Source organism: Protopterus annectens, chromosome 2.part0 (assembly GCF_019279795.1).
Source record: "Protopterus annectens isolate FY-2018-M chromosome 2.part0, PAN1.0, whole genome shotgun sequence".
Taxonomy (NCBI): domain Eukaryota; kingdom Metazoa; phylum Chordata; order Ceratodontiformes; family Protopteridae; genus Protopterus; species Protopterus annectens.
The window spans coordinates 1,514,934,223-1,515,006,311 of NC_056728.1; positions in this window are offsets into that span (position 1 = coordinate 1,514,934,223).

A 72,089-nucleotide genomic window follows, 5' to 3' on the forward strand; every position below is an offset into this window, starting at 1 on the left:
GAGGGGAACAATGACCTATTTTTTCCTGGATAAGAACCCTTTTATGATGAGGTGTGCCACGTAGAAGGACTTCCTGACTACTGTGGTGATGTGACTATCAAAGGAGAGACTATTGTCCACCTGGGTCCCAAGGTCTCTTATCACCCATTCGGTGTTAAGTAGTTCATGGGTACAGAGACTTTACCAAAGGGGATGACACTGCACTTTTTGGCATTGAGCTTGAGGCCATGGCTCTGACACCAGGCATCTGTCTCAGCGAGGCCCTTCTGTAGGATGTCCACATCATTTGGAGACTTGACTATGGCTCCTAGTTTGCAGTCATCTGCAAACTTCATTAGCCAGAGGCCTTCTGTGTTAGCCTGTACTTCAGAGAAGTAGATACCAAACAGGAGAGGTCCCAGGACAGAACCGTGTGGTTCTCCACTTGTCACTGCTTTGAGGTCAGATTTGGAGTCTGCAACTTTTACAGTGTGGGTTCTGTCAGTGAGCCAGTTGGCAACCCATCTTGTGACATAGGAATTTATACCTAGTTTAGTGAGTTTAGCTATAATTCCAGAATGGGTGATGGTGTTGAAAGCTTTGGCGAGGTCAAGATAGGCTGTGTGAATCACCTTACCTTCATCTACGGCTTTGGTGACTGCCTCAAAGAAGTCGATCAGGTTCAGGAGGCATGATCTGCCTTTCACAAACCCGGACTGGGTGGGATCCAGAGTTTGGAGGTTACCAATGTCTTTGTTTATGTGTTCCATGATGATACATTCCATGGCCTTGCAGACCAGGCTCTTCAGGCTAATAGGTTGATAGTGGTGGCTCCCCCTTTGTGGAGTGGGATAACTGTTACTGTGCACTATTCAGTGGGCACAAAGCCTGATGCGAGGCTATTATTGAACATGGTGCTTAAGTGGGGAGCCAGTTCGTTCTGAAGTTCATGTAAAATGCAGCATGGGATGTTGTCCGGTCCCATGGATGTTGTGTTTTTGGCTTTAGAGAGTGCAGCTTTTACCTGCATAGTTGCGATTACACGGACTCTGCACTCTTCCTGTATAGATATGGGCCCTTTAGGGGGTGGGGGGGGGTAAAGTTAGCACTGAAACTATCTGCCAGGATGTTGGCAATATCAGTTGGTTCTGTAATTTTCGTGCTGTTGTGCTATAGCTCAGAGCAGATCTGGGTGTTGCCATCAAGATTCTTTACATAGCTATAGAATGCTTTGTGGTTGTCCTTAGAATTAGTGGTGATTTTGTTTTCATAGCTAGCTTTGGAGGATCTTATAAGGGATCTCAGCTTATTACTGAGGCTGACCAGGGTGCTCCTCCACTCATGGGATTTTACTCTCTTTTGCAACAGTTTCTTCCTTCTGTTTTACAGTTTGTTTATGGTAGGGGACCACCAGACTTGCTTCCTTTTTTTGGAGGATAGTGTCTTGGTTCTGTTTGGGATAGCACCATCCATGCACCTGTGTAAGTGCTTATAGAGTGCTTTTGTGTAGGATTCAGCAGTTGTAACTGTATTGTCTATCTGCATGGGTGTCATGAAGTTTACCACTTCTGTCTTAAGAAGCATGAAGTTGGCTTTGGAGAAAATTTTTACCATGGTTTCCTTAATGGAGTGTGGGGGCGGGATGTGGATATCAAGGGTGATTAGCTTATGGTCGGATTGGACCAGTGAGGAGTTGACGTTAGGTGTGGAACACCGGTCACTCATGTTGGTAATGACTAGGTCTAGGATATTGTTACCCCTGGTGGGGGTGTGGATAAGTTGATCCAGGGCATTGGAGTTTATGAATTCCAGAAAGCGTTGAGCTAAAGAGTTGGTACACGAGTAGTTTTCCCAGTTAATGGTGGGGTAGTTGAAGTCACCCATTATTAGGGTGTTTGATTGAACCCTAATATTTTCCAGTACATCAAGAAAAGAGGAGTGAGAATCCTGGGGCATGGTGGGGGATCTGTAACAAGCTACAATTTGGATTGCAGTTTTGCCCAGAGTTAGTTGCACTTGGATAACCTCAGATGTATTATGCTGAGCAACTAGCCTGGAGGTGTGCATATCCTTAATGAATATGGACTCACCTCAACCTTTGGTGTTTTGGTCCAGGTTACATGGCCGAAAAGTGTGGTATGAGTTATAGCCTGGTAGTGCAGGGGTGCTCTCTGGAGCCCTGAACCAGGTTAGATGTTTATAGTCTAGTAAGGATGATTGGGTTTTGCTTTTTTTTACATATTTTCTGTGCACAATCCCTTTTTACTTAGAGTTGCTTAGCGTGTCATGTTAGCCAAGGAACAAGTATTGATTTAATTGTTTTGCTCTTAGTGGAACCATATTACTATGTGTATTCAAGAAAATTTGGTTGAAATAAGTGACAGCCTTATCTACTGGTAGTGTTTTAAAGAGTTTCAGTTATATTTCTTTAGCACAGAGATAGACAGTTTTGGATCAACATTTCATTGGTTGTGTTCTTGTTTGTAGGTTATTTGCCAGTGAATGCCAAACTCCTGCTTAATTGTGGTCACTGATAGTATCTGGTGGTGTTCCACTATAATTAATATTATTTGGTTTATTTTTGAGAATACAGTCTAATGTTGCTTCCCTGCCTGAGTTTTGTGTATTCTGATTGTATCATTTATTAGATGGGCTAAGCTGAATAGATTCCAGTTCTGTGAGTTTAATCTGGTTTCAAATCAATGTTCAGATCTCCTAAGATTAGAGTTTCTTTATTTACATTATTGTTAGGTTGATGAAAGGGAGTTTGTGCTTAGGGAAAAGGAGTGGAGTTTTAGATTCTGGCAATGATTGGAGACTTTAGGTTTAGGGCGAGGGTGGAGTTTTAGGTTTAGGAAATGATTGGAGACTTTTGGTTTAGGGCGGGGGTGGAGTTTTAGGTTTAGGAAATGACTGGGGACAGTAGTATAAGGGAGTGGGAGGGGATTGTTACAGATAGGGTCACGGACCAGGTAAAAGTTTTAGTGTTAGAGTTAAGACTCTGGTAGGGCTATGAAGTTCAGTAGAATTGGATGATTGTGGAGGCAGGATAAATAAATAGGATCTACTACTGGGATTTATGAGACATGCCTTTTGGAGCAAGTAGCAAAGAGCAAACATGTCAATAGTTACCAGCAGTTAAGTGCTTGTAGCAGCCCCTCATCATTCACTACCCTCAGAGATAAATTCTTGCATCTAATAGTCAGTCAGAGAAGAAATAGCTTATGGCTCTACCATACCACCAGTACCTCAGCTGAAGTTTTTGATGCAATTGACATCTAACACAAATGACAGAATTAAATTGGGTCAATATATCATTAGAATAAGAAAAGCTCAACACAAGCAGTATTATTTTTCTTTCTCAGCTATATAAATGCAGTTAAACTTATATTCTACCTTTTGTACTCAAACATATATTCTGCCTTTTATACTCTTCCCTTTGCTGCATTCCCTTGGTTCTCTTCCATATAATACAGAAATTATGAATAAAAACTTTGTTAAAGGGCAGTCCATTCCCATTTTCCTTGACTGATTCTGGTGCGGACTTTAGATAACCAAGAACCGTATTTCTTCTTCTTTCGGCTTTTCCCGGTTAGGGGCCGCCACAGCGGATCACCGTCTGCTCATGACTGGCAGTGGAGTTTTACAGTGTTGACTTGCCAGTCCGGTGCCCAACCTTCAAACAGAAGGCACACACATGCACACACACACCTAGGGCAAATTTACTGTGTCCAATCCACCTACAGCATGTCTTTGGGATGTGGGAGGAAACTGGAACACCTGGAGGAAACCCACGCAACCACAGGGAGGACATGCAGACTCCGCACAGAAGGCACCCCAGCTGAGGATTGAATTGGAGAACCTCTTGCTGTGAGGCGGCAATGCTAACCGCTGAACCACTGTGGCTGCCCATAACCAAGAACTGTACCATCAATAAAAATGTGTATTTAGCAATGTTTCAGTACATTTTAGACATAAATATAATATGAGGGAACAAAGGTGTATAAGGTATCAGCATTTTATTAATTAGATATACATAAGAGATTTTTTTTTGCATTATAACTCAATTTGCACTTTGCTTCATGTGGAATGGTGGGGGAAATGACTCATGAAGTTCCCAAAATGAGTGTGTTATAATCTAAAATTTTGGTTCCTTGACTGTAACCTAGTGTAAGCTCATCTACACTAACACTGTTGGGATTACTTTGTTTTATTACATATACCTCCATCTGTCAGATAATGTGACAGTACAAAGCCTTTGAAAATTCAGAATGTCCCTGCTCGGTATTATATCCGTCTGGAATGTGAAGTGCCACAATGTGGTAGCTTAGGCCCTTTACTGTTCACAATCTACATGCTTACCCCACGAGGCATGATAAGAGGAAGAGGACTAGCTTACCAAAATTATACTGACGAAACACAAATGTACATCTCTGTTCCACAAGGAAATAGTACATGAGTGCATTCCCTAGCTAATGACCTAGATGCCATACTCTCTTAGTTCAATCAGGAGTTATTGAAATGCAACAACTATAAAACTGAAGCAATCGCAATTTGTGCAACCTTGAGGAATTCTACTGCTATTCCGTACCCACCTCTGTCAGATATGGTGACAATATAAAGTATGTAATCCTGGTACCATCTGAGATTCTAGGCTAATATCAGTGACCATTGTTTGTCGCAGCAAACACATTATGTTTCTATTTACAGAACATTTGAAGGATTAAGAATCTGCTATTATAAGTTGACCTCTTGACTGTTGTTCATGCAATGGTTTCTTCAAGGTTGGCCTATCACAGTAACTATACCTAGGACTTCCTAAAACTTAACTTAACCGCTTACAGAGGGTACAGAATTAAAAATACAGAGGTACTAACTGGTATAACATGCCTCTTCTACACAGCCCTCCTTGGCTCCTTGTTTACTATAGGATTATGTATAAAGTCTTATCGTTAGCATACATGTCCATTCGCAACCTTGGTCCCTTATACTTAAATGAGTCAGTACTTCCCTTAAGCCCCACCCACGTTCTGAGCTAGTGCTCCCAGACACTGTTGGCAATTTCACACATGCATCTTAAATCCTCTGAATTCCATTCATTTTTCTACTAAGCTTCCAACCTGTGATAAATGCTTCGGTGGTGGCTTTGGCAGTTTCCATCTCTATAGGACTTCTGTTGGACACTCAAAAGCTGCTTGTTTGAAATGGTTTATTATTTGGTGGGATGAACATGTTTGTTTAGTCACGCTTGTTATAGCTGATTATAAATAGATTTTGTTTAAATGATCTGCATAATGCTTGTTGATTAACTTTTTGCTATTTGTGTTTTGGGCTAAAATGCCAAAAATAAATTTGAGGTTGAATTTTAAGACATACATCTGCAGATAGAAAAGATAAAAAATTATTTTAGTAAAAAATTAACAAGACTAAGTGTTCTATACTCTTCAGACAGAGTGGCTCTCCACAAGTGTCCCAAACAATAATCAAAGGAGTGCAAACTGATGTTTAAGGATCTGTCTATCCATCCATCTATCTATTTATCTATTTATATATTTCTCTCTCTCTCTCTCTGTACATATATACCTATCTGTCTATCTATATATCTATGTATATGTAATACGTAAGATACAAAACATTGTGACACTGATTAGCAACAAAAAACAATTGGCATTCAAATATCAACAGTCTAGAATGCATATTAAGAAATGCTATGTTTGTGGATAAGCAAGCCTCCCAGCACCTCCCCCCACATGGGGGATGTACCCACTACAACCCCTGCTTCTTGTAAATACCAACTCTGAAGCTGTACAATAGTGAGAAAAGGACATATAACCTATCCCCACTTATATGGCGATATCACACTGATACTTTTGACCAGCTAATCTCCTTGCAAAACAGAGTCAACAGAACAACTGTGAAACAAATGCAAAAATGATATACTTTGAGGATATTTTGTGTGTGTGTGTGTGTGTGTGTGTGTGTGTGTGTGTGTGTGTGTGTGTGTGTGTGTGTGTGTGTGTGTGTGTGTGTGTGTGTGTGTGTGTGTGTGTGTGTGTGTGTGTGTGTGTGCGCTCACATGTATGCATACATTACAAGAGTTCAAACTCAGAGAAAATAAATAAAAACACATAAAGTGTATTTTCAAATGAAACGTGGATGAATGGGAATAGTTATTTAAAGATTTATTGAGAAACTAAGCTGCTCCTGTAGATAATGTTATACAGAACACAGTTTTGATAGATCTGAATTGCAGTCTTAATAGAATAATAGAATTAGTTAATGAATGATTCTTCTTGTCTTAACATTTGGCACAGTACACAACCAGGTCCTAACATGGAATGCTGCTGGTGGCAGTATGCACAGGTTCAGTTTAGCTGAAGAAAAAGAAGAGACATCATCAACTTTTTTATAGGAACTGGTGTTTCCTTTTTTCTCCACAATCTTCCTTTTTGGCCATCTTGCTTTCAAGACAAATCTTACAAAAAGGTAAACTCAAGAAGTACTGATAACTTTTTTGACTGCAACGACATTGGGTGGCATTCAGAAAGATGCATAATGCCATTTTGCCATTCTGACTAGCTCAGACAAAGCACCTTGTTCCAGCACAGTGCTGATTCAGTTTGCATGAGTGACAACAAAGAGCAGTCATGCATGAGACAGGGTTGCACAGTAAAAATATTCAGGCCCATACAAGAACATCAATGCAACATGCCAAGTCATTTTAATATACAAATGGGAGGAAAGGGGATATAGTAATAGCAAAAATGGAGAAGAGTAAGCTGAGGGACATGCATATAAGGTTAAAATAAGGGGAAATTGGTTGTAAAGGACACACATTTTTTTCAAGGATGGGCACTTACTGGGGAGAAAAGAACAAATGTCTTTACAACACAGGTGCCTATTCTTCATTTCTTAATAAGTATATAGGGTAAGTTAGCAAGGACAAGTGCAGGAAAGGAAAGTATACAGAAGTAAACAAGCAGAGAAAAATAAACACAAAATGCAGACAGAAAGTGATGGAGAGGTGTTGATGCAAGGGTAGAGGGATAGTAAGGCACACATTTTGACAGAGGGTGATAACTAATGATGGGAAGGATTAGACTGCAAATAGTGGAATGATAGTGACACACAAGGAAGAGGAACAGCACAATGGCAGAAACTTATTTTAGGGTGACAATGTTGTCATCCAGCAGCCAATCAAACTGCTTCATCACTAGCCACCACACTTCCTGTTGCATGACCCAAGATGACTCCTTTGTATCACTCTCTCAAGAGTAGCTTTCACATCTTACTGGCCATTAAAGAGCTTTTCCAAGTCACCTTCCACAACTTGGATATCATTACCTTGCAGAGAGGTGTGGTATAGAACTGCTAGTGACCAAGAAGCATGCATAGCCACTGGTGAACAGCTCAGTAGCTGACACATGACCACAACCTACACCATAGATGCCCCTTTAGAAGGAAAAAAAGGGAACAAACAGAATGGATTAGCACATGTTTATGTCAGTTTATAAAATAGTACAGTACAGATAGGGATAAACTACACTCATCCCACTGCTTTGGCTTCTGCCATCTTCCTTAGGCAGCCTGTCTGATTGGCTTCACTCTTCTTAGTCACTTCTTTTTTTGGCTTTTCCCGGTTAGGGGTCACCACAGTGGAACACCTGTCTGCTCATGATTGGCAGTGGAGTTTTATGGTGTCGAGTTGCCAGCCCAGTGCTCAACCTTCCACAGAAGGCACACACTCACACCTAGGGCCAATTTAGAGCGTCCAATCCACCTACTGCATGTCTCTGGGAGGAGACTGGAGCACCCGGAGAAAACCCACGCGAACACAGGGAGGACATGCAGACTCCGCACAGAAGGCACTCCAGCCGAGAATCAAACCAGAGAACCTCTTGCTGTGAGGCAGCAACACTAACCGCTGCACCACCGTGGCTACACAATCTTCTTAGTCACTGTAAAGTAGAAAACAAATGGTAATCAATGGTTCCCATTTCTGACAACAGATGGAGGTTACAAAAATGGTGTTAGGCCAAGGGTACAGGGGTAAATCAAGGAGAGTATGGTCCTTCACCTCAGTATCTCCCTGATGCAGCATATTTGGGTGATGTTTCCCCAGGTCACTGTATATGTGCATGAGCTGCTGATAAGAGTGAGTGATGCCAGTGGTATTACTTAGTGCCTAAGGACACTAGTGACATGCACAAATTTGGTTTTATTGACATGGCTGTCATATTTCTCCTAGCAGCAGCTGAAGACCAATCCTTATTTCTTAAATCTTGACAGGATCCCTTTAAAAAGCAGCATTTGAAAAGAAAACAATCACTCTGCAAATCTGAATGAGGAGGTTTTCAGAGTACATGGATGCATATGTTGGATCATGGCCAGACAATGTAAAGTAGCAACACTGGAGTCAAGTGGTAATATAGACCTTGGCAAACATGCACTGTGGACATGCACAAGCAAGTAATACTACCAGCTATGTGAAGTACCTCAGTGGCATAATAATTGTGTTATGAAACTCATTTTAGTGACTTAAAAACATCCATCACCAAGTTATGGGAAACTGATTTATGTTGAGCAACTTAGGAGCAGAAATACAGTGAATAACTGAGTATATAGCTTTACAAGCAATTTGAGAGCATACATAGCAACAGTACATAGACTTCAGGACTACAGTGAGACCAAAAGCATACATGGGATACATATTGAGCAGATGAGTATATTGGGTATCATAGAAAAAGGCATGACACAGTACTGACAGGGAACATACTACAGGGCAGTATGTCTTGCAATTCTGATGAAGAGATTATTCAAAATTAGACTAAACACTAGGCAGGGTAAGTCGCACTTTAGCTGGTGGAGGATCACCCTAACAGGGAAGAGAGAACAGGGTAGGAGAGACTGCTGCAGTCCTTGAGGGTGATACCTTTACTGTGAGTACAAGATTTGGAACATACTTCTCAAGTGCATTTCATTATGAGGAATGTTCCTCATTTTGAGTCTTAAAAAGTCCATGTACATTGCAGTTCTACATGGAAAGGATCTGTCACATATTCAATGTTACAATTTTTTAACTGATATCCATGTTAAATAATGCAGAACCATATTAATTATTAAAAGAGTGTTTCCTTAGTATACAGTAATTGATTTAACCATCATTTGAGCTTCCTACATGAAGTATTAGTAATGTCCTGCTAGATGTTCTACATTTTGCCCATTTGTTCCACATTATGAGCGGTAGTGTTCAACATTTTGGAAATGGAAGGTTGAGTGCTATGATTAGGAGAGGTTTCAGTCCTGGTGAGAGGAGGCTTACCTGGCATGGAACATGGTCTCCTGGATTTCCTGTCATGCTATGAAGGTTTAACATGCTGTAAAGGTATTATGTTCTCCTGGATTTCCTGTCATGCTATGAAGGTTTAACATGCTGTAAAAGTATTATGTTCTCCTGGATTTCCTGTCATGCTATGAAGGTTTAACATGCTGTAAAAGTATTATGTTCTCCTGGATTTCCTGTCATGCTATGAAGGTTTCACATGCTGTAAAGGTATTACTGCACAATGCTAGGAGTCTAAACAAAAAACTCCACTCACTAGAAGCTCTCTTTTCCCTAGAGAATGCTTACATCTGTGCGGTCACTGAGACATAGTTAAAAGCCTCGGAGAGCAGAGTAACAGTGCAAGGTTATAATGCCTTCCACCCATTTAGGCCAGCTACTTCACAGACAGGGACTAAAGGTGGAAGTTGGAGGCATCTCTATTTACATCAAAAATAAATATACTTCAGGACTGGTCAAACAGAACAATGCACTTGAGCTCCTCCATGTTCATATCACCATAGGTAAAATCCAAGTACCACTTCCTTCCAAGGTATTGGTCCCCCTCTATGACCCAGGAAACCCATAGCATATATTTAAACTTATTAGAAAAACTAACCATCCAACACAATGCCATATGCATGAGTGACTTTATTTACCCCACTATTAAGTGGAAATCCTACACATCACCAAATGTACATACTCAGAGATTCCTGGATTTTATAAACACAAACTCCCTGGACCAGAGAGTAAACACACCAACCAGGGGTAGATCCATACTGGATCTGGTTGTCACTAATATGGGAGATTGCTGCACCCCCCCTAGTGTAATGCCTTCCCTGGAAAGGTCAGACCATAAAATGGTCTCCTTTTAATCAAAAATATAACCTGCACCCTCAGCTAAACCTGTAATATTCAGGAACTATTATAAGGCTAACCTCCTGCTATTAAGGGAGAATCTGGCAAAATTTCAAGCCCCCATAAACCCTGAGAACACTGCTGCCTATGCAGAGCTATTCAAAGAACCCCTGTATAAGCATGTTAATAGCTGTATAGAGGCAACTGTACCCACCAGGAAGAAGTACAGAACTATCTCAAAAAAACAGCCATCCCGGTGGAATCACAAAATCATTAAGGTGTATAACAGAAGGAAGACAATCATGCAAAAATTAGAAGGTATATAAAACCACAAAGCCACGGCAACCTTGGAAAAACAGCAAAAAAGTGCAAGAGATACTTAACGCAACTTTTATTTTTTACGATAATCCAGCGTATTCGCCACAAGCCTCTTGTAGCTTCATCAGAGTTCAATTAAAACACATAGCTTGCCTTAATATACCAGAAAGGCAGGAAGTGACATATTGAATCATTAATTACATTACTAATTCATCACATATCCAAATAACTCTTATTAATGGAAACTACAAATTAAATAATATAAATTGCATTTGCTTCCCTAAGTTAAAAGTACACTGGATAACAACTAATAAAATACATTATTGATGAAATCTAAAATGGTTATAGAAATCACTAGAGAAAACTAGAAAAGGACACTAAGAATCTCCTAAAAATCTAGTGGACGCCTTATTTATGAAACATACATAAGAATATGTATAAAAAAAATATGCATAAAAAAGTATGATAGTTATACAATAAAATCTGACCGGGGTTAACCCCTACATAGCCCAGGGCTGGTGCACAAACCTGGAACCAGGCCAAAATATCAAATCAGAGAAAATACATGACAAATAAATAAAAATACATAAAAAGACCCATGAAAGAAACATAATCTAAGAATCAAATACAAGTACACCCAGCTATCTCAAATAACTTCTCAGCTTAAGGACTTAAGGACCCAAGAGGGGGCGACTGGGAAACATCACTGGAATACAAAGAATTGTTATGGCAATTAAAGTTAAATGTCACAAGGCCCCCAGGGCTCAATGATAATATTAGCATTAGTAGTGTACTAAAAATTAGAAGGGCAAGATTATAGCAATAATGTTTTTTATATATGCATACTTGCACAATATTACAGTTTAATGCATTACATTTATGGCATATGTAAATATTAATTATTAATTATTAATAATTTATAATTGTTACAAGCTGTATTTATTCTACACTTGCACTTTATGGTATATGTGAACGTGGAGTTAGTTTTTCATAGGTATATTTAAGACGTTTTATTTTGAGGATGAATTTTAAGATTTTTTAATAATATTTTAATAATTATACCTCACTAGTACATGTACATAAATTACTTTGAGTTATATGTATTTCAATATATTTTATATACTGTATGTTACAGATATGGATCATATACTAGGTTTTAGTATAAGCTTTTTATTTCAAGACACCTTTAAGAACGTAATTGATTAAATCTGTTGTTCTAATTAATTACAGGTCAGGTGATCAGCAAATGATTATATAAAGCATTGGGTTTTCTTAACATGCATCTTGATAAAGCCTGGTATTAACCAGGCGAAAGCGCTCGTTTTTATTTGGATTGCTGTTCGTTTTTTTATTGTTGTCACGTCTATTAAAGACAGTTTTCAGTATACTTCGTTGGTCGGTGGTCTTTTACTGTGGAATTATCTCATTTCTTAGTTTGATAACAGTACTTTTATCCTTCTGGGTGCTTCACCTCCCAATTTTTGTCATGATTTTCTTCCTTCTGTTATACAACCTGTTCATGTTGTGATTCCACCAAGGTGGCTTGTTCTTTGAGTTAGATTTTTACTTCTTCCTGGAGGGTACAGCTGCCTGTATACTACTATTAACATGTTTGTATAGGGTTTCTGTGAACTGTTCTTTGTAGGCAGCAGTGTTCTCAGGGTTTATGCAGGCTTGAAATGTTGCTGGGTTATCACTTAATAGTAGGAAGGTAGCCTTAGAGTAGTTCCTAAATATTCCAGAGTTAGGTGGGGTTCCAGGTTTTATTTTTACTTCAAAGAAGACCACTTTGTGGTCTGATCCTACCAGAGAAGACATTATACTTGGTGGGTGTGCAGCACTCTCCCATATTAGTGAGGACCAGATCCAGTAGAGCTGCACTCCTTGTTAGTGTATTGACAGTCTGTTCCAGTTAGTTTTTGTTTACAAAGTCCAGGAATCTCTGTGCCTGTATGTTTGGTGTTGTATATGATTACTAGTTAATAGCAGGATAATTAAAGTTACCGAAGAATATGGCATTGGGTTGTATGGTGAGTACGTCTAATAAGTTTAAATACATGGTACAGGCTTCCTGGGTCATAGAATGAAATCTATAGCTTGCAAGGAAGTGGTATGGGATTTTGCATATGGTGATTTATACATGGAGCAGCTCAAGTGTATTGTCCTGTTTGACCAGCCTTGAGGTATATTTATTTCTGATGTAAATCAAGACACCTCCACCTTTAGTCCCTGTCTGTGAAGTAGCTGGTCTAAATGTGTGGAAGGCATTGTAACCTTGCAATGTCAGTGTGCCCTCAGCAGCTTTAAACCATGTCTTCATGATTGCACAGATGCCAGCATTCAATAGGGTTAAGAGGGCTTCTAGGGATTACATTTTTTGTTTAGACTCCTAGCACTGAGCAGTAACATCTTTACATTTTTTTTTTTTTGGTTTCAATTTGCTGTGTTGGAAGTACTTTCAGTTTGGCATTGCCTAAAAAGGCATTATGGGTGAGGACAATGTTTTAGCTAATATTCAAAACTTGGGTGAAGACAATGTTTTAGCTAATATTCAAAATCCTAGAGGGGAGAGACCATCAGACCATCCCTGGAAAAGTAGTGGGGTCTGTTGACCATCTCCTTCCATGCTGACAAATATTGTACGCCCTTAGAATGACACACAAAACTGAGTCAATTATTAAATACAGTCATATTTTGTTCATTTTGTGGCATCATCCTTGGAGAAGGCAAAATACTGCTCGATGCTAGGCTCATACCAGCCTGGGACGCATATTCTAATAGTGCCACAATGTCTCTCTTCATATGGTCTAGGGAGGTAGATCTCAGGTCATTTACACCCACATGGACTATGACTGAGTCAAACTGGTATTTGTGGTCCATTGACCTGAGTGAATATGTAATTTGGCAGATCCTGGCCCTGATAAGCAACTGACCATGACTTTCTCCTTACTCAGCCTGATGAGAAGGACATCAATGTGTCTCACGATGGAGTCTCCAATGGCTAGAATGTTGGATTCTGTGGTGGCTTCCCTTATGGTCTTAGAAATGCAGGCTTCATGAGATGTGACTGTATGTGTTGATATGAATGTTGTTTTGAAAGAGTGCATTTGGGGTTGCTGAGGGTGTTTGTTATGTGTACTTCATTTAGGAGGTCATTGGGGTTTTAGGTAGATTGCATTTAAGTGTCTCAACATATGTGGGTCTATGTGTCTGCTTTAAATAGTGTATGATGGGTGCAGCATGTGTACTACTGGCAACCTTACTGACATTAGGAGTGCCTTTATATGAATGCATCTCTCAAATACCATATCAGTTTGTTTGACAATTAACTGGTTGTCAGCAAACATGAGGCAATTTCTACATTGGTAGCTGGTAACGGAGATAATGTGAAGTTCATATCCATGGCAACAGATCCTTTTTTATTTATAAGACAGTTGGAGTTAGAATATAAAGTAATGCCAGGAATACTCTGTTTGCAACTCTGGGGACAGTGTTTGTCACTGCAAACTATGTGTCCTGTGTGGAACTAGGTATTGGAGAAATTTCAATGGTGTTTTCACAGGATAAATGTCAACTAGAGGTGTCTGTGGCTATACAGAGCATATAGATTGTGTGTGGATCTACTTTGCATGCTCAAAAGCCCACATACACAAACATGATGAAAATAATGAAAACTAAAATCCCGAGATGTGCAAATTTTCCTAAGACAAGTAAACACTTTCCCAAAACTTCACAAAAACACACCATAGTATCTGAAACCCAGCTACACTCCAACTATATATACCAACTCTGGGATCACACTACAGTGGGGGAAGGGGCATAATTTCTCATGTTGGGCAAGTGTTCACTTGCCCTGGGAAAAACTGTGTGATTTGGGATTTCAGTTTTCGTTATTTTCAACTTGCAATGATAACGTTCCAGTACATGGGCTTTTGACCAAGCAAAGTAGACCCATATATAAATACACACACACACACACACACACACACACACACACACACACACACACACACACACACACTCAGCATGACATGGCATAAAGGGTAACAGTAAAAAGGGAACTTCCTGTGCGGAGGCAACTGCACGGCTTGAAGTAAGTAAGCAAAAATTCAAAGAAAGCCAGCAGACAGAATCCTGGTGAATAAATCCATTTATTGGAAAATAAAATCCATCCAGTAAAGACAGCAAAAGCACACAGACTGGTTTCGGCTGGTTAATACCACACAGCCTTCTTCAATGTAAAACAAATATATCCAAAACTGTCATTTAAATACCCAACAAAAGTATGTGATTGGTTACGCCTAAAACTGCTCATTTAATACTGGTGGAAATAAACCACCTAACTTAATGATCCATTTTTTTCTCTTTGGAACTAAGTAGAGAATGCCAGCCAGTTTTATTTTGTTTATTACCCTTGATAATGTCAATTATGGTGAATAAAAAAATAGCAGTTGGATGAACTACCTGATGTTTGAATTGAGCATTATGTACTCTGCCCTTCTTAATATTACTGATGTGTTCTGAGATCCTAAGTCTTAATGGTCTGGACGTTTGTCCCACATAAAATGCCCCACATGTGCATGTAGCCAGGTAAATAACCCAATCTGAACTGCAATTAGCAAAAAAACTAATATCATACACTATAGGAGAATTTTTGCTAGAAAATTGCTTTGTTTTACATATTTTGTTACAGTTAACACAATGACCACAAGGGTAACAGCCTAAAGGAATACTACCTGTGAGTGTAGTCTGGATCGGTTCTAAATTGCCATGCTCATGCGTATGTTTATATTGATTAAAGCAACTACTTAAATTTCTGCCTTTTCTAAAAGAAAAAAGGCATTTGTTAAGAATAATGTCAGATATTTCATGATCATATTGCAAGATATTCCAATGCCTGTGTATACTCTGGATGAGGTTATCAGAATTCCTACCAAAAGTAGTGGTAAACCTGATTGGTTGTGAAACCATGTTGTCCTGTTCCTTATAGGACAATAGCTCATCCCTGCTCATTTTACCAACCTTGTTACTGGCATCGAAAACATGGCCCATTTTGTAACCCCTACTTCTGAATCTATTGGTGAGATCTCTACTTTGTTCCTGATATGAGGACTCATCAGAACAAATCCTTTTCACTCTGATAAATTGTGACTTGGGTATATTCTTGGCAATATGTGGTGGGTGGAAACTTGAAGCATGTAAAATGGTATTATATTCCGGATGTTTTCTATAAACCTTAGTCCCTAAGGTATTATCAGTTAATCCGGTAACTAAAACATCCAAGAAAGTAATAGTATTAATATCATAATGTAATGTGAACTGAAGACCCCATTTATTATTGTTTAAATATGCCAAAAATTCAAACAGTTCATCAAGTTCCCCTCTCCATACTGACCAACAGTCATCAAGGTGGCAATGATGCAAAACCTGTTGTAATAACATACAACTTAATGATGTTAAAGTATACCAAATACACTCAAAAAATAGTATCCAGTTGTACGTGTATGGTATGGTGAAAATAATCATGAGCAGATAGCCACTGAACAGTTACAGAATTGAATCCAACCATGAGAGTAACCCACAGTCACATAGAGTCCAAAATTATAAAAATCCTACTCAAGAGAAAAGGATCGTTGAATCCCAAATGATATGAAATGCTCCAAATGATGTAATAAGAGACCAGAACAAAATAATTTTCACAGGAGTCCCAAAATGAACAAATTGACTAACGAAGGTAGTCAGTTGTAATGTTAAACAAATTTCGATATATGGTTGTCCCGCCAGTATATATTAACGGAAGCTGAATAGTTCCCAAACATATAAAATAAAAATAGTCCAAACCTTCTGTCTAGATGAAAAAAACCATAGACGTTACTCCCAACAAACAAAAACCACACTTACGAAGATGAACAACCAGAAAATGGTGCCCACGAACATCCGAATGCAACGTTGCTGTGATTTATACAAGACCATAAAATGTAAGGAAAATAAACAAAAATAACTGTAGTATCAATGTTACAAGAGCATAACTACTCATAAGTCAGACTGATACGACCCAATAGTTCCAGGCTAACCAAAAATTAGTCTTCCAAAAATAACGAAAAATCAGCCTGTAGAAAAACTACAGACTGCACCAGGGCCAGGCTTCCAGCAGAACGAGAAATAAGTGTAACAGTAAAAAGGGAACTTCCTGCGTGGAGGCAACTGCACGGTTTGAAGTAAGTAAGCAAAAAATTCAAAGAAAGCCAGCAGACAGAATCCTAGTGAATAAATTTATTGGAGAATAAAATCCATCCAGTAAAGACAGCAAAAGCGCACAGACCGGTTTCGGCTGGTTAATACCACACAGCCTTCTTCAATGTAAAACAAATATATCCAAAACTGTCATTTAAATACCCAACAAAAGTATGTGATTGGTTACGCCTAAAACTGCTCATTTAATACTGGTGGAAATAAACTACCTAACTTAATGATCCATTTTTTCTCTTTGGAACTAAGTAGAGAATGCCAGCCAGTTTTATTTTGTTTATTACCCTTGATAATGTCAATTATGGTGAATAAAAAATTAGCAGTTGGATGAACTACCTGATGTTTGAATAGAGCATTATGTACTCTGCCCTTCTTAATATTACTGATGTGTTCTGAGATCCTAAGTCTTAATGGTCTGGACGTTTGTCCCACATAAAATGCCCCACATGTGCATGTAGCCAGGTAAATAACCCAATCTGAACTGCAATTAGCAAAAAACCTAATATCATACACTATAGGAGAATTTTTGCTAGAAAATTGCTTTGTTTTACATATTTTGTTACAGTTAACACAATGACCACAAGGGTAACAGCCTAAAGGAATACTACCTGTGAGTGTAGTCTGGATCGGTTCTAAATTGCCATGCTCATGCGTATGTTTAGAATGATTAAAGCAACTACTTAAATTTCTGGATCAAGCCTATGCTGTCTTTGATACGCTCATGTTTACATGACACAACTAATTTTTTACAAATTATTTCGGAAACACAACTTGAACCAGAATGGCGTATGTATACCTTTGATGTTAGTGCCCTTTACACCAATATTCCTCATTCTGGTGGTCTTGAGGCATTGTCTTACTGGTTGAATATTTCAGGTTTATATTCAATTGAATACAATGAATTTTTGCTTGATATGGCTGCTCATGTGTTAACAAAAAATGTCTTTTTTTATCAAGAAACTTGTTATTGGCAGACCAAAGGAACGGCTATGGGGTCATCATTTGCCCCCATTTATGCCGATTTATTTATGGCTTTTGTTGAACAAGATCTTATTTACAATAATTACAATAATATTTATCTGAATCAATTGGACATTTGGAGACGCTACCTTGATGACCGTTGATCAGTATGGAGAGGGCAACTTGATGAACTGTTTGAATTTTTGGCATATTTAAACAATAATAAATGGGGTCTTCAGTTCACATTACATTATGATATTAATACTATTACTTTCTTGGATGTTTTAGTTACCAGATTACCTGATAATACCTTAGGGACTAAGGTTTATAGAAAACATCCAGAATATAATACCATTTTACATGCTTCAATTTTCCACCCACCACATATTGCCAAGAATATACCCAAGTCACAATTTATCAGAATGAAAAGGATTTGTTCCGATGAGTCCTCATATCAGGAACAAAGTAGAGATCTCACCAATAGATTCAGAAGTAGGGGTTACAAAATGGGCCATGTTTTCGATGCCAGTAACAAGGTTGGTAAAATGAGCAGGGATGAGCTATTGTCCTATAAGGAACAGGACAACATGGTTTCACAACCAATCAGGTTTACCACTACTTTTGGTAGGAATTCTGATAACCTCATACAGATTATACACAGGCATTGGAATATCTTGCAATATAATCATGAAATATCTGACATTATTCCTAACAAATGCCTTTTTTCTTTTAGAAAAGGCAGAAATTTAAGTAGTTGCTTTAATCATTATAAACATACGCATGAGCATGGCAATTTAGAACCGATCCAGACTACACTCACAGGTAGTATTCCTTTAGGCTGTTACCCTTGTGGTCATTGTGTTAACTGTAACAAAATATGTAAAACAAAGCAATTTTCTAGCAAAAATTCTCCTATAGTGTATGATATTAGGTTTTTTGCTAATTGCAGTTCAGATTGGGTTATTTACCTGGCTACATGCACATGTTGGGCATTTTATGTGGGACAAACGTCCAGACCATTAAGACTTAGGATCTCAGAACACATCAGTAATATTAAGAAGGGCAGAGTACATAATTCTCTATTCAAAAATCAGGTAGTTCATCCAACTGCTAATTTTTTATTCACCATAATTGACATTATCAAGGGTAATAAACAAAATAAAACTGGCTGGCATTCTCTACTTAGTTCCAAAGAGAAAAAATGGATCATTAAGTTAGGTGGTTTATTTCCACCAGGATTAAATGAGCAGTTTTAGGTGTAACCAATCACATACTTTTGTTGGGTATTTAAATGACAGTTTTGGATATATTTGTTTTACATTGAAGAAGGCTGTGTGGTATTAACCAGCCAAAACCAGTCTGTGTGCTTTTGCTGTCTTTACTGGATGTATTTTATTCTCCAATAAATGGATTTATTCACCAGGATTCTGTCTGCTGGCTTTCTTTGAATTTTTGAATTATGGCATAAAGGGACCTTGATCAGACATGTCTGTTGAGAGCAATGGTGACTCACTTGATAATCATTGGTGCATTACTTCAGTATGCTTGCACATGTCTTCCATGACTGTGCAAGGAGATGGCTTTATGGTACATGCTCACTAGCTATGCATGCAGCGATTGTGCACACTGTTCCAGAGATAACATCACTGTCCCTGCTGTCCATAATTGCCTTTACCCCTAACTATGGACACTTCCATGGTCATGGCAATATTATTCTGGCTCCATCATGGGTAGACCTCATTGAGTGAGCCACTCAGTGTCCAACAGTGGCCAATCATGGAGTCAATCTTCTACTACATTCCAGCATGGGAAGCCACTACACTGTCCCTGTGCATGGTCTCAAAGTGGTATTAAATCCATTGCACAGGACACTTCCATTTCTGATAGTACAAGGCCTCAACTTACAAACAACCGACACTCACCTCATGGGTGCTCTGTCCCAGTACTAGAATATATGGTTCCTGACTTCCTCCATACTCCTAGACATGTACTTGGCTACAAAGCCTATCCTTTATAACCCCCTCCACCTATGCTAGAGTTGCTGTCCTCTATCACTGTGTCCTACTGCACCTCAGTAAATTACAATGACTGTGCCTGGCCCACCCCTCTGGACTATGCAGGAATACTTAATGTCTGATACACAGTCTAACCATCCAGTGCAGTGTAACAGATAGCCTGGGTGTGTTAATGCATGCCATTGTCATGGCCCATTGGTGCAGAACAGCCACTGCCTTATTTCCTGTGTCACAAAGTATTGCACTTGTGTGTGCCTGCATGAGGTACCACTACAGCAAGTTCCTCCAATGACTCCTCACTTGAATCTACCTATGATGCTAGTTTTGTCTAGTGTTGCGATTTGGACTCACTTTATAGCTGCTTCCACAGCACAATATTATATTCATGACAAAGACATAAAAAAATCTTACTGCAGGTCTGCAGAGCATGGGTCAGTGCATCAACAGGTTTATCCAAGCAGTAGAAGCAGGCCTTCATAAGATCAAATACATGCTTAATTATGTTACATGTCTGTAATAGTTCAATGTTAAATGCCATCTCCAGCATTGTCTAGCATTTCACAGTGGTGATTATCATCCATGGTTCTAAGTCATATCCTGCATCACCTGCAGTATATCACATTGGCCATCCTTATGAGCATCCTTCTGTTTGTGCAAGCAGCATATTAAGGATTGACAATATGTGCATCTACCCACTATATGAATGTGTTGAAAATCATCCAAAACAGAATTCTCAGATGTGTCACATGTGCGCCAAATGTGGTAGTCATGTGATCTGCATGGATGGTACACAGTCCTGTTCTGTATAACATCCTGCTCCCTTCCATTTGGTATACAGCCTGCCATGTGAAGCAGATACTGTCTTGGAAGCAATGTAGGCTTAGCTAATTAACCCCAGAACCTCAATAGCTATGTCATAGGATGCTCCCATAGTGGAGATTCTCTCCTTTGCTGTTCATGGACATTACATCAGGGAACTGGAGCAGGATTTATAAGATCAGCCGCTGTAAACACACCTATGCACACATTGTATCCCCTTTCATTATTGAAAGGTTCATCACAGCAAGGACAGTTAATGCTACACAAACCTTTTGTGTGCACTGGGAAAAGAAGTACATACATTCCTTTTGCATATATGTGAGGGTAACATATATTTATTAACTCTTATATGCTGTCCTCTCCCCACAATAATAGCTGACAGCATCCTGTTTACAGAGCTGATGGTAGGTCAGCAAATGTATCATCTTCCATAATACAGGGGTGATGGCACACAATGCTGAATTTGAAGGTGGGCACTAACATACACTGTCCTGCTAATAACAGTGTTCCTAGCCTCATAACGTGAGAAAATCTCCTGTATTCCAGAAAATCCTATGATTTAGAACTGATGATCACTGAGGCTCATCATGCTAACTTTGTACATATCTAAATAACTCTAGCATGTTTGATTTTTTCATTCTCATATACAATGGTTCTCGTTAGTATGTAAGCACTTATTTACATATCGTTATGTCATAATTATCATATTGTATGTATGATGCACTATTTTTCCAGAATCACAATCATGCTACACGTGTATCTGAATTGCCTTCACACTGCAAATTGCCACTTATTGTATTATTCTGTGTCATGTTATACCTTGTTTGCTCCTAACACCATCCCTTGTTTCAAGGAAAATAGAAATCTAATCCTTTGCCTGAATTATTTTAATGGCTAAATTTTATGGAATTCTGGACTAACTAAAAGGAAAATTATATCCCATAATAATATAAAATATGGTTATACAACTTCTAAAACAAGGAAATTTTGATTACTAATTATTTTTCCTACTGTCTTGTCCTGATGCGTCTTTCCTCACTTTCTTGGTTTTATTTTTAATGCATTTTCTCCTTGGTTTCCCATAATATAGACATAAAAACAGATGGACAATAAAATAAATAGTTAAGATGAACATTAACATGAGAAGTTTGCACCAGTTCTTATAAAAATAAAAAAAATAAAAAAATAAAACAAAAAAATTCAGTTGTCTTGTGAAAAAAAATGAAACACAAGATCAGGTGGCAAAAACAACCCTGATTACTGGATCTTTTATTTGAAAATAAAACCTCTTTCTTAAAATGGAATAATTAAGGAAAATTTCTCTAAGATTAGAAAAATATTTGCCCAGGGAAATGATGGGCAAAAGAAGACAGAGTCCTCCTACCTAGTAGATAAATAATGAATGTAGAATGAATAGCCACATCCATACCTGGTAAGTATAAATTAATCCTGAGTTTTGATACTGTGGGTTTACCATGTCTTTCTATCCATGAGCCACGGTGGTGCAGCAACTGGCGTTGTTGTCTTACAGCAAGAGGCTCTCCAATTCAATTCTCGGCTGGAGCGGCTTCTGCGTAGTGTCTGCATGTCCTCCCCACGGTCAAGTGACGTTTAAAGACATGCAGGTAGGTGTATATGTGAATGGGTGTGCCTTCCTTGAAGGTTGGGCATCGGGCTGGCAACTTGACACTGTAAAAATCCACTGCCAATCATGAGCGGACCAGAGTTCCGCTGTGGCGACCCCTAACTGGGAAAAGCCGAAAGACATTACTTTTACTTACCATGTCTTTCTATCCATTGGCGACAACATAATGTCAAATAGTTAAGCAAGCACAATAATGCATTACAAAAAAAAACATAAGGATATATAGCACAACAGCTGGAGAGCTTTGTTTTGTAAAAGTGGTGAAATATGCAATTTCAAGTATTTCACTCTTCTATTGAAAGTATGAAACACAATCTCACACTTATTGTCTGAGAATGACTGCAGAGCTCTCTGTGAAGTAAAACAACATAGGAATGGGACAACAAGCTGACAAAAGCCCCAGAAATAGAAGGGATAAAACTAACAACCCAGAGATTTTTTGTTTTTCTTGTTACCTTTCAGTAAGAGTAACACCATATCTAGCAAAAACTACAGAGAAGTTGGGAACACAGAATCCACTGGTATGGAAAAAAAGGATGTCTTATCACCCACAGAAAAAAGATTTATGGAAACTTATTTGGGATGTTAATTTCAACATTTCTCTTTTTGAGAGAGTAATGGTATACTGGGTATCCTTGATTTAAATGTTATAGATATTAAGGCATAGTTTGCTGAAAAACTTTACAAGTTAATATTTTGGAAACTTTAAAAACATGGCAGTGTCACTTGTGCTTTTCACTAGTATTATGCCTCAGAATTCAATAGATTCCAATATACTTCAAATTTTTAAGAAAAAAGGCAATACCAATGGGACATCTTTTGATTGTAATGCAACATAACTTTTCTTTCTGATTTTTCTTTTATTTATTTATTTATGTATTTGTTTATTTGTTTTTGCTCTGTTCCCATTGAACTAATGATTCTGGAGAGCTTTGATAAAGGTTAACCATCCAGTGACACAACAATCTGGCTGAGTGGTACCAATTTAAATGTTTCTTAGTTAGTTTCCTTTACAAGCCAGTCTTAAACAACAATGTCCATTGCTGTTATGACATTTATTATTACCGTCATGATATTTGCAACTACCACTGTTCTAGGAGAACAGATGTGTATCCAAGATCATTAATGTCATTACGTTTATTATTACTGTCATGACATTTATAACTACCACTGTTGTAGGAGAACAGATGTGTATCCAGATTCATTTCTGTTATGACATTTGTAACTACCACTGTTCTAGGAGAACAGATGTGTAAAGAGGCAAGATGAATGAAAATCTGGATATTTGTAAAACATTCACATTCATTTATTTCTTGTATTCTCAAATACACTGACACTGTGGAACTAGTAGGACACATTTTTTGCACTTTTATGTTTTATTTCTAAAGTACCGTGCTACTAATTTATGAAGTGTCAGATATGTCAAGAGTAGCAGATATGGCTACCTTACCAGTTGATGAAAACTGATTTTTTTTTCAGCATAAATTGCCTGAGGATCAGGACTCCAAGGATTGGAGCACCTCTATAGAAAATTTTCATCAGTGAGATGTAACAGCACTAACACCCTTTTAGCAATAATTTCTACTTGTTTGAGTAGACATTACTATGGGGTCATGTGAGGAATTTTCCCTACATTAGGAGGGATATTTGTTTTTCAGCCTTTTTTTTTCAGAGAATAGAGCTGGGGCTTACAATCCTTAGCAAGCTGTACTTCCACTAGTCATACTGGAGGTAGGAAAACTGCTCCAGAAATGTTTTTTTTATTGTTTGTTGTTGGAAAAAGTTGTGATCATTCATGTAGTCAGTGATGAAAGCTAAACTGATGTGTAAAATTATTCTACATCTTTACAATATTTTTATATCTATTCCAGCAGCATCAGGTTGCCTACAGTTTGCTGTTCATAATGGCATGGCGATATATATATATGTGTGTGTGTGTGTGTGTGTTTGTGTGTGTGTGTGTGTGTGTGTGTGTGTGTGTGTGTGTGTGTATGCGTGTGTGTGGGTATGTGTGTGTTTGCATCTATATATATATATATATATATATATATATCACACACACACACACACACACACACACATATATCTATATCTATATATATATATATTTATATATATATATATATATATATATATATATATATATATATATATATATACAGTAAGAGAGAGAAAGACAATACAGATTTATTGATAAACGGATATAAATATAACATAAATTTACATATGCTGTATATATAAGTTGTTCAGAATATAACAGAGCTAAGTGGACTTTATTAGGTTGGTTATGTAAGTGCTGGCACATTAAGCAAGCAATAATGCCCAACAGGTTGTGTGTTAATGTGTACTTAATGCCTGCCCAGGAGTGTTGTCAGGCCCTCCAGCCCTGTAAGGGCATTAATTACACATTAACACACACTCTGGAGGGCATTATTGTGCTTAGACAATGAGCTATCTGTAAAATTGTTGTGTTTTACTTACTTATGTATTTTTTTAAGTACTATTTTATTTTTTTAGTATATTTTTGATGTAAAACAGTTCCTCCTCCTAATATTTCATACTTGCTGTAGTCTATGTTAATGGTGTTGGAGGAAGCATTTTACATCAAACATATATAAAAAATAATAATAGTCCTTAAAAAATAATAAGCAACACAACAATTTTATATATAGCCCATTCTCTCTCCCATACACACATACACAATCTCTTCTGCTTTCACACACACACATATACAGACACAGTCTCCTCTTCTTTCATACACACATTAACTCACACAAATTCGGTCTCTCTCTCTCTCTCTCTTTCTCTCTATCTATCTCTCTCTCTCTCGCACACACAGACTCCTCTGCTTACATACATGCATTCAGTCACACATCACTCTCGCTTTCTCTCTCACTCTCTGATCTCTTTCTCTCTCACACACACATACACACACATGCACACACACACACACACACACACACACACACACACACACACACACACACACACACACACACACACAAGCACATTCTCTTTACTTTCATGCATGCGTTCATGCACACAGAGAAACATAAACACATACTTTTCTGTTTCGCTCGATTGATCACTTTCTCTCTCTCTCTTACTCTCATACATTTATTTTACAGTCGCTAAACAGCAAAAGTGCTGCTTAGCAAGTGTAAAATAATGGTGCACTCGCTCCCACTTTCACTGACATGCACACACATACTCAAACACAGTCATAAACACAAACACACATCTACCTTTTTTTTTTCATTGTCTTCTTTTTTATATTTTATACTCACTAACAGCATAAGAGCTGCTTTCTCAGTCTGAGCTCCATGGCAGCTTGATATGCCGCCATGAAGTGGTGGATTCATTCTTCTCAGTGGACATTACTTGAACAATAATACCCTGCTGGAGAACGCTCGCTCTCCAGTCAGTGTGCTGATGTACCAATTTCCCATTGTCTAAGGTTAGAGTAACAGTTAGGTAAGAGTATAGCTTGTTGGTTCATATGTCTTGTCTGAGCCTGCCTTGATTAGTGTTAGTGTTATAGTTATGATAAGGTGCAGGGTTAGGGTTAGGGACAGAATTAGGGCCACCTCTGCCTGTATTACTAATGCCTACTAACCCTTCACATAACCCTAATCCTAACCCTGCTCCTTTCTTTAGAAAATCCTTTCCTTAACAATACCATTATTCAGACAATCCACATGCAATGATGCTAGTATGTTTTTTTTTAAATATATTTTTAGTGTAAATTGATCACAGAAGTAAAGGCTTCACATTTTTTGTAATTCATTTAATGTGTGTGTTTTTTTTATCTGTATTGTGAGTACCTGTATTTTGATTCATCTACATTTTTCAATTTATATCTATATGTGTTCCCAACAGAGAAATGCCAGCACAGCAAATTGAAAATCAGCTGATCAAACATGCTGGTGGTGTTTCTGTGTACAAGATCCTGCTTCATTTCTGATCGGGGAAATTGCCATTCCCCACTTTAGTGTGATCTTAGAGTTGGTATATAGATATAAAGATACAGATAAATACACAATATGCATATATATGTGTTTAATTTATTTTCAATAGGCTGCTGAACAACAAATTGTATTGAATCAGTTGCCTTTTGTAGAGTGTATTTTTGATGTATTATTATCCATCCATCTATCTATCTATATATATATATATATATATAATATGTGTGTGTGTGTGTGTGTGTGTGTGTGTGTGTGTGTGTGTGTGTGTGTGTGTGTGTGTGTGTGTGTGTGTGTGTGCATTAAAGATGTGTACTGTTTCTGGAATACACAGGTTATTATCACAATTATCTAATTTCCTTGTCCGTAATATACAGTGACCATAATATACAGTGACAAGCAAAAGTCAGTTGAGTACTATTGCTTCCCAAAATAAACAAATAAATAAATAAACAAACAAATAAATTGTGCATCTTTTCAGATTTATTGTATTCAGTGTTTGTGAGCTCTCCATCAACCTTCATTTCCCAAAGCAAAAGAAAATCATCTAATTAGTAAGACTTCAAAATAAATGATCTTGGTTTTGTAGCTTTCTAAATTATTTAGCGTGAATGTATTCTTTTCTATGTATGTGTAGCACTGCTTAGAACATGAATGAAAGTGCAAACTGTCTAATGATTTACACTGCTGCTTCAGAATATATTCAAATGATACAGTTTCACTGTTGTGAAAAGTGCTATTTTTTCTGTGAATGAACAATTCATCAATGTACCTCTCAACTGTCCCTGATTTTCAGGGACGTCCCTGATTTTGACTCAGATTGTAGCTCTGTCCCTCTTAATCCCTTCTAAAACTATTGACTTTTGGAGGAAAGGTGGTGAATTACACTTAATGAATAATGACAATAATTAAGAGTTATAGACTTCTTTTACTTCAGAAAATGTGTATTAATGCATATGCTCTGATTCTGTCAATGTTTCAAGTTAATAGCACTGATATTTTAAAAGTGTCCCTGATTGTCCCTGATTTTTTCGTGACTTTTCCCTGATTCTGTTGAAATTTGTCCCCGATTGGTTGAGAGGTCTGTAATATTCCATAACATGTTCTTTAAACAAGAAAAACATATAAAAATGTAGTCTGCTGCACAGCTATATTTCTGATTGTTAGTAATTTCAAATTTCTTTGTCATTAATAAATGGTGCCACAGTGCCTTTTTGCACACCTTGGCTATCTCAGTCTCTCCTTCTCTAGTACAAAACGGAGTAACTAAATACTATAAACATAAAATAAAAATCTAATACTGTTAAGGCTTGTATGTAGCAGAAGGCCAAATTCATTCTGTATGGACCAGACAGTTTCCTGCAGGATATTGTACAACAGTAGGTGAAAGGTTAAGGCACCCCTAAATATTTACATCTCACAACTTAACATCTTCCATGATTAGCTTTTACGCAAATGGGGTGGGGGTGGAGAAGATAAAGCTCCATTTGCCATGAAACAGCATTTAATTCTGACAAAAACATTTTGCATGAGGCAGGAAATTGAAGGGATTTATGCAGAGCAATGTATTTATATTTGTTGTCCTAAAATTCCATCAACGAGGTTACATGTTTTTGAGCACCCCTTCAACCTGAAACCACAAAGACAAGAAAAGTTGTTTAGTGTAATTTTTTTCCCATCATATTCAAAACTGACAAATATCAAAACCAAATGAAATGCTAAATGCAGTGTCATATTGAATTTAGAAGAGCGCATATTTTATTTCTAGATAGAAAGAGTTAAATATGATAAATTAGATCATGTGCAAGAATTTAATCTACAATAAAATGTAATTAATGTGAAAAGCATATCTTTACCTGTCTATATACTTGTCTTTTATGTGCACATTGTGCAGTAATAAATCTTATTGTTTTGTGATGCATGTGGTGGAAAACATTTTTTTTATTTTTAATTCAGAGTTGAATTTTTCTAGATATTACATTGCAAATGAAGTTATACACATAGTTTCAAAGATGCATATTGTCTGTGACCAACATTTTCATGTTGAAATTTTAAGCATTTTTTATAGTCAATCTATATGCAGACTATGTTTTGCAAGTTGATAACTATAACAAAGGTCATGACCTGTTAACCCACATGTCATATTATAATAGCCCATCAGATGCTTGATCTTTTCTTTATGCAGATGGCTTATTGTTGCACGTCATGCACATGTTATTGGGATGTAGGCAAGAAATGCCTGGCAGCATATACTGAGGTTTATTCTTTCACGCACAAAGCCCAGCGATGAAAAAACATTTCTCTTAAACAATAATGGTTTTGTTCTTCATTATGAAAACCATGTTTTTTTTTAGAGTTCTGTAAGATTGTCTCTAAACATTATTTTCTTCACAGAAAACAAGGATTTATTTCATTTTCTTTTTCACACAGCCTGATTACTTGCTAATCCATGTAAGTACAGTCATCAGAGAAGACAGCCTTGTCTCTCAGTGATAACTGGTGCAATGCGTGATAATCTCACACATTTTATAGCAGATGTGTTTAAGAATATTTTGCTGATTCCCAGTAGTTCTTGAATATTTTTCAGTTTTATTAATTAGGTTTAACACTTTCCTGTAGTTCTCGAGAAGAGGTTGAGTAATTTGTATTAAACTGCATTTTCTTTTCTCTGTCAACAAGTCGGCACTTCTAATCATGTCATATTTGTGCTGGGTGTTGTACACCTAAAATACACTCACATGTGAAAATGTGATCATGCAAGTTCAGAGAAAGACTTGATAAAGTTGCATGCAAGTGTTTGCTGCTCTTTGTGTCAAGCTTTATTTTATTTAATAGAAATCAATAAAATTGACACTTTTTGTATCAGGGATACAATGTGTTACTTTAAGCATATTAACTAAACTGGAGAATGCAAGTAGGTGTTTTTTTAGATTAATTTACTTTAGTCTTCCTAACTGCAACTTGTGGAGAAGAAAGGGAATGGCACCATACCTCTCATCCTGGAAACATCACAAATCTGGAGAAAGGCCCATGAAAAGTAGGTACAACTGGCCAAAAATTGGGACACTGATTGCATACATAATCATGTAACCCCGCTCACTCCAATGGAATTGTGGGATACCAACATACCTCTCAATTGTACAGATTTTTGCAGAATGTCCAGATTTTTGCCTTATATTTTGGTCTGTTTTTCATAAAAGTGTGGTTTTCTGGCAAATTGAGGCAAATAATTAAAGACTGAAGTTAGAAAATATTGACAGACAATTGCGTTTCAGACTTCATACCCTTCAGAAAAATTCATTCTAATGCAAAACCTGTCATTCTGTCAACTTTCTTACTTTGTAAGAGCAATGTTTAAAAATTGTCCCTATTTTTGGGCCTTTGTTCCACTTTTATTTATGGCTTTGTCCAGATTTCTTGCTCTAAGAGGTTGAGAGGTATGGATACCAACATGAAGATTGAAGTCACTAAATAACAATAGATAATGTTAACCATTTGAATTTCAGACTTCATATCCAGCAGAAAATACATAATAATGTAAAACCTGTGTTTCTACCAACTATCTGAGTTTACAGGAGAAATATTTAAAATCTGTCAAGATGTTACTATCATTTCTACAATCAAACAATTTCAGACTAAGATAGAGTCTGATTTCAGCTGTGATTCAACAGAATAACTGAAACAAGACAACACAACTAGGTTTGCCATTGCTGAGCAGAAGATTCAGTCTAGCTTTCAGAAAACACAACAGCCCAAATCATTCTCAGAAAATAACTATGCCCAAGAACAGATCACATATCCACTTCAGCTACCTGAATAACTAAAGTAAAATAAAAAATCTAACTTAAATGTATGCATAATGCTCAGTAAACAAAACAAGGGTATCTCAGAATATCAAAACCATTAACCCAGTACACTAACTACTAGCTTCCTTACTTTGCAATCTAAAACATGACCAGTTCTACTCAAATAAGACCTTACAGAAACTGTTGGGAGCATTAACTACTAAAAAACAGAAGTGTTCTTACCTGACATTGCAATCACTTTTCAGTGGATGTGTATGACCAAAGTACTATACCCCTAGAAGTGCAGACCCAAGCTAAAATGTGTAGAATATCAATGATTGCTGCAAGGTTTTCTAGCAAAATGTCCTGAATGTGTTTGCTATAATTTCAGCAATACCAACTCAAGTGAAAGAAGAGGCATACTGCCAACAGCCTTCAGTTATAAGCTCTTACAACTTCCTGTTTTAAAATACAATTTTATTTAAACGCTTATTTCACAAGTAATTACAATTGACGTAATGTAGTGTTTTCACAGTAAGAAAAAGTGGCATTGATAGCTGCATGTTAAATAAAAGAAAAAGTCAGACATTACAAAGGTAGAATAACCAAAATAACATTCCCAAATCCATGAGATACATTTAAGAGAAAAGTGTGTTAATTCTATGTGATACAATTTCAAAAGTAACATAACAGTTTACCTTCCTAATGCATTGCTAATGTTATGATTTACTCAGTGAATTACAATGTATTGTAAATATTGTCTGTCTGTTCATCTTGATGTGTTTACAATAGGTGTGTGTTCTGAATGAGTCCTTGCAGAAAAAGGTTTGAGGACCACACAGCTTATCCAATTTAACAACTAAATGTTTTTAAAAAGACTGCGTAAATGTCTGACAAAACTGCAATGGAAAACAAACTAAACTGTTACAGTGCATGCCAGTGAATTTAGGAAATGTTTATTTGCAGGCACACTAGCACAGTGAGAGTCAGATTTTAAGCCTTAACTTTCCTCTGACCAATGCATATCCTAATTCCTACACACAACATTTTATGCAGTTTTTGATTCTTATATTAACACCGAAGCTCTGTCCAACCTCCACCGGTCAAGTTCATCAGACAGAATAACTGCAGTGAAAGGGCCAGTCATAACTTGTCATATAACACTCTATTATATGAATATATATTCCCATGCCCTACACAACTATGGACTCTTGTTAAAGAGTTGAGCTTGATGCTGTTTTTAAAGCTGCTACTTGTAATCATAAATTTTTCATTGTTTCTCTGTTGCCTACTTGCTTCTGGAGTGTGCGCTGCCCGATTAAGAAGACAGATCAAGAGAAGAATACTTGTCCCTGTCTGACTCTGCAGCTCAACTGCAGCACTTAAATTAAAAAAATTAAGTAGTAAAGATTCCGAATGGCTCAGGGCTCATTGATTGCTCTAATTAATTTAAAACAAAAAGCAGCTGCCTGGCCTGTTCAAGACTCAAGTCAAGAGTTGTCCCTTCCACTGCTCCATTCATTGAGTTCACTCTGAATCCTGACTACTGCAACCACATTACTTCGAAAGAAGGTAAACACTCAGAGAGAGTACACACCCCCTAAAGCCCTAACCGAATTCTGATGGGCTGGCAGTCTGCCCCGCAATGCTGATGTCATCGCACACATCCCACATGTGATGATGTCAGCAGGAAATTTGTAAATAAAAAAAATTTAAAAAACAAACAGGAAATTCGGGAATTAAGGGGGCCACTTGGGAATTCATGGCACCCCAATATTTTGCCATCAAAACTGGTATTTACCAATGAATTTGGTACAGTTGAGCGGTATAAATGGCACCTTGGAAGGATACCTGACTAATGCACTCATGTGTACACAAAAACTTGCGCTCGCATGCACACATACACACACACACACACACACACACACACACACACACACACACACACACACGCATACACACACAAACATGTACGCATATGTGTGCACACATACTCATGCACGTTTACACGCTCACACATATGCTCACCTGTATGCACACACACACACACACACACACACACACACACACACACACACACACACACACATGCACACACGCGCACACATGCACACACAGACACACACGCACACACACACACACGCACACATGCAAAACACACACACTCTTAAAAGTCTTCAGTGGTGCAGAGTGCATAAAAGACACCAGCAGCATTGCAACTGCCATCTGAAAACAGTAGACGTGCAAAGTATTGGAAAAGAAATACATTTTTCATATCTGAGGGTTTGCACTAGTTCCTATAGTGGGGTATAAGATTCTGCAATGGTGTATAGCTGATAAGAAGATAGATCAAGTTATCATGTAAAAACATTTGTCTGCAGAGACATGCAACAGAAAGCCCAGGGGCAAGACAGTGCAATGCACACTCTACAACTGTTGATTTTTTCAGTAGCCATGAGCTAAAAAATGCTGTCAGGTATGTTGTCAGTTGTGAGTGCTAGTTCACCATTCTGCACTATCAGGCTTTGACTATTTTGTGTAGTAAATCAAAATAAAAAGAGCAATTAGTCAGTATTTAAAAACTCTGACCTCTAACATGGTGTTAAGAGAAACTGGTGAAATGCATAACAAAATAGAAAAAAATCAGTTTTAATAAGAGAGAATGGCTGTCATATATATTGCATCTGCTGCATAGCAGCAGCCTTAGGTCAACTGGTGCCCTAGGCAAAAGGACTCCATGGTGCCCCCCACCACACTACCTGGTGCCCCCATCCTGGTCTACCTACATCAAATAAATACTAGAAAAGTGCCCCTGCTAGACCGACACCCTAGTCGGCCACCTAGATTGACTATGCCTAAGGCCAGCTATGCTGCTGTGCATTGTCTGTAGTTGTACCATGTTGCTAAGGCCTTTAATTCCTTATCTTTATCCATCAGGTCAAAACCCTCCCTCCCATCCTTTAAAACCATTATGAAAGACTTCCTAGCTAAAAGATGACTGTGTTCTTGCTCAACACTAGGATAAACTATATCTCTGAATGTGGACAAATACCTATTCATATCTTACATCTCCTTATACTCTATTCTTGACTCAGTTCCTTACTTCTATCAATTTCTCTCCCCTGGCTTTATCTCTAAATATTGCATAAGCCTAATTTTATCTCACTTTGTATTGAAATTCCTGTTTGTATTATACTAACTTTCCCTTAATTTCTCTAATTTTTAAATCATTATCGTATAACTTGTATCTACACTTAACCAGTGGTTTCAGATTATGCCTACTTTTGTATAATTATTTAAACTGTAGTTGTTTTTTGTATTATTTTAGAGACTGTAAAATTATTATTCTTAACATGTTTTGACATACTTTAGAGCTTTTCTCCCTGGGTTTCTGTTGAAAAAGGCTTCTACCCTGGTGGGCTTTCCTGGTAATCAAATGTTAATAAATAAATAATAAATAAATAAATAAATACATATACACACATGCATATGTTATATACATTTATATTTGTTGAGAGTTTGATAACATTTCATACTGAAGACTTCCTTGTTCGCATTGGTGATACATTGATGTCAAGCTTTAAGTAAAGTAAGGATCTCACTTGAATTCAATACAGATCTCAAAGATCAAGTGACATTGCAAACATGCAAAACAAGATATTCAATTTAAGATGGTAGCTTCTCTTTATTTGCTGAACTATTTTTCAGAACTGGAATAAATAACAGTTACAGAAAGAAACAATGACTAGTACTGTGAGATGCAAATGTTTGCTCAGCTGCAGCAGAAATACAATCGCATTAAGTTTGCTTCTTATTTTGCCTCAGCAGCTTAAAAACTTGTAGCACACAAAGCTTTGCAATTAAACTTCAAAACTTGGAAGAACACACACTTGTTAAACCCTATTCTGATGAAAGAAAAATGCCAAACCAAGCTTGACAAGCACTTTTCAAACAATGTTAAGCTCTAGTCTCATGCTAGAGCAGAAACAACTTTGCAAAGTTCTAACAGTTTTAAACTCTAATTCATTTTGGACCAGTACACTTCTTTTTGAATGATGCAGTCAGAAGGGTATTACAGCTTTTCAAGCTGTTACAGAATGAAATTTTCTGACTGCTTTGGGTGTGTATAAGGCAATGGTTAGTGCATTAAAGCTGTTAAAGCTTTAACATACTTTATATTCGTGCAGTTCTTTTTTTTCTCTATTTTTTTTTTTTTTGCAGTTTTTGAGCAGCCAAAGATTCATGTAGTACAAATACTTATGTGGCAGCACTAAATGTGTTAAACTGTTTAATGCTATAAAATACTTGGCTATCCCACACATTTCTCTCTCTCTCTCTCTCTCTCTCTCTCTCTCTCTCTATGTAACTTGTAAAGCTCCATGTACTACACAAATTATGATCTAATCTCTTGAACTGATTTTCTTGATATCCATTTCTTGAACATTGTTCGTATCAGAGATGCAGTCATGATCCTCTTTATTGCCTCATACTGTTATTCTGCAAGCCAGCAGCATTGACACTATTAGGAGACAGAACAAAATAAAAAAGAATACAGGAAGGTTACTTCCATTTTACCAGAGACAGAGTCAGGCATGAACATAATGGGTAGGCACCACAGAAGCATAGACAATATATACATGGCATGGGCCCAACAATGTGCTTTATTGAATGGAGCTCTGTATTTTTCCTCTCTCTAACTTATTATTAGCTGCTACTACCTCTTCTTCTCATTTGCTGGGTCTGTTACACCCTCTTTAGCCTCCTTGACCAAGCTCTAGGTCTGTGGAGGGGACTGAGTACACTGGAACTACCAGCATGTGCAGCTTCACCCTTTCAGATGTATATGAGTGCTTCCATGTGCACACAAACTCCTAAGTATCTCATCACTCATGCATAGGGATGGCCAGTCTAATATTCTAAGTACTGCAGCAATCTTAGGCTGCCTCCGTCCACCAAGTTTGGCTGAGTTGACATTGGACACTCACTCCCATCCTTCCCTGTGGCTCACCAGGGATGTCTTTAGATTTTATGCAAAAAAACTTAAATCACTAGTTTATGTTTGAGAACTATAATTACTTTACTGTATATTGACTTAAGATATTTGCTCCAACAAAGATTAATATGCTTATGGATAAGAAAATATCACATTTCTGTGACATTTTCTACAGAAAATCGTTATTTCCTTAAAAGCTTTATATCAAAATATTAAAAATGCTGGTAGTTATAACCCTGCATTTCTAAAATTAAGTAAAATTACACATTTATTAGTGGTTAATATCTATTGCCAGAACAATTAGCCATCTTATTTTATTTCTTGTATTGTCTTATCTTTCATTCCATTGTCCAACTCAATGTGAAAAGGTCTTATGCTTTGAGTTTAAAGTAAACTAGGCAAAATCATATTTATAGCTAGACTGTGTTTTGAGATTCATGGTCATAAAAATACTATGCTGAATACATGGTCTAAAAATATAGGAATAAAAAAATAAAATTAAAAAAAATGTAATAGCCCTGAAACATTGCCCAAATTAAATGGAAGACCATTAGTTTAGACCAAATGATCAGGCCTAAATATTTAAAATATCAAACCAAATTAACACCATGACATTCAAACTACCAGCATAAAACTCACTGTCAGAAAAAGACTGCAAAGCCACTTTAGGGGGAATATATATTTATCTATATGTATATGTATATTTATATCTCTATATATAACTATATCTATATCTATATCCATATCTATGTCAATATCTATATCTATATATTTAAGACCAAACTGCAGAAAAGTAGTAACATTGTTCATGGATAGGTATTTCAAATGTTATATTGGAAGTCTGGGGTCCAAATCTAAAGAAAAGACTGGATTATAGTATTTGTTGAAAACACAAGAATCACTAATAAAACTCAAAAACTTAAAAAAATCATCTTTTTAAATTATTTTCTCTAAAACTGAAGATAATGCAACCCAAAATAAATTTTGTTTGACGCTTAGGAAAGCTAAGCAATTAAAACTTCTGCTAATGAGTTCTGTGCTATACAAATCATTATTAACAATTTTGTTTTTGCTTGGGAATTGTGGTAATTGTAACAAATCTTGCAATTCCAATTAGATGTATACAGTTTGTACATTAACTAAATTTATAATAAATGTTCCTTCTGAACAAGGAAAATGCACATTCTCATGGAAGTTAAAGAAGAAAGTACATCATGTTAATTAACCCCAGGTGAGGGTGCAGAGGCAAAGTGCCAAACATTTTTTGGGATTGCAAGACCTATAGTCACTAATACGTTTTAAAACACGTGACATTGATTACTAGTTTATGATATGAGTAGCAAAGGTTGGAGGAAAGAGAAGAAGAAAAACTGAGTAAGGTGTGCCATGATTTGATTGCTAGTCTTCCTTTATGGCTTGTACAGATGCTCAAACAATGTTGTCTGTCTGAGGATAATGAGGTATAATTGGGAGAAGTAAGAACTCAGGAGGCCCGCATGAGAAACTACAGCTAAGGTGGGGACATAAGGGAAAAGAGGAATACTGCTAAGGTGTTAACTGGGTCAAAAAGCAGTGTTAAGGGTAGAGATAGCCTAATTTGGAGGAAATTTGAGGGCATAACATATAGGAGCAGGCTAACAGGAGAGTATGAAAGGATGGATAAGAACATGGAGGCATAGAAAATGAGTAGAAGTAAGAAAAAAGGAAACACAGATAACAATGGAGTAAGATCCAACACAAAGGTAAATTAAACCAATGAAGGGTTGACATGAAATAAGTGAGGGAGGGTATGTTAAAGGGACAGAAGGAAGAGGTTAGCACAGAGGACCTACATTGATCAAAAGAACTGAAGCAATTATCAAAGAATGTCCCATTGGGGGGGGGGGGGGTTGTAGCATACCTCTCAACCATACCGACTTTATAGTTTTTACTAGTTTTGAGGTCCAAATAATGGGGTGCCATGGTTCCCGAGTGGCACCCTTTAATTTCCAAATTTCCCGGCCTTTTTTTTTATTTTTTTTTGGCCTGACGTCATCACGTGCAGAGGCGTGCATGATGAAGTCAGCTCCTTGAACAGCCTGCCAGGCTGTTGGAATTGGCCGAGGGCTCAAGGGATTCAATGTACTTTCTGGTCAGCCAGTAGCAGTACAAATAGCATGCGAGCATTTCCCCAGCTGCTCCAGGTAAGGACAAGTAAAATAAAATCTCAGACTGAGCAGTTCTTAATTGCTTATTAGTTTAATTTCCTCTGGGTGTATTTGGTTGTATATTTGAATTACGCGAGCATTATTACACAAGCAGCTGCATGGGAATGGTTCTATTCTGGGTGATTTTGCAGTTCTTTTCTTCCTGAATTTGCTTCTTATTAGGTATTATTACACAAGGTGTGTGTGTGTGTGTGTGTGTGTGTGTGTGTGTGTGTGTGTGTGTGTGTGTGTGTGTGTGTGTGTGTGTGTGTGTGTGTGTGTGTGTAAAATGCCCCAGTTAAATATACCTGGTGGGTAAAGTTACTCAGGCTCAAATCCTGTACCTTGGGTATAAGGTAACAAAAGCCTGAATTCCCTCCCACTACCACTTGTGAAGCTGTCCAGGTTTTTGCCTCATATTTTTGTTCTGTTCCTCACAAAATCTATGGTTTTCTGTATTTTTGTGGCAAATCAGAGAGGAGTGAATTCACTAAATAATGACAGGCATTTGAATTTCAGACTTCATATTCTTCAGAAAATACATGATAACACAAAACCTTTTATTATAGCAATTTTCTAAGTTTATAAGATCAATATTTGAAATGTGTTCCTATTTTTAGGGCTGTATTCTGCCATTATTGGCTTTGTCCAGTTTTTTTGTGCTAAGAGGTTGTGAGCTATGGTGAGAACTGAATTCACTGAATATGTTTGGGGGGTGTATTTCCCCATTTTTGGCTTTGTCCAGGTTTTTTGTGCTAAGAGCTATGGTGAGAAATGAATTCAGTAAATGATAGCCATTTAAGTTTCAGTCTTCCTATATTTCAAGAAAAGCATGGTGGTAACACATTTTATTCTAGCAACTTTCCAAGATTATACAAGCAATAATTAAAATGTGTCCCTGGTTTTGGGGCTTTTGTCCCCCCCCAATATATTTTGTTTTTTTTTCCAGATTTCTTGTGCTGCAAAGTTGAGAGATATAGTTGAGTGTCAAGTGGATTTTACAAGGAGCTGAGAGCTTCAGGGAAAGGGAAGTTTAGTGCTGCTTATGCCAAGTCTGCTTGCAATGTTAGTAGCATAACAGGTAGAATACTTGTTATTGATGCAGAAGGCTGTGGGTGCTACTCCCACAGTATGTAGGTGCATTACTGTACTGTGTTGTACTTTTAAATGTGGTGGATGCTTTCAACTTTCTGGTTTAAAAGTCTGCGCTTGCGCTTGTTTCCCACCTTTCCTGTAACTAGTCTAGTCCAGATACAGATTTGGTGTATCCAGGACTGTTTTAAGCTTCTGAGCCCCCAAGCCTTTCTGTGTTGGATGGAAGCATTCTAGCTTATCAGTGGGGGTGGTAAGCACTAGGTAGCCTATCTACCACAAGATCCAGGTACAGATTCTTAGTTTTAGCACTTGAATTTGCTTATTCGTGCTCAGCACTTGTTCAGAACTTGTTGTTAGCACTAAATAAGTTACAAATTACTACAGCACTCAACCTTCCTCTTTACCTGGAGGAAAACAGTTTTTGTACTTACTTTCCTCACTTGCTTAGAGAAAAACAGCTCTTATACTCACTTTCCTCACTTGTCTAGAGGAAAGTAGTTTTTTATTCAGGCATGTCCAAGGGTCAGCTCCCAGTGTTCTCTCCTGTCTATCTGATGAATCTGGGCATCTTGAGACAATGTAGCAATTGCCTCATGTAAACAGACAACCCTCCCCTCCTACCACTCAACACCACAATCTGTGAGAGATGCACTTATCTAGCCAAATTGGAGGTAACGCTCTCTCCAACCAAGATTACACTTGACAGTCAAGAGGAGAAGGTAAACACTTGCACCACACTCATCACATAGTCCCACTAAACCTACATCACCAAATTTCACACATAGAAACACAAAAACATTCACAGAGGCTCTCAATAATAATCTGCTCAAGCAACAGGGACCTCCAAAGCAGAAACACAAGCAACCTCCACCCCTCAACACAACCCAAATGACACATAGCCCACAGACTCAGTGTGCCAATAAACCACAGCCCATAAGGCAAACCAATGTACCCAACACACTAGACATAGGTGACTCTATAGTCAGGCACATTGATGTCCCACTCACCAGGCTAAACAAGGAGAAGGTTACTGTCAGCTGCCTGTCGGGTGCCAGGATCCGCCATACGCATTTAGGTCACTCCACAACAAGTACAAATATGACTCTGTCATTGTCCATGTTGGTGTGAATGACTTGAGGCATACCTCTCTGGACTACATGAAAAGAGATATGGAAGAGCTCTCCGATCTTGTAGCCCAGGCAGGTATGACCCTAGTCCTCAGTAGCATCCTGCCATTGTCCAGAATGATACCACAGTACAAGGAGAAGATGATTGACTTCAACAATTGGCTAAGCTTTTGGTGTCATTCTAAAGGGATCCAGTATCTCTCTGCCTGGGACGACATAGTCGACAAGCCACAATGCTTTGCCAGAGATGGCCTGCACCTGTCCCCACTGGGATTCCAGATACTGGCTAAGGCTCTTGCCTCCCCTATAGTGCCTTTATTAGGCAAGGTTCAAATGATGAATTCACCACCATAACAGGAACAAGCAAGCAAAAACTGAGAGTAATGCTACTCAGTGCTAGAAGTCTAAATCTCAAAATGCACTCACTAGAGGCACTCCTTAAAATGGAGAACATCGATATCTGTGCAGTGACTGAGACCTGGTTCAAGGCTCTAGAGAGCACCCCTGCTTTACCAGGCTATAACTCATACCACACTTTTCGGCCATCTAACCTGGACAAGAACACCAAAGGCGGAGGTGTCCATATTCATTAAGGATACCCACACCTCCATGCTAGTTGTGCAGCATAATTCATCCAAGGTTATCCAAGTGCAACTAACTCTGGGCAAAACTGCAATCCAAATTGCTTACTACAGATCCCCCAACATGCCCCAGGATTCCCACTTCTCTTTTCTTGATATACTGGAAAATATTAGGGTTCAACCAAACACCCCAATAATGGGTGATTTCAACTACCCCACCATTAACTGGGAAAACTACTCATGTACCAACTCCTTCACTCAACGCTTTCTGAAATTCATAAATTCCAATGCCCTGGATCAACTTATCCACACCCCCACCAGGGGCAACAATATCCTAGACCAAGTCATTGCCAACATGAATGACCAGTGTTCCATACCTGAAATCAACTTATTGTTGGTCAGATCCGACCATAAGCTAATCACCCTAGATATCCGCATCCCACCCCCACCCACCATTAAGGAAACCATGGTAAAAAATTTCTCCAAAGCCAACTTCATGCTTCTTAAGACAGAAGTGGTGAACTTCATGACACCCATGCAGGTTACGACTGCTGAACCCTACACAAATGCACTCTATAAGCACTTACATGAGTGCATGGATCATGCTATCCCAAACAGAACAAGACGCTATCCTCCAAAAAAAGGAAGCCAATCTGGTGGTCCCCTGCCATGAACAAAATCTACAACAGAAGGAAGAAACAGGTGCAAAAGAGATTAAAATCCCATGAGTGGAGGAGCTGGCTGGTCAGCCTCAGTAAGATGCTGAGATCCCTTATAAGATCCTCCAAAGCTAGCTACAAAAACAAAATCACCACAGATTCTAAGGGCAACCACAAAGCATTCTATAGCTATGTCAAGAATCTCAATGGCAACACCCAGATCTACTCTGAGTTACAGCACAATGGCACGGAAATTACAGAACCAACTGATATTGCCAACATCCTGGCAGATAGGTTCAGTGCTAACTTTACCCCCCTCTCACCCCCTAAAGGGCCCATATCTATACAGGAAGAATGCAGATTCCCTGTAATCACATCTATGCAGGTAAAAGCTGCACTCTCCAAAACCAAAAACACAGCATCCATGGGACCGGACAGCATCCCAGACTGTGTTTTACACAAACTTTAGAATGAACTGGCTCCCCACCTAAGCACCATCTTCAGTCATAGTCTCACTTCAGGCTTTGTTCCCACTGAATGGTGCACAGCAACAGTTATCCCACTTCACTAAGGGGGAGCCACCACTGATCCTGGGAACTATCACCCTATTAGCCTGACTAGCCTGTTTCACAAGGCCATAGAATATATCATCATGGAACTCATAAACAAAGACATTGGTAACCTCAACACTTTGGACCCCACCCAGTTTGCGTTTGTGAAAGGTAAATCATGCCTTCTGAACCTGGTCAACTTCTTTGAGGCAGTCACCAAAGTAGTAGACGAGGGTAAGGTGGTTCACACAGCCTTTCCTTACCTCGCCAAGGCTTTCAACACCATCCCCCATTCTGGAATTATAGCTAAACTCACTAAACTAGGTATAAACCCTTGTGTCACAAGATGGGTTGCCAACTGGCTCACTGACAGAACCCACACTGTAAAAGTTGCAGACTCCAAATCTGATTTAAAACCATTGACAAGTGGAGTACCATAGGGTTCAGTCCTAGGACCTCTCCTGTTTGGTATCCACTTCTGTGAAGTACAGGCTAACACAGAAAGTCTCTGGCTAATGAATTTCACAGATGACTGCAAACTAGGAGCCATAGTCGAGTCCCCAAATGATGTGGACATCTTAGAGAAGGGCCTCACTGAGACAGATGCCTGGTGTCAGAGGCATGTCCTTAAGCTCAATGCCAAAAAGTGCATTGTCATCCCCTTTGGTAAAAAACTCTGTACCCATGAACTACCACATAAATGGCAGTCTACTTAATGCTGAATGTGTGATAAGAGACCTGGGGATCCAGGTGGACAGTAGTCTCTCCTTTGATGATCACATTGCCACAGTAGTCAGGAAATCCTTCTATGTGGCACACCTCATCATAAAAGGGTTCTCATCCATGAAAAAAGAGGTCATTGTTCCCTGGCACTCATTAGACCCATTATAGAGTATAACGCCCATTTTGGAATGTACCTCAGAAGACATCTGCAACAGCTGGAAAGGCCACAGAAGTACCTCACAAAGAGGATTACTGGCCTCAAACAGATGCCCTACACTGACCATCTCAAAAAACTCCAGCTTTATTCTGTAGCATATCGACTACTCCGAGAAGATCTCTGCCTAACATATAAAGCTATGTTAAACCCAGAGCTGCTGGACATGATACAACTTAAGAAATTCAAGTCCCTCCAAGCTACATTCTCTAGGGACCTAAACCTTGCCACCACAATAAACAGGACATGTTGGAGGGATAGATTCCTGTCCCAGAGACTTCCTATACTCTAGAACAAGCTATCCATCTATGTCAAGCAAAGTTCCTCATTAACACTGTTCAAGAAAAATCTTGATGAGTGGTTGGGAAATAGGAAATACACCCCGGGGATCACTTCTGTTGCTCTGCTCAACAGGGGCACAGGAAATTAACTTTCTTGGGTGGCGTAAGCCAGGGAACCTTGTTGGCTAGGCTTACTTAGGCCCTTGGGCCAAAAGGCTAGTACCTACCTATGAACCTATGCAGTCCTGAGAATGTCCTCTTTGGTGGCGATAACTAGTAACTATGAGCCTGTTTTCAGTTTTCCATCCATTCCCTATTGCAATATTACTAGCTTATCATTATCATTTTTTTAATGTAACATAAGCTATTTATTCCTCAAGGGCAACAGGCACTTTATTTGTAGATGAAACAATGAAATATAAAGTTGTTTGCTAGCAGCAACCTATTCATTAGTTACAGATCTCATTAATGTGGAATTATTTAGATGACTTTTACTTCTGCATTTAGATTGTGCATATTTACTGATACTGGTGGACTGTAGAAGTGTGAGTAGACTTTTATGATGGAAATGTTCTGAAATGGGCCGTTTTGTCATTATACGATCTGAGGAAGACAACAGTCGAAAGCGCTTATCGGATATCTTCAAGGGACAGTTTTGAGCTTTTTTATTTTTCATTTTATTTCCAAGTTGAAGTTTTATTCATATTAAAGGACTGCATTTTAATTGGAACACTTGTGGATTTCGTTGATTGGCCATCCTTGGGTGGATTTTCTGTCTTTTTTCTCCCAATATTGACTGTTTTTGTGACAGACCACATTTAGCATTTAGGAGTTATTTATTCATTTGTTTTGTCATTATTGGTTCATGCATTTTGTTTCATCGTTTACTGGAAAAGTATTAAAGGCAGTAAATTTAAAACACCCTCTAACAACTATACTATATTATACAAGGAATATAATTTAATACAATCAGGAAGGTGTATCAAAGAACACGTGCATGTTTCGTGTGCAAGGGGCCTATGATTTGAAAACAGCACAAAGGTAATCTTTATCTGCCACTGGCCAGATGAATTTGCTTTGAATGTGGGTTTCAATGCTGTTTTAATGAATGTGAGTCTCAAGGTCAGAGAAGTTTTAATGCTAAGTCTACTTTCATTGTGAGACTGCATTGCTTTGTTTAGCAGATGCCTATTACTGTTTGTGCTGTAAAATGTAAAATAAAACTTTTAAGTGAAATCCAAAGCAGTATGCACATTACAGTGTTTATGGTAAATGGGGTGAAATAGTCAAGTAGTGGGACATTGGAATGGCTGCAGATGGGGAGGACTATATATGGGGAGGACCCATTCAACCATGATTTTGTGAGGGGGAAGGGCGGCAAACTCAAAGACAGCCCTGGGTGGCACAAACTGTAGCTATGCCACTGATTAGTAGGGCATGGAGAATGAATTTTGGAGGTCCTAGCAAACTATAATATTATTTTGCTAAGATTAGAATACTGCCTATCATTAAATGCCCTAAATTTACCATAAAACCCACATACTACAAGTCACCAAAAACAAAATCCTAAGGTTCATCTTTTCTCTACCCAGTGAACATCATTGCTACACATTTAAAAAAAATAGTTACCATTTACTACAGGGTCTGGGGCCATATTTTGGTCGTCTATTCTTCAGTTTGTTTGAAAGTTGATATCCCACAATGCCATTGGAGTGGGTGTGGTTACATAATTATGTTTGCAAATTTTATGTTAATCAGCATGCAGATTTGTACCTATTTTTCATGGGTCTTTGTCCAAATTTTTGATGTTTCCCAGTTGAGAGGTATGGGTTGTGGAAGTTAAGAAAAATAAAGAAAGGAGAAAGGGAATGCATCTATATTACCCAATCGAAGGTTTAGGTTAGAGAATACCTAAACATTGACCTGGTAATATCAAAAAATTAAAAAGGCGAATGGCCAATTTAATGTAGGGAATGAATTCCCTCGGCTGCAAAAAACAAACAAACAAAAAATTAAAACAAAATTAAAACAAAATAAAGTGGAAGGCTTTGACCCCCATACCCTCCGATGTGGGGGGCTGTGCCCCCCACCCCTCTAACTAAATATACCAACTCCGAGATCTCTCTACAGTAGGGAAGGGGGCAAAAGCCGCATTCTTTTCCTGCATTAATATTGCCATTCACGTTTTTTTTTGCCTTCGCTATTACCAGATCATCATTTAGGTATTCACTAACTTAAACGTTCGATCAAGTAATAAGAACCCAATTGAACAGTATAGAAAAGCAGATAGAATAAAATAAAGTAATGATAGAAGGTAGAAAGGAATGAACATTCTTTAGCACTAAAAAAATATTAGCATCACAGCAGACATCCCAATAATATAACATCAATGACATCAATAAATAACATCAGTAAAAATGCACTTTAATAAAAATTTAAATTAAACAATTGTATAAAAGCACTAATTAGAAAACGCCTTGAATTAAATTCAGCATTCAGTCCTTCAGGTTAAATTCTCTTTTCTTATACATTAATTGTTTTGAACATTTACACATTCATCACAATTCATTTGTTGTAGTAGTATTACTTTTAAGCATCCTGGTTCACTATTATGAAAGTTCATATAAAGACACACTGCATGAATTCATTATTTTCTATTTTATATCCTTGACATGTTCTTATAGCCTAACTGTAACTTTTCTTCTTGTCTCATGAATACAAAATTTGTTCAACAAACATGATAGAGCATATATTGTGTATCCCAATTACATGAGAACACTGTAGCAGCAATACAATACAATACTGATTATTAATTGTCTCAAAATTTACAACAATGCATCCTGGAGATAATATCTAATCTTAGTCATACCACAATGTTTATTCTGTTGAAATGAGATGAATGCATGCATACATGTACATTTGCAAGGTACTGATAAGAAAACTAAATAATTTCCATAGTGTCTGCCAATTCATCAGACATGCACTTGCCTTCCATATCACTTTCTTGCTTATTTTAAAAGCTGTCAACAGAATAAGGATTTTTACATTACCTGTACATAATTTCTACAGTCTGGTCTAAAAAACATTTTGCTTGGTATGATACATCTTTTCGGAATATGTAATCTCTGTAGAACTCTACTTAATGCATGTCTTCTCATGAGGGGGAATGCCACAATAGTCAAACAAAAGTGGATTTCTAAAGGCTTTATAATCAGTCAGGTCTCTGTTTTGATTTCCATGTGCTAACAAAATTTGTTACAATTTCTTCAGTCTCTATTACTATGTTACTCCATTCAAACCTGTATAAACATTTCATGCAATTTCTCTGCTATTTCTTGAAGTTTATAATGTCACTTTCTCAAAAGAACTCCAAAGTTGACCTCAGTGACAGAAGATAGAATTTATCAAACAATACAGATGATCTTGATTTGAAATAATAAAATAATGCCTCTATCTTCCTATTTGCCGAGTATATGACCACAGTTATACTATAAAAATAAAAACAAGAACATAGTGATGCATGCAAGAAATAAAAAAATACTTTTGTTGTACTTCACCAGTTACTTCCAGCAATGGGCGAATTTTAATAGATTTCTAGAGAAAAATTATTCTGGCAACTGCAGTTGCAGGTTGATAGATTACCTGGTTGTGATGAGAATACTAGTATTACCAGCTTATTAAAATTCAGAACTTTTAAATGGTTTCATTTGTTGCCATTATAACTTCTGGATTTTCTATTCTCTAATTTTGTTTTATCATAAATCATATCACAAGCTATTCAATTGTTATAAACTGATGTATTTATTTCACTAATCTTTTACAAAATGCCTTGTGATCTAATATTTTTCACCACAATAAAGGCATTGTCAAAGTACTAGTTTGGGCATTGTATTATTTAATTATTTTAAGCATTATTTATTTAATTATGGAAATATGCTATTGTTGATTATTTTAGTCATGTACATATTGTGTTTTATTTAAATTTCAGTGCATGATTCATTATATTAGCAGATTAAATCTTAACATTTAACAAAATTATTTAAAATGAGTTTTTTATATTAATTGTGTTGTTTATTTTATGAGTCTTTTATCTTTCCACTAATTTATTTTCCTCTTTCATGTTCATTACTCTTTTAAAAAGCTTAAACATAGAACAAACTTATTCATTGTCTTCAGATATTTTAATTTTCAAGTCATTAGGAGAAGAACAATCCGTTTTCTTGAAAGAAATGAATGATGCTCTTTGATTAAATTATACCATTCACAGTTAACTAAGTAGGGCATGCTGGAGGGGCAGATTTATCGGGTATATATTATAACATCAAAATCTACAAAGATCAAGTGTTATAATATCGAACCCTAAACACCGAAATCCGCAAACATCGAACAGTCAGAATAGCAATTTTTTTCCCTGGGAAAAAAATCGCTATTCCGAGAAACATACACACAACACAAACACACACAAAAAATAGCAATCCACACACATATACTTAAAATCCTACACCTAAACCTAAACTAAACTTTACATACAATACTAGCTATCCACTTACCTTAACCCAACCCTATCCCTAAGGTCCGTCGCTATAGCATACTCACCTCACCCGCGGCCTAACCCTAACTCACCTAACCCACCCCCTAACCCTAACCTACACACAACTGCACACTTACCTGACCCGCACCCTAACCCTAACTCGCCTAACCCGCCATCTAACCCTACCCTACACACAATCGCACACTTACCTGACCCGCGCCCTAAAACTAATGTCCACACAACCACACACTTACCTGACCCGCTCCCTAACTCTAACTCACCTAACCTGTCCCTAACCCTAACCTACACACAATCGCACACTTACCTGAACCCGGCCTGTAACGCTCCAACATATCGAACGCTGAAAACAGCAAAGCCACAGCAACGGCCCACCGAATTCTTTCCCTGGGAAAGAATTTGGTGTCCTGCACCTTCGCTCTTTTCAGCGTTCAACATTATGGGTTCGATATTATAACATTCAATCTTTGTAAGATTTGACGTTATAATATAGACCCAGATTTATCTCCCAGTGACTGCTGCATCTTTGGAACAGGCTACCAACTCATGTGAAACAGAGCACCTCTATGACACTGTTCAAGAGGAGCCTGGATGAGTGGATGGGGCACTGTAATTGTTTACTGGGGATAGAGCCCACAACCCTCCTGAACATGTGCAGTCATTGCTAAAAGCAATCTTTGGTACTGACTAACATTTCTATGGTATTATACTGGGATGAAACAGCTAGGTTTAAAATAACCTCGGGGTCAAAAGCCTAGTAATCTCCTTTGATTCTATGAACTACAGGCAAACAGGTTAATTAAAATGAAGTTTTATTCTATATGATTTGTTCTTTTCAAATCATACTACTATGTTTTCATCTACAAATCTGACATCTCTGCTTTATCCAGTGAAAGCACTTGTATTTTAATTGAAATGGGCAACGATTCCCCATTTAATTTGGCTGATATTTTAAAACCTCATACTAATGTTTTTTTTATTCGTTTTTTTTTATGTAATTGATGTCTCAACCCAAATTGCCCCAAGTTTACCTGCATATGATACTTGTGGGCTACTTAAATCTTTTGAAAAAAAAGTTGTCAACAACAAATCACTTAAATGCAGTAATGCATGCTTCATTAATAAATTTAGAAAAAAGATAGAGCCAGAGGACTTAGGTTTTGTTGATTCCTAATTGTATTGACAAACTTGACTTGCTCTTTTCTGACTTAGAGAATATATTCAATAAGACTACTGTGGAAGTTCTGTACATTGTGATGAAAAATAATGATAAACTGCTACTTGAATTAAATAGTAAAATTAAGCTTTAGATGAAAAAATTAAGGCTATTTCCATAAGAAATAAAAACTAACATGGTTTACTTTTCCTCACTAGTCAATGAGTAAATCTATTAAATTGTAAGAGAAAACAGAAAAAGATAAAACGTTATAGTTTAGCCTTTGAAAATTGTTCTGCTTATATTATTAGGGCTTTATGACCAGAGTTCCATGCTGGGCCCACTCCTCTTTGGCATCTACTTCTTGGAAGTCAAAGTCAATGTCCAAAGCCTCTGACTCACCAAGTTCACAGATTATTTCAAAGTGGGAATAACCACAGTATCTCCCCAAGATGCACATTCCTGGCAGGAATGTCTAACACAAACAAACAAACAACTAATACCAAATCCACAGCTTAAAACATAGTGCCACAAAATGCATTGTAGTGCCTTCTGGGAGGTCAGCTACCCCAGAAAACTATGTCATTCATAAAACACTCCTAAGAGTTGACTCACTAATCAGGAATCTGTGAATTCATTTAAATAGTAACATAGCCTTCAACCAGCATGTGTCCAAGGAAGTAAGGAATTTTTTCTGTGGTGCCCAACTTATAAATAATAACATGGCATCTATGTTCTGGGAAGTCATCATACCACTGTACTCTGTCCTCATATACCCGTCATAGAGAATAATGCCCTTTTTGATATGTACATGACTAGACACACCCATCAGTTGAAATGCCTGCAAAGGCTCCCTACAAAAAGAATACAGAGCATAAACACAATGTCCTATGTGGGTGCCTCAAAACCCTATGTCTATATTCCTGCACATATGCAAAACAAACTGTATTAGAACCACTAGATCCAAAGACCTACATCTTGCTTATGACATAAATAGGACATGCTGGAGAGACAGATATGCATCTCAAAGAATTCAGTTTCTCGGAATAGGCTCCCCATCCACATGAATCAGAGTCCCTCCTTAAACCTATTTAAGTGCCACTTGAACCACGGAATAGGAAATTAGAAATTAATCCCTGGTCTGTCATTTACATCTCTGATGGACAGAGCCATCCAGTAAATCATGTCATAACTAAAAATCACCCATGTATAAATGTCTAAAACATAAATTTTGTGGCTATGAATTGCATAACTAGGCTTATAAGGGCCCTAGAGGTGGTTAGCCTAGCGTGCATGTATGAACTTATTAGTATTAAACAGCAATCATCCTATCAGAAGAAGACTGTCTTGCATAATAATGAATCTAACAGAATAAGTATGCAAGTCAGTCTTCTTCTGATAGGATGATTGCTGTTTAATACTAATAAGTTCATACATGTACACTAGGCTAACCACCACTATGGCCCTTATAAGCCTAGTGTACATGTATGAACTTATTAGTATTAAACAGCAATCATCCTATCAGAAGACTGTCTTGCATACTTATTCTCTTAGATTCATTATTATGCAAGACAGTCTTCTTCTGATAGGATGATTGCATAGCTAGGCAAACTAATAAATCTAACAGAATAAGTATGTCAACTGATGTTTAAGACCAACCAATAACATTCTAGGGATCAGAAAGTTTGTAAGGAAAGAGGTAGATGTTTTGTATGGGACAGATGAGAACAACAACCAAGCAAAAGTGGAAATAAATTCAGTGAAAGCAGAATGGCATGGTCATCATGGAAATACATTTTACAATCAAAGATGAAGGTAGTTTACATAAACAAAATATATGGGAGGAAGAACTTTTTTAAAGAGATAGAATCTCTCTAGCATTGAATTAATTGAAAGGTATCTTAAAGTTCTGAATTTCATATTTTTGTTTCCTCCTTATGGAAATTGTAGTGTGCTACATGGTGGATAGAGAGACACTACAGGAACTCTGCAACGTCTGTCATCCTTAACTCAGACCAAGGGCAAATCAAGTGGAACCAATACCAGTGGAGAGAAAGGCAAGAGTAGCACTTAGAATTTTAGCTACAGGAACTTTCAGAGACCAACAGAGGGCATGATGGGGTGTCATGATCATCAGTATCCAGGATCCTCCATCAATTCCTGGATGCTATGCAGCTACATGCCAGTGATTACAAATATTTCCCAATACACCTGAAGACAGGGCCACAAATATACAGTTCTACCCTGTAGCACACTACCCTGAAGTACTGGGTGCCATAGACTGTACACATAAAGAAATCAAAGCACCACATGGGGAACAAGGAAGGGTGTTCATAAATAGAAAGGGCTTCCACTCCGTTAACTGCCATGTGTAACTCTAAGAGAATCATCTTGAATGTTTATGCTGGTGACCCAGGCAGTTACCACAACTCACATATCTGGCACAACTCCGTACAGTATGAGATGTTTACTAGGGGGAGATATCCCACAGGGTCATTTACTGGGGGATGCAGGTTATGCACTGGAACCATGGCTGATGATGCCCATCATAATGCACATGCACTAACTGAAGAATGCTATAATGATGCACATGCTCAAATCAAAAATATTATAGAGAATGTGTTGGGGCTACTGAAGTCTCAGTTAAGGTGCCTAGATACATCTGCGAGGTCACTGCAGTACAATCCACATACATGTATTTAAATCTTTACCATCTGTGCCATGCTTCACAATTTTATCCTCAGAAAACAGCTTCAGCAAGATTAGCAAGGGAAAGGGGCATACATCCCACCACCACTGGCAAGGTCATCATATCCACACGCAGGTGAGGAGTTAGAGGGGGAACCAGCAGCTGCTGTGGGTATAGGCAGATGTAGTTGTGATATAGGTGTGCTCAATATGCCCTTGCACTGGCTAAGAGGCAATGCATAGCACACTCAGTCCACCTAAGGGGCTTAAACTTTCATTCTACTGACATACATACATACATTCATACATACAGTAACACTGATGCCAGGCAACACTCACAACCTTTACTTACCTTTGTAATGGCTGTGCACTCCTAGCATCAGACAGAGTCAACCCTGAACTAAAACTGCAGTAACTGTCACATTTACAAGGTAAGTGTTGAACCTGGAATATTAAAAAATGTGTAACAATACAAATGAATGGCATATCCTATCATATTGCTACATGGTAATGTAAGTAAGTAAAAAGTGGTTGACTTGTACAGCAATGACTTCACCATGTGACATCAGTGACTTATGTGAATACATGTGTACTCTATCAAGTAAAAAACCTCAGGCATCAAAGATTCACACATGCATACCTCTCAGAAAGTATTGACGGTCACCGAATGTCATCAGTTTGGCTTCATACTTTTGTGCAGGCAAATCATTAAAAAGAGAAGCTAGAAATTAATAACACACATTTCGGTTTTAGACTTTATATCACCTCAGAAAAATATGAAAAATAGTGATACAAAAACTGTTTGATTCTATCAACTGTTTAACTTTGTAAAAACCAAAATATTTAAAAAGTCTTACAGTTGTTCAGCCTTTGTCCCACTTTTATTTACGGCTTGGTCCAGCTTTGTTGCTGTGAGAGTATTGGAGCCATGTACCATCACAAAAGCCTGTAAGAAAGCAGTAAAATTAGCAAAACAACATCACAAACACACATATAGTATGAACTAAGTCAGCTATTCATCCTGAGAATCAGACACAAAGCTTTTGTATTCCTGAATCCAAATGATAGAAAACAAGGATATGGCACCGTTATTATCACTTGCACAGGGTGTTGCGGGGGGGGGGGGTGGAGGCAGGAAGCCTAGGCTGACACAAAGGGTAAGTGAGTGCATGTGACTAAGAAAGAGAAACAGGCAAACATTTGTATAAAGTAGCAAATGATCACTGAGACAGAATGAGCTTTAAGTCTCATGACTGAACCATACAACCGTTGTGTGTGTGTGTGTGTCTGTATGGGCACTCAAGGTGAAATTTGTATGTGAATGTCTGCATGACCATAGACAAGCTTTGTGCTAGCTCTATTGTCTTGTTCTGCCAGATGTCAGCCATGCATGGTAGAAGTGGCAGTTCATCATCGTCATACCTGACCATGAGAACCGACTCTGCCAATAGTTGCACTGGCACATCCACACCACAGTCAGATGCACTGCTGCTACCTGAATGTGACTAATGTTTGCTGCATGAGCTCTCCTCACAAGTATGACCAGGACCATGACCCCATCGCCTGCCAGGTCTGAGTGTGGACACCTCAACCAGTGAAGGAGCAGTTGAAGTAGTGCAACTATGGGATTGTGACTGGGCACGGCCATCCTTTCCTGCAGATGTTCCATCACAATCACTGCCCATTCCAATGCATCATTCAGCTGATCCATTGAAATGGCAACACAGTGGAGGCAGTCATGCATGCCGACCTATGCCACATTTGCAACCATAAGCATTTCTTTGGAAGCCCTATTGGAATGTGTTTGTGTCTCCATAATGCCCCTAAACATACATTGAGTGGCACAGAATACCACACCTGGATCAGGTGGAGGATGGGTAGCAGGCCTTCTCAAGGCATCCATAACAACCCTCCAGCATGACACCTCACCCACCCTTTGGCTATGACCAGAGTCAACAGGCACTGATGCCTAACCAGCCTACCCTGATCAACTGTCTCACCCTCCACCTTTCCAATATTTTTGAGCTCACTGGAATGGGTTGGTGTAGCCCTACTGGCTGTGTTGATGGAATTATAGGGGATGGCTGAATATCAACCTCAGAGTCACATTCAACCTCTTCATCCCCCCAACTGTGCCTCTGTTTGCCCACCATCATCATCAGAGCCTGACAATACTCTGACATCTGAGTCCTACACTTCCACTGTCAGGATCACCTGTGATAATAAGCAGCAAACACAGGAAAGAAATTAATAGCTACACAACTACAGTTCACTATATGCTTACAAACTAACAGTAGTGCCACTATTACAGACGGTACAGCAATACACACACAGTCTATTCACCCACATCACACATCACACATACAGATAAAATAAATATTTCTGTAAACTGCTCATCAGCACTGAAATAAAAATGTTTGGCTTACGATGTGCATATGACTCCACACTTGCTAAGGAGGATGATCCTGGAAGAAGGTAAGCAAAAGTTAAGGACACCATCATCACAATTAACAGTAACTCAGGAGGTAAAACACTTTTTGCCCTTTATATGTCCATTAAAATTACATTTAACAGAAACTTGGATGACACATCCACCCCAAGCTCGCGTGTAATGAACCAGAATGTGTTGTTAACTGTATCAATCTATAAATAGTTCCCCATTCACAAAAAAAATTGTGCAAAACAAACTTAAGTATTGCTGTCAATATTTTACTATACAAGAAATATTTAACAATTGATATAGGTAAGCCTACCTGGAAGCTCCTCCTGGGACATACTTGTCCTCCTTGAAACAACAACACCGACATCAATGACAAGTTGTTGTGCACTTTCCACTGAGCTGTCTGGATCTCTGACAGTGGACAGGAACTCTTCATTTGGTGGCAGTTGTGGCTCTATAGCAACCTTCACAGTAGCCATCTGTCCATGGGCCACTGCAGCTGCTTTCCTCTGGGCTGACAAAATCATGTCAGTGGTCCTTTGATGCCCTTGATCATATGTCCTGCTGTGGCCCTGAACAGCATTGATATCATTCAGAATGTGCTGTCAAATTTGGATTCTTCCCAACATATCCCCATGGCCTCCCTCAAGCAGAAAGCCACCATGTTTCTTAAATTCTTGGAAAATGACATAATTCTCAGGGTCATTGAAGTGGGGTCCCATAGTCCTAGGATTCATAAAACACAAAAGAAGGATCTTACACATAAATGTCACATAAGTAAAGGTCTTGCTTAGATGTAACATATAAGTAGTAGTTTTCAATATTACCCACTGGAGAAACAAAAAGCTTTCAAGGTATTCAAATATAGAAAAATATTTATGTGGTTGTAACATATCATAGTCACACACAAAGCAAGTTTGGATCCAAAACAAGGGCATTAACAATAGCAAAGAAAACCTCTGTACAAACAATTTTGTTTGTGCCAACATAGAAATAGAACTTGGCTTCACCCCTAAAACATCAGGCAAATGATAAGTGCTATAAAAAAAACAGTCCCAAAAATGTGTACACATTTACCACAGAACGTGGCCAGCACTCACCTAGAACTGTCTATGGGCATACTAGAAGACTAGCACCCCTGTGTCATTGACAATATAGGACATTTACATTTCACTGAAATGACAATAGAAGAGTGTAACGGGAAACAGTTTTAACATTAACACTTGTGATAAAAGTTAATAAGGCTGTGCATCTGAGAAAGTAAAATGCCCTGACAAAAATGCCTATGCCATCAGTAAACTTCTAAGAAGTTCATAGAGATAAAAATAACATTTGCTAATGCACATATACAATATTTTTCTAAGTGACATCTGAGCATATCCATTATATAACTGAAAAAAATGTAATCATCCCTTATCAATATCAGTAGTCTTCTGTGCATAAAAATCCAAAATAATAGTAACAAGTCTCCTCACCTTCAGGTTCCCTAGTGACATGGTTCCCTTTTTATGTTGTAAATTCAGGACTGTGAGCATGGTGAAGGTCCAAATGAGGTGTGCACTCATTAGAATTTCTGAATAGCAAATTCATGGCTCCGCATAACACATGTAAACATAATGCAGGCACTCCCTCACTGTTTGCTGCTAATGGATTGCAACTGTGAAGGAAAATGCTATAGCAATTCAGAGTGCCTTACCTCCAGTGGGTGTGTCAGCCAAGATACACTTACAAAGTGAAGAAGTAATTGTATCAAGATTTTAAATGTTAGTAGGCAGCACATTTCACAGTATCTGTTCAGTAATATCCTACCTGCCCTGTATTTGTTGAAAATTGCATATTATTGCCATTTAATATTCTCACACATTTTAAGGACAATATGCCTTACATACTGCATGTCTCAGATTACTGATCAGATAAGAGAAGAATTAATACCATATAAGAATAAGATAGAGCTACATTTCTGCAAACAATAGTCAAAATGGTTGCGTGATCACTCATTGCATTACATTTGAAATTAACACATGTACAAACAACTCAGAACTGTAAAAATGCCATATATCTTGTTAATACTGTGGATGATTCTGAACTTGCTAGTGCGCACAAATGATTTTCATTTTTGCTGCAAAGTTGTTTCTGTGGCAAAGAGGGATTAGACACCCTTATTGTGTTTTGTACATTTGTTGGTGTGGCAGTTCAAATCCAGAGTTGTGTAAAATCTCTCATATGTACTAAGATTTATCTTGTAATGTTTTTTAACTCACACATTTTTAATGCCAGTATTTGAGTGATGCCTGGCTTAGTGCAAGCAGGGGAAACAGAGAAATACAATAGATGTCATGTAACGTACTTCTATGATAAATACATAAACTACACCTGTGAATCATGTGTGTGTGTGTGTGTGTGTGTGTGTGTGTGTGTGTGTGTGTGTGTGTGTGTGTGTGTAGCACATATGCTAAACATGGTGATCCATGCAGTATATGCTATATGTAGATGACAGTTCAAGTCCCATAGTTGTCTTTTAAGGATCAAACCTAAGAAACACTACTCACAACAATAAAACAGGTTTAGCGTTGCTCCTCATATTTGTGTGTGACTTACCGCCATGAAAACCTGGAGTACTGGCCTACACATGAAGCATACAGAATGCCTGCAGATAGGATGCACACATTCTTGTATTCAGAAAGAATGCATTTTTGCATCTTTTGCTTTTCATCATGCAATCCCACTAAGCAGTGTTCAGCAGTGGTTAGCAAACTTCCCAAACACCTGCAGACATTAAGCAGGAAGTGGACAATTTCAAAAATGGATACATTGTATCCTGTATGCTTTGCTACTAAACAAACATGCTAAGTGGCATTGTGCAGCAGTTAAAATTCAGACGTTAAGAATGAATATGAAAAATATCCAGTTGCTTTGTGACTATTCATGTAGCAGTGCAGATGATACTGGGTTCTAGTGCAGCAAATTCCAATTATTTTTACTGTTCCATTTTAATTTGTATTAAAATTGGCAGGAAAAAAATGTTACACTTTCCCAATTTTATTAAAGGTTGTACTCTCAATTTTAATAAAGTCATATGAATTATTTGTGTAAGTGAGGATATACTGTCTAATATGATTCTGCAATAATAATGATATTTTCTGGTCTTGGATGGTCTTCAAACTTCAAAAATATTCATAAATACAGGGATGTATAAACTTAGGACCTTGTAAGATGACACACATACATGGTTAACCCCTCCGTTTGTGATGTGTATTGATATGTAAATAATCAGTAAATCTGAGAAGCACTTTTTCTGTGGCAAGGATGAAAAATTACTGCTATATAACAAAATGTTTTGTCCCTTATGCATAGGTTTGAACCTACACTGTCCTACACTGTAAAAAATTATTTTATCAATGTGTAAGGCCACACAAAAAATGCAGCAGGTCATAAAATGTATGCCCCCAGTACATGTCTGCAAAGTTAAATCACCTATCAGTTACAGCAGTAGACAACCCTCAAACTAATGTCAACTGTCAGACTAACCTTTCAGTTTCAAAATCTGCTTTTCTCTATGTTTGGCACTCTGCTTAACATAGGACAAACGTGGTTGGCATTGTTTGGGTTTGTGCATTACCAGTAAATGTGATAACATGTATTGGCAGGAAATTACTCATTACTATTGCTGTTTCTCTCTGGTTAGACATCTCTGGTGGTAGAAAGGAAACTGCCTAATTTATGGTCCAAAGGTGGGGTGTTGAGGTGTCCAGGATATTTACTGAATTCCTTACAAAGTACCATAAGCGAAGGCTCCTGTAGGGGGATTACACCGGCTCTGAGTACAAGTCTGAGGCATGGAATAGCCTGGCCAAGGTTGTCTCCAGTGTGACTGGCATTCTACGCACTGGAGAACAGTGTAGGCATCACTTTAATGACCTAAAAAGGCACAAGAGGAATACAACCAACCAATGGCTGAATAAGGTCAGCACTTCTGACACCCTACAATTGTGTAAGCATAGTAATAAATAGAATTAATAGTAGACAGAAAACTGCATATAGGCAAGACAGGTATGCATAATGCTCTTCTTTTCTTCTCTTTTTTTATTCCACAGCTGACCATGAGATCCAAGTGAATAGAAAGGTCTATGATGAGTATATGCAGAGACTGAGGGAAGCAAGTGGTATGTAAACAGCACAACACAATTATTATTTCAGTGAAAGTATTGCTCTTCTAAAAAGCAGTAGCAAATTAAGTATGCATATCCTAACAACAAAAGGAAGGATGCATGCTGCAGTCTTTAACATAAGCTAACTGTAGGAGTCAAGTGCAATACTGTAGTCAGACGTTATGGATTCAGATATCACAGATAACATGCAAAGTACAATAATAAAATCCTTTACAAATATTACAACCATTTAATTTTATCAGAAGAAGCATAAATGCCCTGTTATTAACTGAAATCTGTATAATTTGACAATGCATAAGTGCAATATGGATTCACTTCATAATCTCGAAATACTGAAATCTTGAATTTCAGTATCTCGAGACCATGAAGCCAAAAATCCATAAAGTTGAAACCCCAGAAGCAGGAAATTTAAAATTGTGACTTCTATACTAAACATACCACACACACAGACACAAACATATACCTCTCTACACATACACAAACACAAACACCTACCCTACATACAAGAAGGGGGGCAAGCCCCCCTTGCACCTCCCATATGGGGGGCTGTGCACCACACCCCACCCCTACTTAAATATACTAACTCCAAGGTCACACTACGCAGACAAACACACAAAAACACCACTACACAAGCTATATTCCCCTCGCACAAACATATCAAACTAACAAAACACACAGACACATGCTAAATGCCCCTGCCCAAAACCTGTACAACACAAACACTGACCTACATCTCCAACCATCCACTCACACATCGCAACACCAGAAACGCTAATTCAAAATCTCTGAACTTCAAGATTTTGAATTTCACGCTTCGGGGTTTTGGTATTTTTCACTTTCGCCTTTCTGGTCTTGGGCTACTGAAATTTGGGATTTCGGTAGTTCGAGATTCTGGAGGGAACCCATGCAATATATACACATTGCAGCAATTATTTTGAGCAGTCATTACTTATAGTTTGCAGTTCTTAAGAAGCATACTTAAATGTAAAGGTACAGAGAACTATAAATAATTCATTATTGTGATAATGCATTGTATGTCAATATGATAGTACTAATTATCTCTTTTTTTTCTCTTCTTTAACCCTTATCTTTCTTTTTTTTTCTATGTATCATCAAAATGTTTTCATGTCATGCATCTGTGAAAAATTACAAAATGATTTACAACAGAAGGAGGTAGGCCAACCCTGTGGCAAAGCCTGGCCCTGTTGCACCAGCTACTGCACCAATGCTCAGTACATCTGGGATACAACCTGGCAGTACTGGCTCCACTACCCCTACACTACCTGGGCCCTCCACATCATGTAGCACTACCCCAGAAGCCGATGTGTGGTACCTTCATGGAGTACTGGCAGAGGTGGTGAATTTGTCACCTGACAGGAGTTGTCAGGGTTGGTGCATAGGGTCATACAGAGCACCATGGTTGCGCACCTATGCCAGATGGAAAGAATGCTATCTTTCATGGTCCACAAGAGAAGACATCAAGCAGTCCAACAGCCAGAAGAGTAAGGGGACAGTGATGACAGTCCTGCAGGTGAGGACTAGAGTCTCGCTGTCTTCATGTTTGATGATCATAAGCCTCAGTTGTTCCTTCCCTATCCCCAATCATGGTGTCCCAAACCTGTCATGTTCCTCACCTTTCCTGTCTCTTGTCTTGTTTGTCTTGTTTGTCTGCATATGCTTCCTCATCGACCCTACTTACCTGACCAAGAAATACCTACATCTCTTATCCAACATTCCTCTCTTATTGATGTAAAAAAAAGTGCACATGTCCCACAAAATATATTGCCCCATACATAGCTCTCCACTTCAAACACATGTCTTCTTGACACACTTGATTTGGGGCATTTGGCAATTCAACATGATTATGTCATTGTCACCCCTCTCTGTTGAAGTGACAATCCAAATTCAGCTAATATTTTATACATACTTTTCATTTTACACTGCTAAAGAAGTGGATAGCTATGGTTCTTTCATACCTCCCTCCTGCACATTTCTCTGTTGCTTTCCCTTTGTCCTTCCACATGCTTGGCCCCATTTCACCACTTTCCTATCAAACCCATTTTAACACCCTTAATCAGTTAAAAAAAATAGAATTACGCACCACATGCATACGTTTCAAATCCCCAGTGAATCCCTTTACTTTTTGTCCTCTGTGTTTGTGTGGAGTTTGCCATTGCACACCAATGCAGAGCAATGGTCAAGGTCTCAGTTGATCTCTCACTAACCCCAATCATGGTGTCCCCAACTTCTCATGTCCCTCACCATCCCTCTCACTTGTCTTATTTTTCTTGTTTGTCTGCATATGCTTAATCAATGACCCTACTTACCTGACCAAGAAATACCTACATCCCTTACCCAACATTCCTCTCTTACTGATGTTAAAAAAATAAATAAAAAGGGCACCTGTTCCACAAAAAAATATTGTCTCATACATAGCTCTACATTTCACACACGTCTTCTCGACACACTTGATTTTGTCCAATTGGCTATACAACATGATTGCGTTGTTATATCCTCTCCCTGTTTATTTTATTTATTTATTTATTTATTACAGAAGCCCGTTTTCAGTGGAAGCCTGGGGAGAAAAGCTCCACAAGCAATTACAAAGCTTACAGCAATAATAATACTTTCATAATACAGTAGTTAGTACATAATACAAACAATTGTGTAGACAGTATACAGTGTCTCAAGTGAAAGGACAAGCCATTGTTAAACTTATGCAGAAATACAAATTACAAAGACAGTGTGCACAATATAAATTCAGAGACAGTATGTACATATGTCATCAGCGAAATAAAGACAGGACATTATTTACTGTTACGGATGCATGCATGTACAGTATGAGACTGCAGAGATTGCAGAGAGATGGAGGTGGTATAGTAGGAGGTTACAGTAGAGGCTAATGTAAGGTACAGGGTTTGGAAGAATTAGCCGGGTGAATAGCAGGAACAAATCCAGTGTTTGGCTAGGTAGTTCTTTTGGAGTTGTTTGAACTCATGATGGTTAGGATTTTGTGTGATGGGCTGTGGAATGGTATTCCATCATTTGACAATTTTGTGGGAGTAAAGGGAGTCACCATGGTAGTTGTGGGAGCAGAATACCTTTAGCATTAACTTGGAGGATCTGAGGGATTGGATATTAGTACTAGGTTGGACAAGGTTAGATTGAGCAGGGAAGCTGCTGGGTTGGTAGATTATTTTGCGTCTATATTATAACATCGAAGTCTGAAAACTTTGAATGTTATAATATCGAACCCTATGCACCGAACGCTGAAAATAGCGAAGCTGCAGAATATCAAATACTTTCCTAGCAAAAGTATTTGGTGGGCTGTTTCTGCAGTTTTGCTATTTCCTCTACTATGGAGCGAAGGTTATGGACTGGGTTAAGGTAAGTGTGCGAATGAAGGTGAGTGTGCAATAGGGCCTTTAGGGTTAGGGAGCAGGTAAGGTGAGTGTGTGATAGGGACTTTAAGGTTAGGGAGCAGGTAAGGTGAGTGTACAATAGTTAGGGACCATAGGGTTAGACAGCGGGTATGGTGAGTGTGCGGTAGTTACGGACCTTAGGGTTAGGGTTGGTTTAAGGTAAGTGGATAGCTAGTAGTATATGTATGGTTTAGTGTAGGGTTTTGTGAAGTGTATGTGTGTGGATTATTTATTTTGGTGTGCTTGTGATGTGTGTATGTTTGTTGGAACAGCGAATATTTTTTCCCTGGGGAAAAAATTCGCTATTCTGACTGTTCGAGTTTATGGTCTTTCGATCGAATGTGTTCGATATTATAACATTCAAAGTTTTCAGACTTTGATGTTATAATATAGACCCGATTATTTTGTGGTCCATGGTCATTTATTTGCGGGGTAAAAGATTAGAGAGTTCTAGCCAGTTGAGTTGGGAGAGGGTAGAGCAGTGGTGAGTCATGTATGGCTGATTGGTGGCAAATTTGGCGATTTTCTTGTAGCAAGATTCTAGATTACTGAGCTCAGTTTTACGTAGGTTTGTGAATAAGTGAGATTCATATAGGAAGGTGGAAAGCAGGGGTGACTTACCAATGGCTAGTCTGGCATTCTGAGTAAGGTATGGTTTATCCCTATTGAGGGTGCCAAGTTTGGCATGAACTTTCCTGATAGTCAGAGAAATATGCTTGTCCAATTTAGGTTCTTGTCAATTGTGACACTTAGATGTTTAGTCTGGTAAGTGGGTTCAATTTTGGTTCCATTTGAGGACAGGATTGTGAGAGGGGACTGACCCAGTTTGGATATTTTATTTCTGAAGACTATATTCTTAGCTTTTTTGGGTTAAGTATGAGTTGATGCGCTGAGAGGTATTTTTCTATGTCCTGAAAGAGGATTGCAACGGCACTACAGAAAAATAATTAAAATGCTCTCTTATATGGCATGTACATCTGTATATTGACAATACATATTCATATTTTCCAACACTTGTAGTAATGCAGATGGCTGTTTGCATATAGTTTGAAAAGATTTTAAAGAATCCCTGCACATTGGAAACAAAACAGAAAATGTTACACTTTGCACGCTCATCAATCTAGTAACATGAAGATTTTTAATATCTTAACAGTTCTACATGCCTACACATCCATTTCATTCAGGCCTCCCAACATCTTCTCTCAAACATCTAGTGTTGATGTCATCCAGTATAAATTGTGCTACAGCCCTGTAAAAGTAAGGCTTTCGCCATGGTACTTGCATTGAGTACTAAGTTCTCTAGTCTGTGTACTTAGGTATGGGTTCTAATTTTATAGGGTTAGCTGGTGTGTGTGTAATCAGAGCAGCATAACTGAGTATCCTGAGTCACCACTACAGTCCCATGAAAAAACAATATTTTGACAGCTTAACATGCCTTTACATCCATTTCATGCAGGCCTCCCAACATTTTCTCACAAACATCCAGTGCTTATGTTATCCACTATAAATTGTCCTGCAGCCTTGTAAAGGTCAGATTTGTGCTGTTGTGCTTGGGTAAAGTACTGAGTTCTTAAGTCCATGTGCATAGTTAGCTAGGGATTCTAATCTCATTGCAATCAACTGGTGCATATATGTGTGCATTTGTGCACTTGCTTGACATTAGACAGAGCCTTTTACATCAGCATGTTGGACACTGCTACTACCATCTTCCTCTCACCAGACACTGCTGATGTCATCACTTATAAAGTGTTGCCCAACACTCTCCAACTCAGAATTGTGCTGTGGTGCTTGTATTAAATACAGAGGCCTTTAGCTGGTGTATTTAGATAGGTAGGTTTCTGTTCTCGCTGTAGACAGCTGGCGTGTGTGTGTGTGTGTGTGTGTGTGTGTGTGTGTGTGTGTGTGTGTGTGTGTGTGTGTGTGTGTGCATGTGTGGTGTGTGTGTCTGTGTTTGTGCATCCACTTTCTTGATATTAGCAAGATTATTTTACACCAGCATGTCAGACACCATTAATGCCATCTTACTCTCACCAGACTCTGCAGATGTCATCAGCTATAGCTGTCTCTCAAGTATTTTATGTTATTAATGTCACAGATTAGTTTAAGATCCCTAGAGAAAGTGGCTCTTGTGCCATTATATTTGTGTATGCATAGCACTTCCATCAGGACAGGGTCAGAGACTGGCCTGTAGGCCAGACACAAGTCACCTCATCCTATATGATACAGAGTACAGAGACAGGGTTTTTAGTTTATCCAAATACATCATGGCATGGTTTGTAGGCCCTGTATTTTCTTGTTTAGAAATCCCTGTTGTCTCTTCAGTAACTGCAGGTGTCTGGTGAGGCACATGCAAAAGGTAGCATTGTACTCGATTAGTGTTCTGAAAAGGGTCAAGTACAGTGGTGTTATAACATCCTCAGACCTGGATACGATGGCCTCAATTATGAGGTGCATGATGTAGAAAGCTTTCCTTACAACGGTGGAAACTTGGTGGCTGAAGTTCAAATTCCTCTCTACCTATGTTCCCAGTTCTTGCACCACTGGGTTTGAGCTTGGTGGTATTGTCAATGCTATAATTATCAGGAATTCCACTTTGCAACACTTTTTAACATTTATATTCAGGCCATGTCACTTTGGCATGATTTATCTGTTTGTGTTAGCCCTTCCTGTAATATGTATACATCACTGGTGGACACAAGTATTGCACCCAGTTTGCAATCATCAGCAAACCTGGTAAGCCAAAGGCTGTATACTTTAGCCTATACTTCCAAGAACTAGATTCTGATCAGTAAAGCGCCTGGCACAGTTCATTGTGGTACGCCATTGGCAAAGGCTCTACTGGTAGAGGTTGAGTCATGAACTTTGACAGGATGTGTTCTGTTGGTAAGCCAGTTGGCTAACTATCTAGTCATGTAAGGGTTATCCACAGCTGGGAGAGTTTCTCAATGATACCTGAGTGGGGGATTGTGTCAAACCCCTTGGCCAGATCAAGATAGGTGGTATGCACTGTGTTATTTTCATCCAGGTCACTTTCTCTTAAAAGTCTACTAGTTTTAATAAGCATAAACATGAGCTACCCTTAATGAAGCCAAATTAAGTTTGGTCTAGAGTTTGAAGGTCACCTATGTCCTTGACTCCTTGTTGATAAGGTCCATGATGATTTTTTTCTATGTTTCAGATGAGACTGGTTACACTTATAGCTCTATAGCTCCCAGGTTTGGTTGATGCCCCCCCCCCTTTGTGCAAGGGGGTTACTGCTGCTGTTTTCCACTCTGCTGGAACAAAGCCAATTCTCAGGCTATGGTCAAAGCAGATGCTAATTTGTTCCATGAGGTTCTGTTTTACATTGCTGGGATGTTATCTGGTATCATTGATGTTTTTAGTCTTGGAGAATGCAGATATGATATGATGTCTAGCAATACTAGGCAGGGGACTGGTGTGGCTTGTGGGCCCTGGGGGTTGAAGTTTACACCAAATCAGTCAGCTAGCAGTTTGGCCATTTCCTTTCATGCAGCTTCATGTTTAGACCTCTAGCTTTAAGTAGCAGAACTTTGAGTTTGCCTCCAGTGGATGCTGTCATGTCATAACTTTTGTTTTTTTCACATTGCCTAACAAAGGCACTATGGGGGAGAGAAGTGCCTTTGCTGGTATCCAACAGCCTAGAGGACACACGTTCAGACCATCTCTGGCAAAGCAGCATGGCTTGTCTACCATGTAAGCCCAGGCTGAGAGATACTGGATCCTCCTGGACTTGACACCAGAAGCTAAGCTGATTGATGATGTCCATCAATTTTTTTTTATATTGTGGCATCATCCTGGATGAAGGTGGAATGCTGCTTATGGTTAGGGTCATACCTGCCTGAGGCACATAATCTGACAGTTCAAGTCATGTGTCGCTTCATATAGTCCAGAGATGTACTTTATTAAAACAAGCATACAACCCAATGATAATGTAGACAGCACACCACTATGAGCAGACTAAGTGGTATGTGACCTGGGTACAGAGGTAGATGGCTTGCGGAATGTCCATGTGCTCACAATAGTGATTAATCCCTTGTATGTAATTCAACTCCTGAGTATGTGCAGGGCATCAACCTCAAAGGCCATAATCCTTAGTTCACAGCTTTCATCACACCAATAACTGAGTACAAAGCACCCTTCATCATGTACCTCCCTACACATTTTCCATGGATACATAACTCAAGCATACCGCCTTTGCCACAGTGAGCTCCCACACATCCTATTGACCCTACTTAGGTATTCTTTTTTTTTGCTTAAACATTACTGTCTGATGATGTGGAACCTCCATCAAGGTGATATTACAGATTCATGTGTGAAACCTATTCCAGTGATTCACGCAATACGTACATAGCTGTTTGACAACATTGCTGGCATGGGTTACATTTGAGATGGTGTGGATTGTGCCATATATATGTCATGCATATCTATCAACTAGCCTGGATTGATCATACTGTAACATACAGTTATAGCATTGTCCCTCCAAACATCTCCTAACACCTCTAGCAGATGTCACAGTGTCAAAACAGTGGGCTTGATTACCGGCATAGATTGCTGACATCTTATAATAGTTGTACAAGTGTGTTCATGCAGAATCATCTATGATCACTCACAATTACACATGTTATGTTATAGACATGGGATTAGTGTTGGTATTATTTGGATATTCTCCATGATTGTGTGTGCTTCTATTTACTGTTGTCCATGAGTATGTAACTATGTTTCCCACTTTATGGAGACCTATGCTGACATTACAGTCATATTCAAACAACCCCTGGGATATAACCCCAAGGGATATAACAACTTTGATAGATGTTCTCTCCATTGTTCACGTCACTATGCTTATATCACAAAGACATCCTTCGCCATTGTTATGTCACCTTGTGTGACAGTCACATAGTATACATTTCCTCTGTGCAATCCATACTGTATTATGTAGATATGTGATTAGTGTTCTTGCTACAACTGCCTTAATTCACGTCTTCATCTGCTGTACATTACCATGTTTCACCTGTCCTCTTTCCCTGTGTTCATTCCTACAGTTCATCCATGTGTCTATGCTTAATGCACAGACTTCCCCTGACTGTTTTTTTTAAATGCAATCCATGTACCATTACAAATCATTTACACAACTTTTGTAGCCTGAAATGGGATCCCACAATACTCTGCACCATATGCATTGTCCTATAATGTGTTTGGATCACATACATTACTATATTATTAACCCTGGTAATCACTGTGGCATTCTACGCAATCCTACAGAATTAGTTTGCCTGTAGGTAATCAGGTCAACATGTCTGTTGCTATCCATGTTACTGTTGTTAGCCACAAAGCCATGCTTGTTAATGTTTAAACACAGTGTACAACATGAATATTTAAATAGAGCTGCTGCTCACAGCACAAAAATATAAACTCCACGTAGGCTTTGCGTGAAGCCTACATGGAGTTTATTGAATCTACAGGTACATTTTAAGTATGCAGAGTACAAAGGATTTGTCCAGAAAAAGTCACTTTAGTTAGCAGATCTAAGAGACTTTGCCTCTGTTACTTTCCCTATGGGAGGAATAAAGGTGCCTTGTTAAAGTTTCAATTAGTTTATTCAGTTAAGTAGGTAGATGGATGAGTGATCTTGTTCTAACAGGGAATACCTGATTTATCATGACTGGTATGGTCCACAATACAAAAGGTAGGAATTCAGATGACTTTATACACACATGGGAATTGAGGTGCACAATGTTGATACTAAGTTTTCCACAGTAAAACATTAGGTGAAAAGAACTGTTCAAACACACAATTGAATAATCTCATAAGTAAGAGCAGTAGCAACAGCTAAAAGGATTGATACCTTGTAAAACTGAAATATAAGAATGAATTTGTCGCTATTCTTATATACATAAACAAGATGTTGAGGCTTGGGTGTTGGTGTAAGTAGTTTATTTTATACAAAAACATCAGGATGGATGGTAGGAACATTAAACTTAAAACTATCTAACTGACTACTACATATTGCATGCTCACACTCAGACTGCTCACTCAAAATGGCACTCTTGCTTGCACGTGCTCAGTACTTATATACATATGGTGACTCACTGTAAAGCTTCTTAAAGGTATATCACACACAATGATCTACAGCTTCCCCCTTTACTATGCTGTCTCATATAAACAATGACATTTCAGTAGGCATTCAGTTATAGAGACACTAATAAAGAAAAACAAAATGATGTTCAGGCTGTCATGTATCTGGAAGTAGGTTTTGAGATGTAGCCTGATCTTGTGACATAATAGTTAGGACTGGGTTTAGCAACAGGGACAGTCACTGGGGAACATACGTCTCAACCATACCAAATTCCCTGGTATTTACTGTTTTTTGGCTCAAAATAATAGGATGCCACAAATTCCCGATTGGCCCCTTTAAATCCCAATTTCATTTTTATTAAACTAGAATGTGAGAGTTGCCACAACAGTTACTCTGTCCTTACTTTACTGCATCCATGCATCACTGTCCACTGCTTGGGGGAGGGGAAGTGCAAGAATAAATGCGGTAGTACTGTGACTTCGTTTTACAGTTTGTATGGAAGAGGAGGTGAATGGACATCAGAAATAATTTCTTTTGGCTATAGTACAGCAATATTTGTGGGCTGCTAAATACCTTTAAACACAGCTGCAGATTTTATTCTTGCCTTTGTTTTCTTCAGTTGGAAGCAGCAGCATTAATGATGAGATCACATTTTTTCCCTTCCTGTCTACCTAGACTTGCGTTTCAGTGTAGTTACTACATTGCTGAATTCTCACTGAAATGCTGCAGGTAGAGTGTTTTTAAACACTGTCTAGTGCTCATGTTCTCTGTTCTGTTTATTTCTAGAACAGAGTACTAATATATCTGTGAGTGTTCTGAAAGACCTAGGCATCAAAAACAAATTACATTTCTTGTTTAAGGATGTTCATTCTTCTTTAAGAGAACAAACACCCTTTGGCCTTTGTGTCTGTGCTTCCCTGCATCAATGCACACACCTTCCGCTATTGCTTGTTTTCCTCATTCGCACACACAGAATTTTAAATATTGTAAACATTCTGTTACTACAGGCTCAGCATTAAGGTAAGTGTATGGTGTACAAATCTTACTTCAGGATTGTGTTCCTGTGTCGAATCTGACATTGTCGACACGTAAACAGTGAAACTGCAGAACATCGAAGAGGAAAATGGAAATCTCCGTAAAGGGAGATTTCCATTTACTTCAATGTAGTGCAGTCTCGGAGTTGGAATATTTAAGTAGTGGGGGGGTGTGAGGGGTGCAGCCCCCCACTTGGGGGGTGCAGGGGGGCTTGCCCCCCAGCTTAAAGCAAGTAGGTCTATTATTTGAATTTTTGTGATGTTTTTATTAGGTGTTCGATGTTACTGGACTTCGACAATATGGTGTTGATCATATCGTATTCGAAGTTCAGTAACTTCGAGCATCTAATATAAACCCTGTGTGCACGAGTGGGTTATTTAAGAAACAAAAGAATGAAAACATTTTATTAGACAATTTAAAGGAAATATTATTATGGACTGGCTGCAGGAAGAGTAGGACAATAGTTTTATTAATGTTAGAAAGTTAAAAGTTTGAGTAATGTTATGCATAAACATAGAAAATTCATTTCTTGATTACTCATTCCTTGCAGTTTATGAGCATAATTTATAGGTGGTGCAGTTCTTGTCATGACCTGGGATGTGCAATCATAATTTTACAAAAAACTGATGTTCTTGTGCATTTGTCTGTTCACTACCTTTCACTGGCAGCAAAAATGCACATATATTTTATCAGTTGTGTTGTTAAAATTTACATTACCAGATGCAATGATGGATGCCTGCTCAGGATGGATCACGAGTATTGCAGAATGGACTTATTCTAATAAATGCCAAAGTTGTACATGGAGCTGCAATTTTGTTTACACATTATGTATTACCACTACAAATATGGCTTTCTGTTGCACAGTAGACCTTTGTGTTAATTGTGTTATTTTGAAATGGGCTTTAAAAGCTGCATTGCTGAATTACCTAGACAGGGCAATTTATCTGTGTACCTTTGTCAGTATGGATTCAATTCACAATGCCGAATTTCCAAAACGTCGAATTTCATATGGCTGAGACCATATGATCGAAGTTTCGGAACCTCAACATTGTAAAATAAATCCACAAAAAAAAAACAAACAACTTTCTCGCCATTATTGCAGGGCGGCTAGCCCCCCTGCATGCCCACACCCCCGCTACTTAAATATACCAACTCCGAGATCTCACTACAGTGAAGAAAAGGGAAATGTCCCATTCTGCGCTGTATGCAGATCTCTGTTCACAATGTTGAGATTCCAAAACTTTGATCATATGGTCTCAGCCATAGGAAATTCAACATTTCAGAAATTCGGCATTGTGAAGTGAACCTGTCAGTATATATGATAGATCTGTGCTAACACATGTTTACTCCTCTAATTTAGTATAATTGTTAAATGTATATTATTTATGCAGTATTCTGCTGTGCTGCATACTTCTGATGTGCTAGATTGGTTTTCTGTGTTGTAAAAATTAGCATATATTTCAACTATGGTGCCTTTTAAAGTGGCAGCAAGTAATCCAAAAGCATAACCCATTGTTTGGCAAGTGTTGTTACATGGGCTCTATTAGTACATGCATTTCTTGCCTCATTTTTAGCTTATCATGACATGGGCTAATTCTCTGTAGTTATAACTATGTGCCATTTTGATTACTTTTACTGTACTGATATCTTGTATGTCACAGGCTGTTATATGTTTTTGGAAATCAGTTTGATTTTTCATTTGTTAATTCGGGTAGACCACTGAACCACTCAGAAATTGTCTGGTTAGGCAAATGGAGGCTGAGAGAATCAAACCCTGGAACACAGGAAGCAGTTTGCTAATAGCCCATAGCCTTAATTATGCATGATAACTGCCAAACTGAATACTGCTGAAGTGTGTGGATGTGTGTGTGTGCACATGTGCAGTGAATCACAGAACAGTTGCCCGGTTATGTACATGTCATGTTCAACTGTTATTCTTGGATGCATTGTCAAATGGCTTTGACACAGGAAATATGGGTTATACTGCCTTATACAGACTTTAGTACACTGTTCCAGTTTTGCAGTGATACTGAGTTCATTTCACATTTATCATATACAATGCAATCATAAAGTGTGTGCAGATGAATGCACATTTAACCGTGCATGTGTTTTTTTTTTTAATCAGGCACAATATACAACTAACACCTCAATATGACACATACACCAAGAAGTAAAGTCACTCCTTAAATATTGTTTGAGATGGGTTATTGTCATATTTGGTTTCTTTTTTGCCCAGTTAGTGAAATTCTGCTGCACTTGTTTTAAATCTATTGATTCAAATTCTGCTGAAAATGTAAATAATAATAATTATACTCATTTAACTGGGTAGGTCCACTGAACACACAGTCCTTTTTCAGGGGTGACCTGATACTACAATATTACCAGTTTACCATTTTTTAATGTAACCTAGGCACTTTATTCTTCAATGGTAGCAGGCACCGAAGTTGTAGATGAAACACTGAAATATAATGTTGTTTGCTGGCAGCAACCACTTCATTAGTTATAGATCTCTTTAATGTGCAATAATTCAGATGACTTTTACTTCTGCAGAGATTGTGCATATTGTCTGATAATGAGTAGCCTTTTTATGGTTGAAATGTTATGAAATGACAGTTTTGTCATTACTGGTTTATGCGTTTTGTTCCATTGCTTACTGGGAAAAATTTTCAAAGCTACAAGTTTAACATACTTTAACAAGTGATGCTGTATTATACAAGGAATATAATTTAACACACTCAGGAAGGTGAATTAAACAACACACAGTGTCTATATGGTCAACAAAATTTGTGCAAGGGGCACATGGTTAAACTTTATTCACCACTGGCCAGATGCATTTTCATTGAATGTGGGTTTCAATGTTGTTTTAATGTGCTCTTGTGTTTTATCTGTTGTATAAAGTGTAGATTTTCAAAGGGGAACATTTTCTTAATTACCATTTGAATGTCGATATTCCACAATTCCATCAGAGTGGGTAGGGCTATTTTATTATATATGCAAATTTTGTGTTAATTAGCGACCAGCTTGGCCAGTTGTACCTATTTTTCATGGGCCTTTGTCCAGATATTTGATGTCTCTAGGTTGAAAGGTATGCTGGGGAATGCTCTGCTTGAGGACTCTCAGGGATTTTTTCAGGAAAGGGAATTGCTGATGGAAGGTTCTCTGGAAAAGGCCCATAGGACAAGTCACTCTGAGAACCAGAGTCTTTGTCACAGGCAATATGCTGTAACCCTGGTTCAGACACTGGCAACAAATGCTTCCAATTTCATCTGAATTCCACTCCTTGTGATTCTACAATGTATGATCTGGGCTCTTGACACAAACTTTTCACAAATCTGATGCAATCAAAACCTTTTGACATCTGCATCCTCACTATTTTCTCTTTTTTTAAAGAATGGAGGAGTTTGCTGGCTTTATCATCATAAGACTTCTGGGACAAACTCCTTTTAAACAGTTGGACTTTTACTGCTTTGTTGTTATTAGGCATTGGAACCAATAAATTACTGCTGATTGGTAGTGTGATTCTGGTTTGTCTCGACATAAGTCTCTGGGCAGGTAAACCAAGATGTTTTATCACAATGAATGTTTCTGAGACTTAATAAGTTGAGAAAAACATTGGTATTGTCATGTATGGATTCCCCTAACAACTGTTTTGCACTTTGAACTGCACGTTCATCCAAGCCGTTTGACTGTTGGTATTCAGGACTACTCATAATATGAACAAAGTCCCATTCTTCTGAAAATTCTTTGAACTGCTGACAAGTAAACTGTGCACCATTGTCAGAAATAACTCTGTGTGGACTACCATGGACAGAAAAATGTCACTTCAACTTAGTAATGACAGTATTAGAAGATAGGTTGGGAAGTAGGCCAATCTCAAACCAATAAGAATAAAAGTCTGCTAACACCAAGTAATGTTGACCATTCCACTCAAAGATGTCTGTGGCTACTGTCAACCAAGGTAGTTCAGGATTCTGGTTTAACTGACATGGTTATTTCTGTTGATGCAGCTTTGTACTATTACATACTGAACAAGATGAAAGTACTTTCTCAATATCTCTGACAAAGAAGGCCAAAATACTAGACCTTTCACACTTCTTTTGGTAGACTCAGTTCTTGGTTGGCCTTGATGCAATATCTTAATACACTCTTGTTTCTAGGACTTTGGGAACAATCACTTTATGATCTTTCATGTCTGACAAAATCTCATCTCTGTA